This window comes from Hoplias malabaricus, chromosome 1 (assembly GCF_029633855.1).
Source record: "Hoplias malabaricus isolate fHopMal1 chromosome 1, fHopMal1.hap1, whole genome shotgun sequence".
NCBI classification, from domain to species: Eukaryota; Metazoa; Chordata; class Actinopteri; order Characiformes; family Erythrinidae; genus Hoplias; species Hoplias malabaricus.
Window position 1 is genome coordinate 38,030,972 of NC_089800.1, and position 72,089 is coordinate 38,103,060.

General features: G+C 40.5%; 4 protein-coding genes across 4 annotated transcripts; 3 read left to right on the top strand and 1 right to left on the bottom strand.

Annotated features, from left to right (window-relative positions):
• Positions 1-804: 804 nt before the first annotated feature.
• On the top strand, positions 805-1,770 carry LOC136688592 (odorant receptor 131-2-like). The gene has a single exon (XM_066662433.1). The coding sequence runs from the start codon at positions 805-807 to the stop codon at positions 1,768-1,770; it is 966 nt and encodes a 321-aa protein (XP_066518530.1).
• Positions 1,771-32,811: 31,041 nt separating this feature from the next.
• Positions 32,812-33,777, top strand: LOC136667396 (odorant receptor 131-2-like). Its single transcript, XM_066645017.1, has one exon. It carries the CDS (start codon positions 32,812-32,814, stop codon positions 33,775-33,777), a length of 966 nt encoding a protein of 321 aa, XP_066501114.1.
• Positions 33,778-44,106: 10,329 nt separating this feature from the next.
• On the top strand, positions 44,107-45,069 carry LOC136687028 (odorant receptor 131-2-like). The gene has a single exon (XM_066661254.1). The coding sequence runs from the start codon at positions 44,107-44,109 to the stop codon at positions 45,067-45,069; it is 963 nt and encodes a 320-aa protein (XP_066517351.1).
• Positions 45,070-57,498: 12,429 nt separating this feature from the next.
• On the bottom strand, positions 57,499-58,464 carry LOC136687091 (odorant receptor 131-2-like). Its single transcript, XM_066661331.1, has one exon. It carries the CDS (start codon positions 58,462-58,464, stop codon positions 57,499-57,501), a length of 966 nt encoding a protein of 321 aa, XP_066517428.1.
• Between the last annotated feature and the right edge of the window lie 13,625 nt (positions 58,465-72,089).

A 72,089-nucleotide genomic window follows, 5' to 3' on the forward strand; every position in this document is an offset into this window, starting at 1 on the left:
TTCCATGCTGGTCTAAGTTGGATTATGTTGGCTTGGTCCCAGTTAAGGCCACATGGTTGTTTCTGGGATGAAACCTCAACTCAGGTCTATGCTACAGCTATGTAAAATAGTTAGGGACTGGTACCCTGTCCAAGGGGGTGGGTTTCTGACATGTTCCCAGTGATTCTGGGATTCTAGGGCCTGGACCCACCACAAACATGCTCTTGATCAAGTGGTTACAGAAGACGAATGAATGGATGGATTAAATAAAGACACTGGTTTAGTTGGTCACCCAGATTTTGGATGCAAGCTTAACAATGAGACAATCATTAGTTTTAATATAATGACAGGACAAAATTATGCTGACTAACTTTGTGAATGATCCTCACTGTATGGTAGTGTTTGTAATCACGTGGAGATACACAGTTCCTGAAATGCCTGATAGGGGTGTTTTAATTTTATGTGAATATTGAACGATAACAAATGCTTCAAGCTTAAGAGTTAGCTCCCCCCACCATCCAACTGCTTATACTTGGCACATACACAATAAACCTTACATGTCCATGATGTAAACAGTTGAATATTATAATCAGTCTAGCTAACCTTATATATATGTTTATCCGAAGTCTCAGCATTATTTTCCTTACTCTATTGTTACTGAAGGTAATGCATTATGATGTTCTTGATTGTTATTGTGAGGCATAATTCTGTAACATAATACATTTATATATGTGTGTGTGTATGTCCTAGTGCTAAATAGTTTAGAATATTGTGTTGTTGTCTAACATATTTTAACACATAATAATTTATTGTTTTCTCCTAGATATGTGCACAGTGGACTGTAACAGTACTCAAAACACAAACACTAGCTTTCACCAGCTTCAACTGGTTAATTCTGTTCCGTCAATTATTAATTTAAATTTGGCCATTACACAGATATTTGTGTGGCCTTTTGTCTACGTCAATGTTGTCATGCTTTTCACCTTCTGCAGAAAGCAAGCTTTCAGAACTGAAACTCGTTATATATTGTTTGCCCATACCTTGCTGATTGATGTGATTTTTCTTTTACTGACAGATTTGGTGGTAATTATGTCATACAGCTATGTATTACTACCTATGGCATACTGTATTCCATTCTGTATTCTGATGGAGACAGTCACATCATGCACACCTCTAACTATAACTGCGATGTGTGTGGAACGATATGTGGCCATATGTATGCCATTGAGACATAGTGCTATATCCACTCCCAGCAGAACTATGACCACTGTCCTTATCATTTGGATCTTAAGCTCCATAAAGCCATTTATAGATGTATTTATTCTTGCTGCAACTGTTTCAAAAGAATATTTTTTAGAGCCTACCCTGTGCCATTATGATATAATGACACCAGAGAAATGGCATCGTTTTATGAGGGGAATTTTGTATTTTATTACTTTTGTAATAATTGTACTCATTGAGTTCTTTTGCTATTTGATGATTGTGCTCGCGGCACGGACAGCGTCTGTTGACAAGAAGTCAGCAGGCAAAGGTATGCGTACCATCTCACTCCATATGCTTCAGCTTATCCTGTGTACTGTTGAGATAATTTGTCCCTATATTGAAGCATTAGTTATACAGATAGATATTAAGCTGTACATAACAGTCCGCTTTTTCAACTTTATTACATTCAATGTCATCGCCCGGGCAGTTAGTCCACTTGTCTATGGCCTAAGAGATGAGAAATTTTACGTTGCCCTGGCATACCTCATGAGATGCAGACAGAAACATATCTCATCTGAAAACAGATGATCTAATTCATATAAGCTCATCAGTGCTACTTTATGAAACATGTTAATTAAATATTTACAAAATTTGTTTTAAATGGAAATTATGAAGTGTTTTAATGGTACATTCACAATTTTTTATCAAATCAAAATATGTACCACAATTGACTGTGGTACATCTTACAGTTCACATTTCTAGCAGCATAGTGACATTGGTTCTTGAAGTTGCAAATGCCTGAACATATTTGCAGTCTGCATTTGTGTTTTGGTCATGATTTTTGAATATATCTGTTCATGTCCATATCTGAGTATGTGAGTGTATGTGTGAGTGTGTTGACTGGTGCTCCGATCAGGGTGTGTTCCTGCCTTGTGTTCAGGGATGCAGAGTAGGCTCTGGACCCAGTGTGTCCCTGAATTGGATAAGCAGTAACAATCAATGAATGAATAAATATCTGCATTACTCTATGTGATACTGGAAAATGTTACGTGTAATCAAGCAATGATAACATATAACACAAACAATCCAATTCACCATCAATATTTCATGAAAAATAAAAGGATAGTAACATGCCCAATTGAATATGACACACATCAATATAGAATCACAATGAAAAGTCTAAATGTTTATGCATGAACTACTATGCTCCTGTTTAAAGTACATCAATAAATAAAAATAATACACCATTTGTGTCAGTTTAATGACTGTACAGTGTAAGCAACCAACTGAAAAAAAATTATATCTACATTTTTTAATACACAGACTTTATTTGATTTTAAAAATGCTATAGATTTAACAAGACTTTAGAGAAGCTATGTTTGGTCCTGCACAGACATTGAAAATCTGCCACTGTACAGACACAAATACACTGGGTATATTTCAGTGTTACTGACTTTTTGACAAATTCATCTGTGTAGCTTTTTGTCAACTTTAACATTATGTGAAAACAGGTGAAATCTCAGATAATTAAAGCCAGAACACCAAAGAGAGTGGAACAATCCTGTGAATTATATTACACATTATACCATTTAATCAGTCAGATTTCGTATAAAATGTACAGTTTTTTTACATAAATTTCTGGCTTTTTGTCAACTTTAACATTATGTGAAAACAGGTGAAATCTCAGATAATTAAAAGATAATTTTACATAAATTTCTGGCTTTTTGTCAACTTTAACATTATGTGAAAACAGGTGAAATCTCAGATAATTAAAGCCAGAACACCAAAGAGAGTGGAACAATCCTGTGAATTATATTACACATTATACCATTTAATCAGTCAGATTTCGTATAAAATGTACAGTTTTTTTACATAAATTTCTGGCTACCAGTGATGCCCTGTTCCTTTTTAAAAAGGTCTGTATTACTTCTGTTTGATAAAATGTGGTGCTTTCTTTTAGTAATGTTAAAAATATCACAGTTAAAATGTAACATTCCCGAAACGATCAAGTTTTCTGGTCTAAATTAATCGCTTAAATATAATTCCAATACAGTGCTTCAGTTTTGTAGTAATTAGTTGTAATTAGGCTTTTCATGATCATAAACTGTCAGGAAATATCTAGCTAAATTGTTCTGAGTTTATACAAACCGGATTCCAAAAAAGTTGGGACACTAAACAAATTGAGAATAAAAACTGAATGCAATGATGTGGAGGTGCCAACATCTAATATTTTATTCAGAATAGAACACAAATCACAGATTAAAAGTTTAAACTGAGAGAATGTATCATTTTAAGGGAAAAATATGTTGTTTCAAAATTTCATGTTGTCGACAAATCCCAAAAAAGTTGGGACAAGGCCATTTTTTACCACTGTGTGGCATCCCCCCTTCTTCTTACAACACTCAACAGACGTCTGGGGACAGAGGAGACCAGTTTCTCAAGTTTAGAAATAGGAATGCTCTCGCAATCATGCCTAATACAGGCCCCTAACTGTTCAATCGTCTTGGGCCTTCTTTGTCGCACCTTCCTCTTTATGATGCGACTTTATGTTCTCTATAGGTGAAAGATCTGGACTGCAGGCTGGCCATTTCAGTACCCGGATCCTTCTCCTACGTAGCCATGATGTTGTGATTGCTGCAGAATGTGCTCTGGCATTATCTTGTTGAAAAATGCAGGGTCTTCCCTGAAAGAGATGATGTCTAGATGGGAGCATATGTTGTTCTAGAACCTGAACATAGTTCTCTGCATTAATGGTGCCTTTTCAGACATGCAAGCTACCCATGCCTCAAGCACTCATGCAACCCCATACCATCAGTGATGCAGGCTTCTGAACGGAGCGTTGATAACAACTTGGGTTATCCTTGTCCTCTCTGGGCCTTTTTCCAGTCACTTATTGCTACTTGTCCCAACTTTTTTGGGATTTGTTGACACTGTGAAATTATGAATCAACATATTTTTCCTTTAAAATGTTACATTTACTCAGATTAAACTTTTGATCTGTCATCTATGTTCTATTACGAATAAAATATTGACATTTGCCATCTCCGCATCATTGCATTCAGTTTTTATTCACAATTTGTTTAGTGTCCCAACTTTTTTGGAATCCGGTTTGTGTGTGTGTGTGTGTATATATATATATATATATATATATATATACACATATAGGGTGGCGCAGGAGGTAGTGTCGCAGTCACACAGCTCCAGGGGCCTGGAGGTTGTGGGTTCGATTCCAGCTCCGGGTGGCTGTCTGTGAGGAGTTGGTGTGTTCTCCCCGTGTCTGCGTGGGTTTCCTCCGGGTGCTCCGGTTTCCTCCCACAGTCCAAAAAAAAACACGTTGCAGGTGGATTGGCGACTCGTAGGTGTGAGTGTGTGAGTGAATGTGTGTGTGTCTGTGTTGCCCTGTGAAGGACTGGCGTCCCCTCCAGGGTGTATTCCCGCCTTGCGCCCGATGATTCCAGGTAGGCTCTGGACCCCCGCGACCCTAAATTGGATAAGCGGTTACAGATAATGGATGGATATATATATATATATATATATATATATATATATATATATATATATATATGTATATATATATATATATATATATATATATATATATATATACACATATTACCCCTAGCATTGATCTTTGATGTAATGAAACTGCATTTTCTAAAATTCAGTTCAATCTAAAACAGTTAGCGTTGCTTTTGTGATCCAGACCAAAATCAGTAGCTGGCTTCTCCAATGATCTTGTGGCTGAATGCCATCAGATCCTCCCAGAAATGGCGACACGGTGGCTTAGTGGTTAGTGCATTCGCCTCAGTGCTAGGATCTTGTGTTCAAATCCAATCTGGGTGGAGTTTCCATGCTCTCCCCATATCTGCGTGGGTTGTAGTGGAGATGAATATGTTTCATTAATTTCTAATAAGCAATTTGACTTTTTGGGACTTAATATGCTGAAGGTTATCTTATTATGCAGAAAGACCTCTCTTCACTCAGTCACTCTTCTTCACACAGCCCAGATTGTAATTTGAAATAATCAAGCAGAGAAGGATTGTAAACCACACTCCATTTATTACCCAAGGTCTCATAGGGTCAAGAGAGGAATCTTTGTTAACAGCAAAGACACTATGCTCTGTGTAAAACTGTTTAATTAAGAACTTCTCAAACTACAGAATTAAACCTTAATTCCCATTGGTTTAAAACGGTTTGAAGTTGCATATGTGTACCACTGTGTGAAATGAATTCCATTTAAACAATCAAAATGGGTGGAATTAATTTACATGTGTTTAAAATCACCTTTTTTATATGAACTTATGTAGGAATCAAAGTAGCCACATACTCTGTGTGTTATTTGGTTAAGAATAATGTAAAACACGGTTTTGTCTGAATGATATTACTTTGTGTTAACATATAATCTTTTATATTGCAAAAGCATGGTTCAGAATCCTGGGATATTCATTAATCAGGAATCTTCCTTAAGTTTTTGTCTTGTCAAGTGTCATAAATTGGGTACAGGAAACATTCAATCAGAAGCAAGAGATGTTCCAATCTTCAATCCCTGAGGACCAATCAAGAATTAAAGGCAGGTTTCCTAAAATCTGGTTAAAAACCAGTGGCACAAAAAAACTCACTCAGAACAGAACAAGAACAAGAACAAGAAGACATGGAGAAGTGAGTTTTGTTTTTAGTCTGTTCAGTCAGTTAGACTCAGTTAGGGTTCAGGGAGAATTCCTAGTTAAGGGAGAGCCCCGGCTCTCTCAAGAGCTCTCAGTTCAGAGTTCAGCTCTTCAGCTCTCTTCAGGCTTTTTCAGAAGCTTCCAGGCTCTCTTATGGCTCTCTCTTAAACAGTCTTGGACTCCTCAAGCTTGGTCCAGACAGAACAAACCCAGAACAAAGAAAATGTAGTAGTGTAGCGTATGTTGGTCATACGCCGATAAATATAAATATATTTTTTATATTTATAGTTTGTGTTTATAGCGTTGACCTTATTCAAACTCTTATAATCTCTGATATTTGACTTAATGATATTAATTAAAGTTTATAATTGGCTTAAGCAATTAAAACTTTAATAATTAGTTTGAGAATGGATAATAATCAAGCTAAGTGAGTTCTTCAGGATTTTCAGGAAATTTAATGAACAAACTGTACACACTGTAATTTCAAATAATGAAAGTTTTATTAATAAGAAGAAAGATATTTAATTAACATAGCATGACTTTGTAATCTCACGGCCTCACTGCAAGGGAAACCGATTTGACCTTAAAGGTGAGCTAGGCACTTCTGGCTTGTGACTAAAGTGTTGCTAACTGAGGTTTAATTAATATAAAAATTTATCAAGAGATTTGATTCAATTTTCAGCTCTGGAGATGCGTAAGTTTAGCTTACTTTTTCGTCGATTCTCACCACTCGTTGAATACCGAGGCTCTCTGAGGTCCTGGGAGTGAAGGCGTCTCACTTAGTTTCGCGGTTCTCTCGCGGAGGTTTCCAGGCTGAGTCAGCGTGGAGGTCATTCTTCGTAGGTTGAGTCGCCTCGGGCGTACTCGGAGCGTGATGACGCAGGTGGCAGGATCCTCTCTTTGGCTTACGGTCTTGAGCAGGAGTGTCCAACCATATGGACGTTTTGGATGAGAAGTTTCGTTAGTTACTGCAGATCCAGAACTGAAAATCGATTCAATAAACTTACTTATTCTACGACTTTCTTTATCTCGGCGCTGTTTCTCACTCTGGCCACGAATAAGTTCACCTGCTTTGATCAGTCGTGAGATTAAACTTAGATTGGGTGATAAAACATAAACACGATTAAAAGAAAAGAAGATATTCAAATCACTCGACGTATTAGTAAGGCTTCATACTCTAGCTAATTCAAGATGTCTCTTGTGAGCTTTGATGAAGTCTTTAAGGTTCTTCTTTGTTTCGTTCGTCGGCGTGAAAAAGGGATAGGCGTCTCGCTTAGAGAGGTTAAGCTTGAAGAGATGTTCTCAGCTGAACCGCTGAGTTGTGTTGTTCTCTTGTCTCTTTCTGTTCTGCTTGACTCTCCTTTTGTTTTTTTCAACTCTCCACTGTGTGCTGAGCTGAACTGTTTTTCAAAGCCAGTGCGGTCACGCCCTAATGGGAGGCGTCCTTTTCCAATTAGATGCGAGTTCAAGGCTCACGTGACTCTCACGAGGGAGAGAGAGGAGGGGGAGTTTGAATCAGCGATTCACAGAAATGGAAAATAAATTTCGCGTATTGAAATTCCTTATACATGTTAGTAATATACAACAATGAGTATCCTGGATTATTAATATCAAACATTTACATAAGATTTCATCTTGGGTACGTTGTTTTTACGGGACGTTTACAATGATATGTTAGAAGTATTAATTCTGGTGTTAATTCACTTTTCTAATCGGAGACAGAATTTCTTTTCATGGTTGACAACAGTAATACACATCATTTCATTAGAAGGTGGGCGTTCATCTGAGGACAAAGAAAGTGGCATTAATACATATTGTTTATACACATTAATCAGAATTTGATTTCATTTCGTTATTGTGTAGGCGACCCAGAGCGAGGCGTAGTTTCGCCAGTGTCCATTTGGGGTCGCTGTTGGTCCATGCCGTTAGTCCGTTGCGGATGGTTAATGAGAGGTCAAACCGAGTTCACCCCTGCTAACCATTTGTTGATCCCTGCAAGCGATAACGACAAGGACCCTTAGGTGCCACTTCGTCATAAAACGGGATTATAACTCCCCACTGTTGTTTGATGTCCTTTTAGTCTAAGAGCATCATAAAGTGGATTTGTTATCTTTATGTTTCTGAAGGGAGGAAGGGGGTCGTAGCCAGGTTCTGGTCAATCCTTTGATGTAGGCCTTATGTGCGTGCGTAAGGTTCTGTGTGTGTGTGGGGGGCTGCAGGATCTTTGCATCCCTGTGGTTTGTGGAATGTTGGCTTCGGGACCAGGCGAAGGTCCTGGTCAGAGTGAGAAAGATTTAATTCAAAACTTTTCATTTCTTTATTTCTTCATTTTGATTTTTCATCCGTTATTCGGTCCATACTCCACTACATTCCCCCCTTTCTTTTCAGTTTTATGGTTCGGCAGGGAGCATGGAGCTGAAAAGAACCTTTGCTGTGCAGGAAGGTGAGATCAGCAAGCATATTCAAACACATTTCCAGAGCTGATGTTTTCCTATCAGTGTATGGGTGCATATGGAATGTGTATGTTTGCATGCTGAAGGGATTCTAATTATTTAGGGGTAGATCTTGTTCAAACGCAACCTCGAGAGCTGGTTCTTCGACATGGCCTTCAGCTTCATATCTAAAACTTGGGGGTTCACCTCTCTGGGCTCTTTTATGTCTAACGAATTTGACCATTTTATTAGACCAAGTTTCTAACCTGCTCTGGAGGGCTCGAGTGCGCTTGAAATAGAACCAAGCTATACCAAAGGTCAAAAGATATCCTAATCCTACCAGGGTAACTAGTCAGTGTGTCTAAGGTGTCCGGAGTGGACCATGCATAGGTGACAGGCTGAACTGGCCATAGGGGTTGAGACGACAGCTCTCTAAGAGTGTTATCTATGGGGGTGTATGCTTGGTATGCTACAAGAGATGTTGTCTTTACACGAATGTAGGCAGAATCTTGCCAGAAGCCAACGTTGACAACATCTTTCAAACGGTATATGTTTTCAGGCGCCATTATGGGAAGGTTAATGATGAATGCTAATTCTCGGTCTTGAGGATTAACGTAAATTGGGATGGCGCTACCTAAGGTATAGGCTAGGTGGGCCTGGAGATCAGTAACTACTTCTCGAGTTGCTGTAGACAAAATCTCAAGTACTAAGGATAGAGGCACCAGGTAGGGAGGAATTCTCCCCATGGCTAGGCTATCCACAGAGGAGCTGATTTCTTGTAGCATATCAGACAATAACATATTCACAAGCTGGATGTGGGCAAGGTCAAGTTGCACTACTGAAAGCATAGAGTTAACCGTCTGGAGCGTTTTGTTCAAAGCGACACTGTGGGCGTTGAGCACTACGACGGTGCCACGTAGGGTTTGCCCAATCGTTTGCAGGTGCTGCTGCTGTTTGTCTAATTGGGTTTTAATGTTTGGAATTTCAGCTTGTAATTCCCCTACTTGTCGTTTAACAGTGGCTACATTGACGGCATTGACGGCGGACGTTCCGAGACTCAGTAGTGATCCCACAGTTGCAGCTGCCATTAGCAATCCGCCTATGAAGCGTTTAGGTCGTTAGTTAAAACCATTTAGTTCTGATTGCGTTACGGTGAACTTTTGTAGCTGGCGGAGCATATGCGTTACGTCGGCTTCAGCATGGCTGATAGCTTCCTCAGTCCATCTAACTCCATTCCGGCCAGTCTGCAGTGTGGTTATCGGTAGGTTTTTGCTACACGCTTCGGCGGGATTCAACCGTACAAATACTCTCTGGGTATGGAGGCGGCAATTAGTGATTAGCAGTCCCGGCTGGTCTTTCAGTATTATTCCTGAGTCAGGACCCGGTTCAATCACTTCAGGGAGCACGGTGGTTCCTAGGGAGCCGACGATCAGGAGAATGAGCAGCGGGGCCATCCTACCGGAAGAGATGCTCATGGTTAGACTTAGGGTATTTACGGCGAGTTGTTTAGACAAATTATAAAAATTTTCACGATACCCCCCTTTTGATAAAAGTTTCCTAGGGTAAACACTCTACAATAATTGACGATGAGGGACTAGGGTCTTGCACCCTGAGTGTCCTCAGTCTGGTTAGAAGCTCGTTGCCTGCTAAAGAGTGAGAGAAAAAGGGAAAAGGGATAGGAGAACTAAGGTGTGAGTAGAAGGTTGTAGTTGTTTGTTAACCAACACCCTTCCTGCCTTTGGTTCTGTCATTTATGATCTAACACAAGCGTTAGTATCCCCTACAAGTCTCATGGGGGTTGTGTTTGGTCGGATTTGGTTTCGGTGGACCCATTTGAGTTCAGTGCTGCCCCGAGCTTTGTTTATTTTGATCCTGTAAACAACGGGGGACAGTTTGTCCGTTATCTTATAGGGACCGGACCATCGGGGTAGGAATTTGCGGGCCAAATTCCCCCGTTTTTCGCGACCTTCCAACAGGTTGGACAAAGATGTAGTACCATACCTTGTCCCCTATTTGGAGTTCGTCGTGGGATGCTTTGTGGTCATAGTACGCTTTGCGACCTTCTGCACTTTTTTCCAGTTTCTGCTGGGCAAAGGCAAAAGTGGCCTTGAGGTGTTTCTGCAGATCCTCCATATACTGATGAGTGGTGTAGGCTACGGCTATGCTAGCTTCACCTGGCTGATATAACAGATGTAGAGGCAGAGTCATCTGTCTCCCTGTCATCAATTCAAAGGGTGAGACCCCGACCGCATCGTGTGGGGTCGCCCGTATGGCCATCAGTACAAGGGGTAGTTTGACATCCCAGTCTCATTGGTTTGCTGCTACGTACTTTTTCAGTATGCTAACAACAGTTCGATTGGCTCGCTCTACCTGACCTGAGCTTTGAGGATGGTAACTAATATGAAGGCTGGCTTTTACTCCTAAGAGTTGCCAGAGCTGCTGCATGACCTCAGCTGTGAAATGTGTCCCTCTGTCGGAGTCGACACGGTTGGGTAGACCAAACCGTGAGAAGACATGGTTCATCAGTAAGTATGCAGTGGTTAGCGCTGTGTCATTCGGTGCGGGGAGGCATTCTACCCATTTAGTGAATGCACACGTGACTGTGAGGAAGTACTTGTTACCTCTTACTGTTCGAGTGAGTGGTCCAACCCAGTCTATCTGGAGGTTTGACCAAGGGAAGGATAATCCTTTCTTTTGCAAGGGGGCTCTATGAAGAGGATTCGAGGGTTGAAATTGGCAACATACCAGACAGCCTTTAATGTAGTCAGCCACATCTTTTACCATGTGGGGCCAATATGTCACCTGCCTGAGCGCATGGTGTGTTGCTTTGACCCCTTTGTGTCCCGCAGATGGGGAGTCATGGGCGTGCATCAGCATCACCCCCTGTGGCACTGAGGAACCACGAACGTAGGTGAAGTGTGCGAGTCAGTGGCATGAACTAGCAAGACTTTGACGACTTGGAGGGACGCTCTGGCGCCGTATAGGTCTTTAAGGCCTGGTATGGTGTCAAGATCTTGTGCTGTGATGGGATATGTAGATGGGTCAGAGACATGGCTAAGCATTTTAGAAATGGATGGGTCTCGAGACTGGAGAGTAACTAAGTCAGCGTCCGAAAAAGCAGGGTTAATAGAGACAATGGTAGGTTTAGCATTGTCAGGCGATGCCTTCGTTACAGTTCGAGACCGTGTGACAGCTAGGACTTCGATGTCGGGTAGGTTTGGATAAAGGGAGGGATCGAATGTCCACGATGTGCCTTCACGGGCCCCTTGTTTGGCTAAGCTATCTGCTTGGTCATTGAATTCTTTGTCATCTCCCGGGACTCGGGGGTTACCCTTCACTTTCTTCCAGTAGATCTGCAGGTCATGTGTGTCTACCAAGTGTTCGCATGCCGCGAAAAGCTCTTTGTGTTTGACTGGCTTTTTGTTTGACGTGGTGTAGTTGTTGGTTTTCCACAGTCTCAAGTGGCATGTGAAGCTTAGGCGCGCATAGTTGGAGTCTGTGCAGATCACTAACGTTTTTACGCTTTTCTGGACCGCAGACTGGATTGTGATCAGAATTCCTGCTATTTCAGCATATTGGGAGGACTGAGCACCCAATTTGAAACTTAGGGGTTCGTGAGGCCATCCGTTTATTCCGATAATACCCACCCCTGCCATCAGGGTGTGTTCTCGGCGGAACGAACAACCATCTACATATGCAGTGACAAGGTCTTTGCATGTGTTAGGATCGAAATAGTGGTGGTTAGCCACGGTAGGTAAGAGGGTTTCTGGAGTTTGTGGCACTTGTGAAGGAACGTTTCTTTCGCATCGCCTGCAGGAAGCAAGGCCTGTGCCTAGGGGGCTCTTGTAGTTTTGCGCGTAACGTACCTCTAAGTCAAAGCTTTGGAGAGCCATTAGCCAGGATGCTACTCGAGCATTAGTTACTACACCCTCTCGAATTCGTTGGCTGTTTAGGAAGGTGACTGGCTGATGATGAGTTTCAACAATCACCTTTTGACCACCTAGGTAGTTGGAGAAATGTTTGACTGCCCACACTGTTGCTAGTAGTGCTTTTTCGCAGTCACTGTATTTGTTTTCGGCAGCCAGCATAGTTTTACTAGCGTAGGCTATGACACGTTTGTCTCTGTCGTGTAATTGATACAGACCGGAGCTGAGACAATGGTCCGAGAACCCTACTTCTAGGTAGAATTCTTTGCTACTGTCAGGATAGGCAAGGCATGGAGCCGTGCACAGTTTCGATTTCAGTGCCTGCATGGCGTGTTCCTGGGCTTCGCCCCAGGTGAACGGAGTATCCTTTTTCAGGAGGTCATAAAGTGGACGAGCTAGGTCCGCATAGTTTTCTATGAATTGTCGTGAGTAGTTGCATACTCCTAAGAAACTGTGGAGTTCCTTAAGATTGGTGGGTGCTGCGAGGTTTCTTACCCCTTGCACTCGACTCACTTGTGGTTCAACACCATCAGTGCTTACGAGCAGACCGACGTAATTCACCTTTGTTCTGCACCACTGACATTTGGAGAGTGATATTTTCGCACCTGCTATTGTAAGCTGGTCAAGAACATGATCAATCTCGTCAATGTGTGCCTGTAGGGAGTGGTTACGCATGAGTATGTCGTCCACATATATGAGGGTGCCTCTCTCGCGGGCATCAGGGCATGCTTTGTTTAAGAAAATGTTGAACTCCGCGGGTGAGTTGCATATCCAAAAGGGCACCGAGTGAATGTGTACTGTCGGTTTGCAAAGGTGAAAGCGAGCTTGTGTTGGTCTTCTGCTTGCACCGGGATGGTCCAGAAGCCAGAGGCTACATCGATGGTGGAAAAGTATTTAGCGTTTCGGACCGAGGGAAGTTCTTGCTCCAATTGTGTCATCGGCCACCGAGACAAGGGAACCTGTTGATTTAGTTTCCGATAGTCGATGGTTAGGCGCCATTTACCATTTGGTTTTATGACGGGCCATAATGGTGCCGATTACGTGCTGTTACAGGGTCGAATTATGCCCTTTTCCAGCAAAAGGGCTGGACAAGGCGGACAAACGTGGGTGGTGCTCCTGGATGAGTGGGAATGCGCACTGAATGAATATCAGTGAGACCACAGTCCGTTGAATCTTTGGCAAAAGATTTCTGATATTTAAGAAGCACTTCACGGAGTTTCTCACGTTCTTCTTTGCTTTGGAAGGCGTCAGCCTCCTTTAGAACTTGTTCGACTTGGATACGGAATTCAGAGTCAGATAGTTCTTTTGAAGTACGTGAATTTGAAGTGTCTTCCCCCGCTTCAGGAAGAAGAGATGGTTCCCGGGAGGGTTCCGGGGATGAATCTAAGGAAAGAACCATGATCGTCATTTGATTGTCGTCAGCGAGATCTATCCTGCAAATGGCGTCTTTACTCATGTCCAGAGCTGAGAAGAGAGCAACAGCTCGTGTCGGATGAGTGTAGAACACCTTTGATTCTGGATGATCAAGAAGCAGGGATTCAGACATTGGTCCTATGATCGGGATTCGCAACTCGAAGTCATGGAATTTTGTACTGACTAACCAACCCAGAGGAGATGAGTGAGGGATCGTCAAGGGTTGAGTGGTTTCGTTCCGTACGAACAGATAGGTGGATCTTGCTCGTGTTTCCACCAAAGGTGTGGCTTCGAGGGTGAGGCCTAGTTCGAAGAACTGAGGTGACGGTTGGAAAAGTGCATGCGTGTGGCTTAAGTGTTGGCCAGGTCGCATGACTAAGCGGATGGGTACATTTGCGGTGTTCGCAGGTACCACAATGAACCTTGGTTAGTGACCTGACATACCTCGGGAATAGTTTGTCCTGAGCCTAGGTTGCTGAGATCCGAGGACCAGGTTTCCGTTGAAACATCAGTCAAGGACCACAGCACACTATTGAGGGTGTCTACGTGGACATCGAGGCGCACCAAGAAGTCACTTCCAATGTAAGCGTCGTGCGGCAAGTTAGGGACGACCAAGAAATAGTGGGTGAGTACCCTTTGGTTCCACTGGATAGTTAAAGCGCAAATTCCATCAGTGGGTGACATTACTTTTGATGTCGGGTTAAGAGGAAAACGACAAGGACTGCTCACCAAAGGAATATTTGGTTGAGTGAGGCGCAGGGTGTCAAAGAGGGTTTGGCTTATGGCGGACTTGTCAGTCCATAGAGCCAGAACTACGTTGTCCACATGATAGTCCTGCATGGTGATACCATTCACGATGGGAAGGCCAGGAGCGTCTGTTGCGGACGGTTTAGTGAAAGTGCATAGGAATGTGTTTCGTTGTTCTAACATGGCACTAGGGGGCCAGGAAGAGACTGCAGTCTCTGGCGTGGCCGCCATGGGCTCAGTTTCCTCTTCCTCAAAGTGAGGGATCTGACTTGGTGCATCTCCTATTGATTCAGGCCGGATTTCGAGACGGCAACACTGAGCTTCCCGGTGGTGTGGGGTGCAGATAGGCAAAGGCTCACGCACTTGTGCCCAGATCTTTGACCTTTTGAAGTCAATCAGTGGTTCGAAGCGATTAAGGAGATCTTTGCCGATGAGGAAGGGAATTGTTTCGAGAGGAGACACATGAACTGGATGCACTAAAGTCATTGGTCCGATGGCTAATATTTTAGTGCCATAGATTGGATAGTGAGGCCTGCATGTGAATATGGCTGAATTTTAAGAGAACAGTTTTGGAGCTGTATCTCGCGATTTTCACGCCACGCAATGGCTCGAACCTGGTGGAACAAGGCGGAAGACATGAGCGTGACATCTGATGCAGTGTCCAACAGAGCCTCATGTACTAGCCTTCTCTCCACAATGGTGGACAGATAGAATTTGCGTGCAACTCCTTTCTCAGTTAAGTGTCCCATGAATTGTCGGACGGGTGTGTCACCTTCAATGACAGAAGGGTCATTTGGCGTTAAACCTTCTTTACCGTCTAACTGAACAACTAAAACAGCACTGGAGGGTGTTTGCAAGTCACCCCCCTGTATCATTGGGCCTTCAGTGTTTGTTTGGGTCACGAGGAGATTGCACGGTGCGCTAGAAGACGGAGCTTCGCTTGTCACTTCTCCTACATAACTCTCTAACATTTCTGGGGTGTTAGAGGATGGCTTTGGGTTAGACCGCATAGAGGTGATAGAAAGAACGTCAGGTTTTTTCTTTTTCTCTTTGCAAATCATTGCAAGCATTCGGCGGATGTCCTCTAACTCCTGAATTCCTTGCCTTTAAGCTTGTCTTTGGTGTGATTTTCTTTATTTTGATACCAGTATTTCTCTTTCTTTTCTCTATTGGAATCAGAAAGCTGGTTCTGAGCTGTTCGCTCATATCCCTTATGGGGATGTGATGGTTTTCCACGGCCCGCACCGCGGTTTTCTGCAGGGTAATAGTCACGACCATACCCAGCCCTGTCCCGAGGGTTCCAGAAATCTTTGTCGTGATTTCTGTCTGGCCTGCGAGGAGGGTAGCGCTTGTATTGGTGTGAGGGCGGATGAGGCTTCGGGCCCTCACTAGTCCACGGAGTGGAGGAAGGGTCCAGGGAGGATCTTGTTGGATCGGCCTGGGTGGCCCCTTCCAACTCTAAATGTGGGGAGCTGGAGTCGACATTAAAGACTTGGGGTGTTTCGGACCGTCTGTTGGGAATTTGTTGGGATTTTAGGAAACCCCTGAGTGCTAAATCATGCAGCTGTCTGCTAGACAGGGTGCGAGGGCAAGCTGAGACTCCCAGCTGATGACTGGTGTGGGGATGGAGGTTTTGGATAAATAGTGATTTGAAATTTAACTCTTCCTCCATTCCGGAGTCATTTCTAGGTCCGAAATACGCCTGTCTGAGTCGGTTAAAATATTGCTGAGGGGATTCCTGACGTTGCTGTTTTATGTTCAAAGCAGCAGCCAGTCCGGTCTGTGACAGGTGATTGGAGAATTCTTCCTCCAATGCTTGGCACAGCACATCATATCGCGATTTTACATAGTCTGGCTGACGTTCAATGAAGTTACTGACGTCTCGGTTGGAGGTCAGTTTGATCACATATAGTCTGTCATCTATGGTGATCCCGGGGAACCTTTGGAGGTAGAAGTCAATATCTTTTAGGTAGGAAAAGATATCATTAGAACCGTCAGGTTTGGGATCGAAGCGGGTTATATTACGCGCGATTTTATCTAGGTCCTTGTATGAGGGACCGTGAGAGGGTAAAGGTTGAGGGGACCAGACCCCGGGTTGCAGTGCTCTGGGTCTAGCAGGGCGTTGTAAGGGACGGCTGACAGGAGACACAGGGGAAGGTGAAATACCCATTGATACCAGAGGAGGTGCTGCAGCAGCTCTACAGGTTACGGTCCCTGAGTCTGGTTCCTGATCCTCACTATCTTCCTGCTGGTCCTGTCTTCCTATAGCGGCACTAGGTGGCACGTCAGGAGTGACCTGGGGCAGTGTTTTCCCTTCAGCTATTTCGCTTTGAAGTCAACTTAGCTCTGCCTCTACCTTTGCCTGCTGTCGCCGTGATACGTCAAGTTCACGTTCACTGGCCCTGAGCTGTACTAAAGCGAGGATGGCTATTTGACCTAATGCCTCCGTTAGGGACTTGCCCTTGACCATGTGGGTTAAGTGGTTCTCTATCCACTTAGCCACCATGTGGTCACGACCGACCAGGGAGGTCTTCTGCACAGCCTCTGCAAATCCAGGCATCACATCACTGGTGATGCTGGTCAGAACAGAGAATGCCTCATCCCACAAACCTTCTACATATACTTCCGAGGGAGATGTCCCTTCTGCCATGTTAGCTGTGTTTTAACTGCGAGGTGTAATTCACTTCTATTTAGTTAGGATTAATTCTGTTAATCCCTTTTCTAACTAAACCTGAACTAAATTCACCTGTACCGAGTGCTCTAAGAGTAACTGCTAGTCTGTATGGTGTTGGAGTTCACTTGTGAATCTCTAAGGGAAGTCTGTTAGTAGTAGAGGGTGGAGTGAAAGTTGCTATGCGCCAGTGAGTACAAGAAGAGAGAAAAGAAAATTTTTTTTTTTAAATTTTTTTTCAATAATTAAAATTATTAAAAATTTTGAATTAAAGAATTGTCAAAAAATTTGGATTAAAAATTTTAAAATTAAGTAAGATTTATTACTAGATATAATTTCCAATTAAGGAATTATGGAAGTAAAAGGATTTTCCGAATTAAAGAATTATTAATAATAGCGAAATTAAAAGACTTTCTCTTTTAATTGCGTTTGTGATCTGGTATCAAGTTAAAGTGTCAATCTCTAATTACTGCACACTGTCTGCTGTAGTTGTATCAACTTATTATGTTTCCAAGCCTTTACTTGTAATTATTCAGATGTGCAGAGTTTAGAGACAGCCACTAGAGCTGTAATACCAGGTCTTATCAGTGTGAACTGGTCGACAATTTCAATTGCGATAGCAAGTTTCTCCACTAGAGGGTACTGAAGGTAAGTCTGAATGGCAACAGCAAGCTTCAGTATTTAAGTTGAACTTAAATTGTAATACCAGACTGGGGCACCAGAGGGCGACAAGCAGGTTATAATGCAATAGCAGCAATGGACACCAGTCGGCGCTGGTGGAAATCCTAATAAACACGGCACGAGCAGACACAATATAACACAAATGGGAATTTCCACTGTAGCGGGAAGAGGGCGTTTTAACACTAGAGGGCGTTATCAAACTAAAATCTAAAATGGGATAAAGATTTTAAACGCTCAGATACTTTATCAAACTAAAATTAAAAGTTTAAAAGGGGACAGAGATTTTACACTAAGGTATTTTAAAAGAATTTCATCTGTAATGACAACTTTTAAACACCAGAGGGCTGCTAAACACTTATGTTGCCAAGGCGGACATCCTCCCAACCACTAGAGGGTGTACGGGAATCAAACGTCAAGGGTAGCACCACACTTGACCAAAAGGAGGAGCACGGGAGGACACGCTTCAATAGACGCTAGTTATGAAGTATTTTTCCCTGCAATTACGCACTTATACCACAAGAGGGAATTAGTCTTCCTCTGTTTTGGGGGCGTTTTGAATTTCCCTCCTTAGTTTCAGCTCCGCCCCTTCAAAGGGGGTCGTTCCTTTCCTGAAACTGCGTTCAGTCTAACTGGAACAGCTGACAAGAGCAGACCGCTCTTCACACAAGCCGTATTTTCGGCTGTTTCTGTAATAACCTCCCAATCGCCTAGCACGCGATCTCGTTATTAACGCTGGTAGCGACCCAGTTTAAAACGAATGGAGGTGTTCGGTTCGGTGGTTTCTCGCCGGGATTCGCGGCTGAGGGGTCGAACCGACGGTACTTATCCCAGAACAGAGTTCCGCGTAATGGGGGTGTACCCAGGCCTCGATTTAATGCATGCAAAATGGCGCAGCCGCGCACTTTAAAAACAACCAAGCTTAATTTTCTCAACGGTATATACCACAGAACAGTTTTTCAACAATAACAAACACAACACGAAATTGCCCACATCAAGCTTTGAATCTCAATCGTTATTCAGCAACACAAACAGCGGAAAGTATTTCATAAACCCAAGCTGAGATTGTTTCAGTGTTTTACAGTTTGTACATTAAAAAGCCTTTTTCCTGGCCTCGCGTGGGCGCCAAAAAAAAAAAAAAAAATTATTGGAAAAGGCTTATATGCCTATATGTAGCGTATGTTGGTCATACGCCGATAAATATAAATATATTTTTTATATTTATATTTATAGTTTGTGTTTATAGCGTTGACCTTATTCAAACTTATAATCTCTGATATTTGACTTAATGATATTAATTAAAGTTTATAATTGGCTTAAGCAATTAAAACTTTAATAATTAGTTTGAGAATGGATAATAATCAAGCTAAGTGAGTTCTTCAGGATTTTCAGGAAATTTAATGAACAAACTGTACACACTGTAATTTCAAATAATGAAAGTTTTATTAATAAGAAGAAAGATATTTAATTAACATAGCATGACCTTGTAATCTCACGGCCTCACCGCAGGGGAAACCGATTTGACCTTAAAGGTGAGCTAGGCACTTCTGGCTTGTGACTAAAGTGTTGCTAACTGAGGTTTAATTAATATAAAAATTTATCAAGAGATTTGATTCAATTTTCAGCTCTGGAGATGCGTAAGTTTAGCTTACTTTTTCGTCGATTCTCACCACTCGTTGAATACCGAGGCTCTCTGAGGTCCTGGGAGTGAAGGCGTCTCACTTAGTTTCGCGGTTCTCTCGCGGAAGATTCCAGGCTGAGTCAGCGTGGAGGTCTTTCTTCGTAGGTTGAGTCGCCTCGGGCGTACTCGGAGTGTGATGACGCAGGCGGCAGGATCCTCTCTTTGGCTTACGGACTTGAGCAGGAGTGTCCAACCATATGGATGTTTTGGATGAGAAGTTTCGCTAGTTACTGCAGATCCAGAACTGAAAATTGATTCAATAAACTTACTTATTCTACGACTTTCTTTATCTCGGCGGTGTTTCTCACTCTGGCCATGAATAAGTTCACCTGCTTTGATCAGTCGTGAGATTAAACTTAGATTGGGCGATAAAACATAAACACGATTAAAAGAAAAGAAGATATTCAAATCACTCGACGTATTAGTAAGGCTTCATACTCTAGCTAATTCAAGACGTGATGAAGTCTTTAAGGTTCTTCTTTGTTTCGTTCGTCGGCGTGAAAAAGGGATAGGCGTCTCGCTTGGAGAGGTTAAGCTTGAAGAGATGTTCTGAGCTGAACCGCTGAGTTGTGTTGTTCTCTTGTCTCTTTCTGTTCTGCTCGACTCTCCTTTTGTTTTTTTCAACTCTCCACTGTGTGCTGAGCTGAACTGTTTTTCAAAGCCAGTGCGGTCACGCCCTAATGGGAGGCGTCCTTTTCCGATTGGATGCGAGTTCAAGGCTCACGTGACTCTCACGAGGGAGAGAGAGGAGGGGGAGTTTAAATCAGCGATTCACAGAAACGGAATATAAATTTCGCGTATTGAAATTCCTTATACATGTTAGTAATATACAACAATGAGTATCCTGGATTATTAATATCAAACATTTACATAAGATTTCATCTTGGGTACGTTGTTTTTACGTCCCGTTTACAATGATACGTTAGAAGTATTAATTCTGGTGTTAATTCACTTTTCTAATCAGAGACAGAACTTCTTTTCATGGTTGACAACAGTAATACACATCATTTCATTAGAAGGTGGGTGTTCATCTGAGGACAAAGAAAGTGACATTAATACATATTGTTTATACACATTAATCAGAATTTGATTTCATTTCGTTATTGTGTAGGCGACCCCGAGCGAGGCGTAGTTTCGCCAGTGTCCATTTGGGGTCGCTGTTGGTCCATGCCGTTAGTCCGTTGCGGATGGTTAATGAGAGGTCAAACCGAGTTCACCCCTGCTAACCATTTGTTGATCCCTGCAAGCGATAACGACGAGACCCTTAGGTGCCACTTCGTTATAAAACGGGATTATAACTCCCCCCTTTTGTTTGATGTCCTTTTAGTCTAAGAGCATCATAAAGTGGATTTGTTATCTTTATGTTTCTGAAGGGAGGAAGGGGGTCGTAGCCAGGTTCTGGTCAATCCTTTGATGTAGGCCTTATGTGCGTGCGTAAGGTTCTGTGTGTTTGGGGGGGGCTGCAGGATCTTTGCATCCCTGTGGTTTGTGGAATGTTGGCTTCGGGACCAGACGAAGGTCCTGGTCAGAGTGAGATTTAATTCAAAACTTTTCATTTCTTTATTTCTTCATTTTGATTTTTCATCCGTTATTCGGTCCATACTCCACTACAGTAGGAAAACTCATCATTATCATCATCATCATCTTTTCCGCTTTTCTATTTCAGGGTCGCTGTGTAGTAGGAAAATTATAGTTTAAAAAAAAACTATAGTTTATTACAGCAAAGCTCAATGCCACACCTAGAGCATGAAAGAGACCTCAGATCTCGGACCCTCAAAGTGGTGACAAGAGCTTCAGGATCAGCGATGAAGAGGAAGTCCACATGCTCCCTCAGAATGATCTTCTAAGCAAAGGCCCAGAAGAGACCTGCATGGGCATGTTTCTCACAAGGAGGAAGATCAGCAATCACAGAGAATCCCCACAGAGACCTTCAGAATGCCACCAGCTCCAACAGAGTGGTCGCCATATCTAAGACCATGTCTCTGGCCAAAAGGAAGAAGAAGAAGAATGTCCGCTGCTGCAATGCTACAAGGCCTGTGTATACAATGCTCCAGAAAGCCTAGTGCCGGAAAGCACCGCACATCAGTGACATACTCCCAGCTATCTCCAGTCCATCTCCAGGGATACGTAAGGTCATTTGGTTTCATTTCTTTCATAGCTCAGGAGATTGGTGCTGGATGCTTTGCTGGAATAAACTATAGCCTTTTTAGAATTTAGGGTAATTATCATAGAGAAGCTCCCTCATATATTAATCTCCCTGCTCCCTCGTGTATTGCTGTAATCCATTTCATTATATGTGTCATGCCCTTGTCCTGTTGTCTGTTTTACCTGCCATGTGCTCATGTAGAACATGGGGTCCTCATCAGTCTCACTTGTAATCCGTCCCTCTCGTTATCTGTTCCAGGTGTCTCTTGTCTGTGTTATGTATTTAAGTTCCCTTGTGTCACTTCCTCAGGGCTGTCATTCATTTCCAGTTTTCGTTTTCAGTTGTCGTTTCCTATATCATGTTATCAAGTCTGTTTGTCTCCGCTGTTTCTTTGTCATTGTTTCCCATGTTGTTGTTTTGTTTCCTATCATCGTTTTGTTTCCCAGTCTAGTCTGTCTCTACTATTGTTTCGTTTCATTTCCCATGTCATGTTTAGCTCTCTAGTCTGTCTGTACCATTAGTCCTGTTTAGCTCTCCGTGTTTTAGTTTCAGTCTGTTTAGCACTCTGTGTCCAAGTTTAGTCTGCTTGGCTCCCTTTGTCCATGTCTCTGTTAGCTCCCTGTTTGTTTGTCTTTCTGTAGAAATCTCTCTGTTTTGTTATATCTTGTTTAAATAAAAAGTATACTGTGTTTTAGCAAGTGTACCTGCCTCCGTCAGTCTGCTCCGTGATCCTGACAATATGAATGTATATAATGAATATTTATTTGATATTACATTTAATAAACCAGTTGTGTGATAAAACCAATCCTTGGTTATTTGTTTGTGTGTGCTCCTTTCTTGTACAGAATTATTACTTTTACTTCAGATTCAGTTTTGGAGCCAAGAACCTACAGTGGGTCAAATAATAATTAATTCTAGCTAATTCTGCTATATAACATGTAAAGTCATTCAACATGATGACCTACATGTCCAAGCTAAAATTGGACAGGTAAAGACACTACGTATTATTTAATGGCTCCCAAAAATGGAGCTTGCCAAAATGAATTAATTAAATAATTATTAATCAAATAATAATTAACTACCACTGACTCATAGTATATAGTATTTATGCCACCGCAACGTGGGGCATAATTATTTTACTACACTACAGGGTGGGCCATTTATATGGATACACCTTAATAAAATGGGAATGGTTGGTGAACTTCCTGTTTGTGGCACATTAGTATATGAGAGGGGGGAACTTTTCAAGATGGGTGGTGACCATGGTGGCCATTTTGAAGTGGGCCATTTTGGATCTAACCTTTGTTTTTTTCAAAGGGAAGAGGGTCATGTAAATGGATGAAGGTGGGCTTGATAGAGAGGGGTCCCCTCCAGGGTAAGCAGGCTGCTTCTGGTGTTCTTGGAGCGGTGTGACATCAGTTGGGATTCCTTTTTGGGAGTGCTGTTTGCTGTTCTTGCTGGGAGTTCCAGGAAAGAGGTGACATTGGAAGAAAAGCTTCTTTTTTTTTTCAAGGTCAGAGGTGGTGTCTGGAAGTCCGTAAAGTTACTATATTAAATATTTACTAATCTCAGGTTAAACAACAAAGACAGGAGTCACCCCATCAGTACTATCACCACCTGAGACAAGCTTATTTCGGGCCCAGAAATGAACCTGGAATGGAAGAAGACTTGGACTTCAAAACACTGTTTGTCCTAAATCTCCATCCCAACACCAGTTACCATCTAGGGGTCTAGCAAACAGCTGCATGACTTAGCACTCAGAGGCTTTTTAAAAGACAAGCAAATTTTAAACCAACAGCCAGAAATGCCACAAAATTTCAGCCGTTATACTCAGCCTTCCCCCCATGGAGCTAGAAGAAGCCACTAGGGCTGAATCATGGTAAAATCCGCTCCATCTCACTGGCTTACAGAAAATCAGGAGAACAATAAACCTCTGCAATCTAGTAGGAGTTATAATCGCTCCAGTCCTCAATGGTCAGGTGAAACCCAACATCACTCAAACCACTGGGTTAATCAGTTAATGTCAGGGCACTGTCAGAATAAATTCCCATCCAGTAGGCATGAGAATCCAGCACCCAAGGAAAACATGGAGGACCATGGATGTCCCCAAAACTCGCACACACATGATAAAACCCTAGACAAAAGTCCCATTCCTAACACAACTAATGAGAACTGGCACCAGTGTGATAGCTCAGTTGCTGCAAATAAGTCAGAAGTATCTGGAATTAGGACAGACATTCCAGAAACCACAGAACAAACTTTAAACCAACCAACCAACTTTAAACCACTGAATTGATTTTACACCGGTGTAAAGAAGAGCATCAGAGAGCTGACCTCTTCTCAGACCCTTCAGGTGAAACTAAGCATGTCCCAAGGTCCCCTGCATCTCAGACTGGCATGTCTGACCAATTTAATCGGGGGTGGGGTCAGACTCCTCTTAATGTCATGGTTGTTCAAGGTGCACCACAGTTCCTGGGCCATTTAAAACAAAGGTGATGTGCTCGTAGATTACAGCTGACCACAGTCCTGGAAAAGAAGCTTATACAAGAAGCTCTTTTGGACACTGCATCAGACATCACTCTGATGTCCTCCACACTATTTGATGAAGTGTGGGCTGCAGCACATCACACCACATGGAGATGGCTTTTAAAAAACTGTTCCCTCTGAATTGTGTCTTATTCATACACTGGTATCAAAATAAAGTCTGTGGCAAGAGTGCTCTTAACAATAAGGTAGATAAGTCTGGTACACCTTGTACATGTGTCTCCTATTGAAAACATTCCTTTCCTTATTGGCAAGTACTTGCTCAACTGGCTTAAGCCACTGATTGACATGTTTGAAGATCTGGGCACGATTCACAAACACCTGCCCATTTCACACTCACATAACCTTGAAGCTCAGTCCTGTCATCTAAACACCAGGACCACAGAGGCGTTCAGCACCTTTCACACTCCAACAGTGACAAAGTATGCCATGAGCCAGAGAATCTCAGCTCAAGATGAACAAATGACTGTCCAAACAGTAACCGCTCAATTTCCTAACACCCAACTGGACCCCAAATGGCCTCCGAAAAGCGATAAACTAAAAGACCTGACAAACCAGGGTAACCACAAAAACTTCCAATGTGATTTTGATCCTATTCAGTTCCCAAGTGCAGGACAAAAAGAAACTAAAGCAAAACACATAGTCCAGAAAAAGACATACAGCACACAATAGGATAGGGACAGTGTACAAAACTCATTAGAGCTGCATTTGCAGTTAGCCAGCAGAGGCTGGAAAAGAGCAAAAAGAGGATGCAAAAATGGCTATGACCAGAAGGTGTTCCATTGTAGGCTGCAAAGGGGGGACAAGTTGCAAAAGTACAGCTTGGTTAAATTTGCCCAAAAGTCCACGAAAAGTGAGAAGCAAGCTCACAAGTTCCAGCCACATGGGTCAGACCCACACAGGGTCCTAAATCTTTTCCCCATTATTCATCAGATGAAAGTGGATAAAGATCAGCAAAGTGCTGACTTCAAAGGGGTTCACCACAGCCAGATGGAGCCTCACCAAATCCCCATGGGACTTGTAGGGAACAACAACACACTTGTTAAGTCATAAAGAGCAGCAGACACCCAAAATATCTTTAATTGTCAGCTTCCACAACCGGGTATATAAAAAAAAAAACAGCAAAAAAAACAACAATCAAACTTTCATCTGTACTCACTTGCGTCCACCTGATAAAACCAGTGTTGTATCAATATAGAAGTAAAATTCTAATGTATACTTTAAGCATTGTATTCCATTCTTGCTTGTGTATCGCCATCCATCGCTAAGCACAACTAATTAATTAAGCCACAACAAACTATTCAAAAGGGGGGTGATACAGTCAGCACACACAGTACTGCTTTAAATTTTTTTATTCTTAACTGGAAAATTTATTTTTGTTTGTTTCTTCAGTAATCTAAGTTGACAACACACACATTCAATACCAAACAGGCTTAGGCCCACTAGGTATTTTAAATCAGTGTTCTCAGTAGTTAGCGCAACTATAGAGGAACTCTCTGCTTTTCCAGTAATTGCCAAGATTATTGAAAGTATTTGCATGGGTGACTACTGAAAATTTTCTTTGATAACTAACATTTCCTTAGCTAACAGACACTCTTAAAGTAACGTGAACCCTAATACCAGCTTACATTTTGGATCAAGTCCAATAAAGCATTATTCCCATATTAAATTATCCCAGAAAGGTATCGACCAAGAATGTATGAATGAATGTCTCCAGTTATCTTACTATCTACATTAATCTCCATATTGTTGGTCCACTGCTTTCAGAAGGAAAACATCAAACCAAAAGGGGGGATTGTAGTGGAGATGAATATGTTTTATTAATTTCTAATATGAAATTTGACTTTTTGGGACTTAATATGCAGCGAGTTATCTTATTATGAAAGACCTCTCTTCACTCTCAGTCACTCTTCGTCCCACAGCCCAAATCAGAATTTGAAATAATCAAGCAGAGAAGGATCGTAAACCACACTCCAGGATGGTTTATGACCCAAAGTCTCATAGGGTCAAGAAAGAAATATGTGTTGATAGCAAATACACTATGCTCTCAATCTTCAGAACTTCTCAATGTACATAATTAAACCTCAGTTCCCATTGGTTTAAAACGGTTTAAAGTTACATATGTGTACCGCGGTTTGAAATTAATTCCATTTAGACAATCAAAATGGGTGGAATTAATTTACATGTGTTTAAAATCACCTTTTTATATGAACTTATGTAGGAACTAAAGTAGCAAGATACTCTGTGTGTCATTTGGTTAAGAATTATGTAAAACATGGTTTTGTCTGAATGATATTACTTTGTGTTAACATATAATCTTTTATATTGCAAAAGCATGGTTCAGAATCCTTGGATATTCCTTTGACAGGAATCTTCCTTAAGTCTTTGTCTTGTTAAGTGTCATAAACTGGGTACAGGAAACATTCAATCAGGAGCAAGAGATGCTCCAATCCTCAATCCCTGAGGAACAATCAGGCATTGAAGGCGGGTTTCCTAATATCTGGTTAAAAACCAGTGGCACAAAAAAACTCACTCATAACAGAACAAGAACAGAAGAACAAGAAGAGATGGAGAAACAAGTTTTGTTTTTAGTCAGTTCAACTCAGTTAGGGTTCAGGGAGAATTCTCAGGTAAGGGAGAGCCCTGGCTCTCTCTCGAGAGCTCTCAGTTCAGAGTTCAGCTCTTCTGAGGTCTTCAGGCTTTTTCAGAAGCTTTCCAGATTCTCTTATGGCTCTTTCTTAAACAGTCTTGGTCTCCTCAAGCAGCGTCCAGACAGAACATACCCAGAACATAGAAGGAAAATGTAGAGAGAGAAGAGAAGAGGAGAGGTGGAATGAAGGAGAATTCACTTCCAGGCCAGAAGTTCAGCTAAGAGAGCCCAGAACTTCCAAGCAGAAGTTGTATTTTTATTTCTAGTAGGAAAACTATAGTTAAAAACAAAAACTATAGTTTATTCCATCAAAGCTCAATGCCACACCCAGAGTATGAAAGAGACCTCAGATCTCGGACCCTCAAATGGTGACAAGAGTTTCAGGATCAGCGACGAAGTAGAATGCTCCCTCAGAATGATCTTCTGAGCAAAGGCCCAGGAGAGACCTGCATGGGGATGTTTCTCACAAGGAGGCAGAATAGCAATGACGGAGAATCACCACAGAGACCTTCAGAATGCCACCAGCTCCGACAGAGTGGTCATCGTATCTAAGACCGTGTCTCTGGCCAAAAGGGAGAAGAGGAACGACCACTGCTGCAATGCTACAAGGCCTGTGTCTACAATGCTCCAGAAAGCCCCATGCCGGAAAGCACCGCATGTCAGTGACATCTGCTCCGTCATTCTGCTCCGCGATCCTGACAATATGAATGTATATAATGAATATTTATTTGATATTACATTTAATAAACCAGTTGTGTGATAAAACCAATCCTTGGTTATTTATTTGTGTGTGCTCCTTTCTTGTACGGAATTATTACTTTTACTTCAGATTCAGTTTTGGAGCCAAGAACCTACAGTGGGTCAAATAGAATAATTATTAATTCCAGCTAAATCTGCTATATAACATGTAAAGTCATTCAACATGATGACCTACATGTCCAAGCTAAAATTGGACAGTTAAAGACACTACATATTATCTAATGGCTCCCAAACATGGAGCTTAAGAAAATGAATTAAATAATTAATTATAAATCAAATAACAATTAACTATCACAGACTCTGCTATATAGTATTTATTCCGCCACAATGTGGGGCATAATTATTTTACTATACCGGTTTCCTCCTACAGTCCAAAAACATGGAGGTTAGGTGAATTCCAGGTCATTCCTGGTTGAGAGTACACTGTGCGTTTGGCTGCCACTTCTCGCCAGTGTGTGTGTGAATTGAATGTTGAGTGTTGATTGTAAAGCGTTCTTGGGTTTCTGGCGCTATATATGTATAACATTAGATAATAAAAAATTTTAAATGTTCTGATATAAAGTGTAAACCCTTTCTAGAGGAGCAGAAGCTTGTATTGCAGGAAAAGGGGGTAATCTATGTAGCTTTTTTCTTAAGAAATGTCAAAACAGCTACATAGTTTTTGTATTGATGCAGTAAATAACATAATTTTAAGAGACTGCTGCCCATAATATGCAAATATTATTATCTTAAAATGTCTGATGGCATGCTGTCAGAGTCCTACATAACAATAAAAATATTTTTAATCCTATGTTTATTAACCATTGACCCTATCAAGAACACAAACATTTAAGAACACTCTGTTTTTTTAGTTAACTGGGACTTTCAGCAATGCCCGGGATTCCTGAGAGGCTAATTACATGGTGTGAAAGCAATTAAGCAGGTTCTAAATTATTAAACATACTTTGTTATGCACGTTTAAAATTAGATGTTTCATTAAGTGTTTGGAAAAGCCTCTGATATGGAAAATGTCTCTAAGGATTTCTTGGCAATATGAGACTCAGTACACTATTATCTGTTACTTCTGGTAATTAGACAAATGCAGAATGGAAAACAAATGTTCATTGGCTCTGATTATACCCAGAGGAAAACAGCCTTACACCTCTACTAAAATATTACATAATTCGGTTGTAAACATGTTGATGTAATTTGCCCACAGAACATCTTGCAGTCCTCTAGACACATGATTATTTACTGATATTGTTCTTATTACTGTTTTGTTTTCCACCTTTTATTTATTTATTTATATATTTATTTATTTATCTATTTATTGAATATGTAAAACATGTTAACACCATTTTTTATGCTGGCTGCTCAAATGTTTTTTTAATCAATTTTATGACTTTTAGTTGCTTTTTTATATTAAACCCATTGATCCAGTCAGAGACTTGTACAGAGTTTAGTTTGTTTGTTGACAGATGGTGGATGTTCTAAAAGGTTTCATTCGGGTATTTTAACATATAGGTTATATTTTTTATATAATAATTTTGAACTTCTTCATTTCCTGGTAGCATGTTTTTTGTTGTTTGAGAAGGTACTTTTACTTGAGTTAAATTTCTGTCCAAGAAACTATAAAAAACAGATTTAGGGAACTCCACCCATATTTGCAATATTACATTCTGAAACTTGAAGAGACAATGTTTTAAACAGATATAGATAAACTTTTATTTCATACTGACTATGTATAATTGATGTAGGCCTACAGTGAATTTGACCTTCTGCTAACTAACTAATAAAAGGGAAATCAAACTGTGCTGGAAATTAAGCTGGAAACCCACAATCTAAAGCAGGGTTTTTCAACAACTGGATCAGCACTCTTGGGTGGATTGCAGAGAAAAATAATTATTAAATAACTCAGTTTAAGTGGGTGTGGGACAGTGGTGCAACAGGTAGTGCTTTTGTAACACAGCTCCAGTGTCCTGAGGTTGTTGGTTTGAGCCCCACTCCAGGTGATTTTGAAGAGTTTGGTGTGTTCTCCCTGTGTCCGCATGGGTTTTCCTCTGGGTTCTCCAGTTCCCTCCAACAGTCTAAAACACACATTGGTAGGTGAACTGGCTGCTGGCTGCTCAAAACCACACATATGTGTGGGTGTGTTTTGATATGTGAAGCATGTTGTGTTTGTGCCTTGCGCCCAGGATTTGTTGTGTTCGTGCCTGGATTGCGGACAGACTCTGGACCCACCTTGATCCTAATCTGGATAAGTGGTTACAGGCGATGAGTAAATGAATAAACAAAATTAACATTTACATAAACACCCCCTTGTGCAGGCTTTATGTTATGCTGCAACCTAGACAGTCTAGTTAGCTTGCATGCTGCTGTTCTAACTTTAAATGTAGGGTGACCAGATCTGAGATGGTGAAAAAGAGTTGGGGGGTCATGCAGACTGCAGACATGCAGACTGACCAATTAAATGTTTACAGAGAAAGTTATCGACCAATAACGGTAGGTCTACAGTCAGAACGTCCAATCCGAAGATTTTAGGCTACTTCACCACACCCCCTTCTTACTCAAGCGAACCAAACGGAGTAGGGGAGGGTGGGATTAGTTTGTGAACGAAATGCTTCTTGAAGTTCTATGTAAGCTCTAGAAAAACAAAATTGTGAAATTCGGCCCGGACATTTTTTTTAAGTATTAAAAAAGAAAAAAAAAGAGGACGTCTGGTCACCCTATTTAAATGTGAATCCTATTTCTTATTTTTACTACTACTCCTTGATTTTAAGTGTAACTTTTCAAAGCTTTAAGTTCCACCTTGCAGTAGTAACATCAGGTGCTAGAATACAATTGATTCAACATTTAATGTGGAACTGGAAATGAACTAGCTACCTAGCCATCAGAGTACTGTTACTGAGGTTTTCTGCTTAAGAAAATTTGTTAGGAAAAGTGTCATACTATAGAATATTAAATAATATAATACTATAGTTATTATCATAGATTTAAGGGAGAATATACTGACATGTAGGTTTATTGCCTAACATGAATTGAGATCTTCTACCCTTAGGCAAAGCTGAGAATGTCAGGACTGGGCGGACTGACGGAGGCAGACACAAACAGAATAACAGACTTTGACACAAGAGAAAAAAAAAAATCAAATCAATAGATAACTAAGGACACTTAGACAAAGGAAGACCTAAACAGAGACTTGCACAGAGAGAGAGAGAGAGAGAGAGAGAGAGAGAGAGAGAGAGAGAGAGAGAGATACAGACAGACCTAGTCTGGGAGACAGATTGTCACGCCCTCGTCTCGTCATGTCTGTTTTCCACGGTCATGTGCTCTTTTAGCACATGGCTATGTTCTGTTTATGTTTTAGTCTCCGCCTTTGTTCCGCCTCCTCGTCTGTCATTTGTTAACCCGTCCTCCTCGTTATCTGTCCAGGTGTGTCTCGTTTATGTCTTGTATTTAAGTTCCCTTGTGTCGCTCCTGTTTGTCGAATTTCTCCTTTCTCCATTGTCTTCAGTCCAGTCGGTCATGTTATCTGTCTGTCTCCGTAGTTTTCCCCGTCGTCGTTTCATTTCCTTTTGTCGTTGTTTCACCTTTGTTTTGTCACAAGTCATGTCGTGTTGTTTATCTCCCGTTTTCTAGTCAGGTCATGTTTGTTTCATAGTTTTGTCTTTCTGTGTTTTTCCTGTTCCCAGTTTAATATCCTCGTCTTGTTGTTTTCTTTATAGCTTGTCTTTGTTTTGTTAGATCTTTTGTTATAATAAAATCATCGTGTTTTAGCAAGTGCGTCCGCTTCCGTCAGTCCGCCCCGTGATCCGTGACACAGATAGATACTTTAACAGAGGACCTTAGGCAGAAATAGACAGGATACAGAGAGACAGACACCTAGTCAGGGTTAACGAGACTGAGAGACCAATAGACAGACTAGAGAGAGAGATAAATACAGATTAGAGACAGAAATACTAACAGACTAGGGAGAGAGAGAGAGAAACACCAACAGACTAGGAATACAGACAGACTAGAAAGGTATACCAAGGGAAACTCTAACAGACCAACTGACCACAGAAAGGGAAATCCAAACAGTAGAACACAGCTACAAAATATACTGACAGACTTAAGGGATGAAAAAGAAACAGACCAACCAAACAGTCAAACAAGGGCAAGGGAAATGTCCAACTATAAAGAAGTCACACAAAGGAACTTAAATACACACCTGGGACAGATAACGAGGGGGCAGGACCACAAAGGAGGCACAATGAGAGGGTGGAGCTAAGGCAGGACTAGGACGAAGACAAAAACAAAACAATAACAGAGCCATATGCTACATAAGCACATGGTGTGAAAAACAGACAGGATAGTACAGGACAGGGCCAGGGCCTGACAGATAAATGGGATTCACCCTAATCCTGAATGATTTAATAGTGGTGTCGAGAAACAAACAGGCCAACATTCATTTATTAATTAATTGTCTGTAACCGCTAATCCAGTTCAGGGTCACGGTGGGTCCGGAGCCTACACACCCTGTAGGTAGCACCACTCCTTCACAGGGCAACAGGCCAACAGTATTTAATTTTGTAATGTGGTAAATGTTCGTTTTGCGTTCGGAGCAATCCTGTCCAAGGGGGTGGGTTTCTGACATGTTCCCAATGGTTCTGGTATAGCGCCTGGACCGACCAAAAACATATCAAGCTCTTGATCAAGTGGTTACAGAAGACGAACGAATGGATGGTTTAACTAAAGGCAATGGTTTGGTTGGTCACCCAGTTATTGGATGCAAGCTTAACAATGAGACAATAATTAGTTTTAAAATAATGACAGGACAAAATTATGCTGACTTACTTTGTGAATGATCCTCACTGTATGGTAAAGTGTTTGTAATCATGTAGAGACACACAGTTCCTGAAATGCCTGATAGGGGTGTTTTAATTTTATATGAATTAACAAATGCTTCAAGCTTAAGAGTTAGCTCCCCCCACCAACCAATTGCTTGTACTTACACACAATAAACCTTACGTGTCCATGATGTCAACAGTTGAATATTATAATCAGTCTAGATAACCTTATATATATGTTTATCCAAGGTCTCAGCATTATTTTCCTGACTCTATTGTTACTGAAGGTAATGCATTAGGATGTTCTTGATTGTTATCATGAGGCATAATTCTATAACATAATACATATATATATATATATATATATATATATATATATATATATATATATATATATATATATATATATATATATGTGTGTGTGTGTGTGTATGTCCTAGTGCTAAATAGTTTAGAATTAGTTGTCTAACATATTTTAAACACATAATAATTTATTGTTTTCTCCTACATATGTGCAGGGTGGACTGTAACAGTAGCCAAAACACAAACACTAGCTTTCACCAGCTTCAACTGGTTAATTCGGTTCCATCAATGATTAATTTAAATTTGGCCATTACACAGATATTTGTGTGGCCTTTTGTCTACGTCAACGTTGTCATGCTTTTCACCTTCTGCAGAAAGCAGGCTTTCAGAACTGAAACTCGTTACATATTGTTTGCCCATACCTTGCTGATTGATGTGATTTTTCTTTTACTGACTGATTTGGTGGTAATTATGTCTTACACCTATGTATTACTGCCTATGGCATACTGTATTCCATTCTGTATTCTGATGGAGACAGTCGCCTCATGCACACCTCTAACTATAACTGCGATGTGTGTGGAGCGATATGTGGCCATATGTTTGCCACTGAGACATAGTGCTATATCCACTCCCAGCAGAATTATGACCACTGTCCTTATCATTTGGATCTTAAGCTCCATAAAGCCGTTTATAGATGTGTTTATACTTGCTGCAACTGTTTCAAAAGAATATTTTTTAGAGCCTACCCTGTGCCATTATGATATAATGACACCAGAGGAATGGCATCATTTTATGAGGGCAATTTTGTATTTTATTTCTTTTGTAATAATTGTACTCATTGAGTTCTTTTGCTATTTGATGATTGTGCTTGCGGCACGGACAGCGTCTGTTGACAAGAAGTCAGCAAGCAAAGGTCTGCGTACCATCTCACTCCATATGCTTCAGCTTATCCTGTGTACCGTTGCGATAATTTGTCCCTATATTGAAGCATTAGTTATACAGATAGATATTAAACTGTACATAACAGTCCGCTTTTTCAACTTTATTACATTCAATGTCATCGCCCGGGCAGTTAGTCCACTTGTCTATGGCCTAAGAGATGAAAAATTTTACGCTGCCCTGGTATACCTCATGAGATGCAGACAGAAACATATCTCATCTGAAAACAGATGATCTAATTCACATCAGTGCTACTTTATGAAACATGTTAATTAAATATTTACAAAATGAGTTTTAAATGGAAATTATGAAGTGTTTTAATGGTACATTCACAATTTTTTATCAAATCAAAATATGTACCACAATTGACTGTGGTACGTCTTACAGTTCACATTTCTAGCAGCATAGTGACATTGGTTCTTGGAGTTGCAAATGCTTGAACATATTTGCAGTCTGAATTTGTGTTTTGGTCATGATTTTTGAATATATCTGTTCATGCCCAGATTTAAGTACAAGAGTTTGTGTGTGTGTGTCGTGCCCTGTTGACTGGTGCTCCGATCAGGGTGTGTTCCTGCCTTGTGTTCAGTGATGCAGAGTAGACTCTGGACCCAGTGTGACCCTGAATTGGATAAGCAGTAACAATCAATGAATGAATAAATATCTGCATTACTCTATGTGATACTCGAAAATGTTACATGTAATCAAGCAATGATAACATATAAAACAAACAATCCAATTTACCAGCAATATTTCATGAAAAGTACAAGTATAGTACTTAAGGAAACATGCCCAAGTGAATAGCCCAGCATAACTGTACAAAGTATAGTGAATACATAAGATAAATTTAAGGTAAAATTTGCTTTTGTTTAGTAAAACAGAGTGTCACATATTTAGAAAAAATATGCACACTATACATTCAAAAGTTTGTGCACACCCTGTATAGAAAATGGATTTGATTTTAAGCAGTAAAATTCACCTATTTTGGACATATAGCCTCTGTTGCACACACTTGCTTTTGTAATATGGAAAGTTAGACCTGAAGTGATAGGCAGAACATAACATAAGACTAAGCTCATCATACACAATGCCAAACACTGGCTAGATGACTATAATATCCTCCAAATTAAACCAAAGGAAAGTACAATAAGAAGACATCACAAGATAATCCATAATCAAAAATTATATTTCTATTGTCCTTGTGCTTGAATGTTATACATTCACGATACAGTATCAACATCTAGTGTCAAGCTTCAGAATAAAGTCTGGAAAACTGGCCATTAAATTTAAAAATAAATAACACAGAGGCCCACAAATGTTTGGACATATAGGGGTCGATTCCCAGACAGGGATAAAGCCTAGTTCTGGACAACAAAGCATTTTAATAACACAGATTTTCCATTCAAAGGAAAATATAGTCCAGGACTAGACTTAATCCCAGTCTGGAAAACAACCCCATTGTATAACATCAGAATACAAACTGATCTTTGATTTGTGCTACTCTTTTTTTTCCTTTTTGTTCAGAGTGATTTGAATGTTTATAAAAACGCCAGTCAACAGCCAGGTTCTGCATATGTTACATTTTGAAATCTTTTGGGTAGATATCATATGCCATCCATACTATCTACCTACTACCCATACTATATTGACACACATCAATATAGAATCACAATGAAAAATCTAAATGTTTATGCATGAACTACTATGCTCCTGTTTAAAGTCCATCAATAAATAAAAATAATGCACCATTTGTGTCAGTTTAATCACTGTACAGTGTAAGCAACCAACTTTCTGAAAAAATTATAATCTACATTTTTTTTTAATACACAGACTTTATTTGATTTTAAAAATGCTATAGGTTTAGGGGTTCCGGGATGCAGATGGAGTAGACAGACGTGTGTGCGACGCTCTCCAGCTAAAACTCGATTATTCTATAGCTAAAACTCGTTATTCGTGTAAAGAGAGATCTACAATACGCCAAAAGGGAAAAAATTGAACCACAAGAAGCAAATGTTATAAACAAACCATGCCAAAATATCAGGAGAAAAGCCGCTCGACTTCGAAAGCTAGCAAGGAAGCTTCACAAGCTAACGCTAACTTATCCGAAACTCCAAAGCTACCCGGGGCCGACGTAACTTCGACTGACCTTTTGGAAGCCATTAAGGAGCTCAAGTCCGATCTCAAAGGGGATAATGACCAACTTAAAAAATCTATGGACTCAATACGTCGAGAGATGAGCAGTAAGCTAGACATCCTCACTGAGGAGATACAGGGGCTGAAGGAGCAAACAGGGGAGATGGAGGTCCGCTTGGCGCAGGTGGAGGATTAGGCTACTGAAGTTTCTGGAGTTCTGACAACAGCCATACAGCGGGAAAGGACGATGCAGCAGAAACTCACAGACCTGGAATCCAGATCTAGGAGGAACAATATCCGCATCTTTGGAGTGGCTGAAGGCGAGGAAGGTAGCTCTGTATCACACTTTGTGTTTGAGCTTATAAAGCGTGAATTGCCAACGATGGCGGAGGTTGACTTAAAAATCCAGCGAGCCCATCGCTCCCTTGCTCCCAAACCAAGACCCGAGGCCCCTCCGCGACCCCTCATTATCAACTTCCTAGAGTTTACATCTAAGGAGCTGGTGCTAAGGGAGGCCTGGAAGAAAGGAAAAATACAGCTTGGAAACCGAACGCTGTTTTTCGACCATGACTACGCGGCGGAGATCATTAAAAAGCGCAGAGAATATAATGAGATCAAGAAAGCTCTAAAGGAGAGGGGCATTCGATTCCAGACCCCTTACACTAATGAGAATCCACTGGGATAACGGCATCCGAACCTACAGCAACGCGTATGAAGCAGGGCTGGAGCTAAAGAGACGAGGCTTCAATGTGGAGGTCCCCGCGGCAAGGGAGGAGGACGACGCGGCTGAGACCCGACTGAAAGAGCTATTGGGCTGGCAAAGACAGGAAAAGATCCACAAGGAAAGTCGACTTACAGCTGCGGTGAGAGCCAAAGAAAAACTTCGGGGATTCCAGAGGAAGCTCCCAGATTGACAGAAAGTTTAGGTGTAGGAGCAGCGATCAGTCAGATGAGTATCTAGCTTCAGAGGTTCACAGCTGGGAGCAGCAACATAAAGAATAATGAATGCTGGACACATAGGATGGTGCTTATTTCACTATTAATCTCCTACGTAGGGCCCTTCCTTCATGACAGGTTATACCCTCGACCCACCAGCAGGGTTCTGAAGGAGGACAGTTTACAGCCTCACCATTGGAGCCCACAGTATTATCTGTTCTTAGTTTATGTTAGATTTTGTTCCACAGTTCAGGTCTTTTGTAATGTATGGGTGTCATTTAGAGGGGTGACTGTTATATTCATTATGCTAAATACTAATGGCACATAAGGTTAATAAGGTTAAGGGTAATCCTATAAAAAGAAGCAAAGTCATTGCAAAACTGAAAAGGGTAAAATCAGATATTGCGTTCCTCCAGGAGACCCATATGTCGAGGAATGAACACGAAAAGTTGAAAAAGCTAGGCAACACTAACTCATTCTAAAGTTCATGCAAGAACAGTAGAAAGAGAGGGGTTATCATGCTAATATCTAACCATGTCAACTTTGAAACAATGACAGTAGAAGCTGATAAGGATGGTAGATATGCTATTGTTAAAGGCAGAATCAACAGTGTTGTGACCACCTTAGTCAATATATATGTACCCCCAGAGAGTGATCTGAAGTTTCTTAGGCTTCTCTTCGACAAAATAATCTCCTTGAGTGAAGGTATTTTGGTCTGTGCAGGTGACTGGAACACTATACTGAACTACAATTTGGATACAACAAGCACTAGACTACATAAGCATAACATATCTAAAAACATGAGAAATATAATTAAGGAAAATGGGCTATTTGAAGTATGGAGGGATCTCCACCCAGAAGAAAAAGACTTTACCCACTATTCTGCAACTCACAAAGTCTATTCTAGAACAGACTATTTCCTGATGAACACTACAGACAGACACAGGGTCTTAGAATGTGCAATTGGGACAGCCGACTTATCGGACCATAACACTATACACCTGACTATTAACCTAGAAGACCCGAGACGAGAAACTCAATGGAGACAAAATATTGGAATACTGAATAAAAAAACAATAGTGCAGGAAATAAAGAAGGAAATTCAAAAATGCATTAATTTAAACAAAGATGACAATGTAGAACCTACAATACTTTGGGGTACAGTCAAGGCTGTAATGAGAGGAAACCTAATTTCAAAAACATCATACATAAAAAAGATGGAGAGACTTGATCACGATAACTTACAAAAACAGTTAAGAGAACTCGAAAAGCAAAACCAAACTAATCACAGGGAGGAAATATCAAAACAAATAAAAACAATAAAACAAAAAATAGACAAAAAAATATCTGAAGATTTGGAAAAGAAAATGCGATTCACTAAACAAACATTCTACGAATCTGGACCAAAGGCAACAAAAATTCTAGCAAGGCGTCTCAGAACACAAAAAATTAAGCACTCAATACACAAAATTAGAGACCCCTCTACTAATAAATTAACTTTTGACCCAGAGGAGATTCAAACAATCTTTAAGGACTATTATAAAACTCTGTACTCCCCATCAAATTTTACAAATGAAACCGTAATTCGAAACTACTTGCTGAGACTGGATCTCCCAACAATAGATCCAAATTGGAGTGAAGCATTAACTTCTCCAATTACCAAGGATGAACTGGACAAAGCCATTGGCAAACTGAAGGCCAACAAAAGCCCAGGGGGTGATGGATACTCTAACGAGTGGTATAAGATTTTTAGGGAGGAAGTTTCACCTCTACTGTTGGAGTCCTTTAATTGGACACTTAAGAATGCTACCATCCCGCCCTCATGGAGGGAGGCGGTCATCTTCGTAATCCCCAAGGAAGGCAGAAACAAAGAATATTGTGAGTCATATCGACCAATTTCAGTGCTCAATGTTGATTATAAACTCTATACATCGATATTAGCCAAAAGGATGGAAACGCTACTACCCTATTTGATTAATGAAGACCAGACAGGATTTATAAAAAAAACGTCAGACTCAGGACAATATCAGAAGGACAATTCAAATTATAGATACAGTCAACAAGCAAAAAATAGGTACTGTCTTGGTTAGCCTCGACGCTGAAAAGGCCTTTGACAGAGTGAGCTGGTCCTTTCTGTTCGCAGTTATGGAGAGGATGGGCTTCAGTAGCCAATTCATAAGGAATATACAAGCCCTCTACAAGGAACCAACAGCTAGATTAAAGATTAATGGCACTCTCTCATCTAGGTTCAGACTCTACAGAGGTACTAGGCAAGGATGCTGCTTAAGCCCCTCACTTTTTGTCTTGTTTATTGAGCCATTGGCGCAAGAAATTAGGCAAAATAATGATATTAAAGGAATAACAATAGCACAGCAAGAACATAAAATAGGATTATTTGCAGACGATGTTATCACATATATCCAAAATCCAGACTCATCCCTTCCTAAGCTCTTTAGAATCCTAAATGATTTCGGACAGAAATCCGGTTATAAACTTAATATCATGAAAACACAGGTACTTTGTATCAACTATACTCCAAATAGATTAATTAAAAAAAAGTACAAAATAAAATGGGACTTGGAAGCATTAAAATATTTAGGAGTTAAAATTGTAAAAGACTTGAATAAACTTTTCACGGCAAATTACACAAACATCAACGGCAATCTAAATAGAGATCTTGCACAATGGTCATCCATCCCTATGGATTTTAGCTCCAGAATCGAAGTGATTAAAATGAATGTACTCCCCAGATTGTTATACCTGTTTATCTCTCTACCAGTCCGAATCCCAGAATCCCAGTTCACAGCCTGGGACAGACAAATATCGAGGTTTATCTGGGCAGGCAAGAGGCCGAGGATCAAATTCAAGACATTGCAGTTGGGGAAAGAACAGGGAGGACTTTCTCTACCAAATTTAAGAGAATACTTTTACTTCGCCCAATTGAGATATATTGTATGTTGGTGTTCTTCAGTCTATACTGCTAAATGGAAACAGGTAGAAATGACCCAAAGCAGAGTCCAACCTCAGGCCAGACTGGGAGAGAATTGGCTCAGATACCAGGGGTATGATAACTTTACCGTAGTAGAAACATTAACAATATGGGCGGAAATAGTAAAGAGATATAAGCTCGAGGGAGACTGCCGATTACTACTGTGGCCTTCATACACCAGTACTTTCAGACCAGGAAGCACTGACCAGACTTTCAGCAGGTGGACGGAAAGAGGCATAACAGCAATAGGTACTTTGACTGAGGCAAATACATTTAAGTCATTCGAAAAGGTTAAAAAAGAATTCAAAATAGAAAATAAAGACTTGTTTCGATATCTGCAGCTGAGACACTTTTATGACACCCAGGTGAAATCGCAAATTTTAGATAACTGTAAAGGGCTAGTGGAAATGATGCTGAACTCAATTAAAAAGATGCCCTCTAAGACTGTTTCAAAACTTTACACATGCTTTCAAAAATGCAATGGGAATAATTCATATTATGTAAAAATTAAATGGGAAAAAGAAATGCAAATGGATATATCAGAGGGTGATTGGCATTTGATGTGTAAAACACAACTCAGCTCCACCAGCTCCAGAAGCTGGAGAGAATTTGGATGGAAGAATTTATTAAGATATTTCATTACACCATATATTAAAAGTAAACAAATCAAAGTAAATCAACCTTGCTGGAGAGAATGTGATCACATGAATCCCAATCACCTACATGTCTTTTGGTCATGTGAGAAATTACAACCATTTTGGTCAGAGGTGGTGAGAATAATAGACGGAGTCCTCAATTATAAGGTTCCAAGAGACCCAAGGGTTTTATACCTTGGACTGATCCTAGAGGATGTGATTCGAAAAGAGGACGTCTACATCTTTAAAATAATGATTGTGGCTGTGAAGAAAGTTATTACAAAGACCTGGACGAAAAAAGAGCCACCAAAAGTAAAACACTGGATGGAAATAATGGAAGAGATCTATAAAATGGAGAAACTGACATTCCTGCTGCGGCTTAACACCGTTGAATGTAACTGGCGGAAATGGACACTATATAACAACCCAAATGCAACAGGTTTACATATTTGAGAACTGTCACCCCATTGTTCATGTTTTTTGTTTGTAATTGCTGTTTTTGATTACGTTCTACTCATGTTTCTCTTTCTTTGAAAAATAATGAAAAGCACTAAATAAAAAGTAAAAAAAAAATGCTATAGGTTTAAGAAGACTTTAGACTAGCTATGTTTATTCCTGCACAGACATGAAAACATATAAGTAATTGTTTTGGAAAAAGTACTTAGTGTTTAGTATTTTAAAAACTAGGTGGTGAAAATTTCATATTAACATTCAAGTTAACTAAAATAATGGAATTAATTTCCTTTTATCTGCATGTTGTGTAAGGGCTGTGACATATCGAGGCATTTTTCAACTAGGAGCACATATGCCAATAGGAATCACTGATGGAAACAGCCATGTGTCTTGCCCTGAAATGTCAAAACCATTCCTGTGTCAGAACTCAAGCAGAGCCGCCGAAGTTAACTAGCTTGGTGTGCAAGGACAACTATCAAAATACAGTAAAATATTTGACAATGAAAAATGAATGTCTTAATGTAAGATTATTATAAATTCACATGTGATTCTTTGTGATTGCAAGTGCAAGCCATATAACAAATTCCCCACATCTATCTATGTTTGTGTTTTTGTTTGTTTGTTTTTTAATAATTAAATTTTTAATAATTGACTGATTAATATCAAGTTCAAGTTCTACTTTATTGATATGAAACAATTACATTAGTATAGTCAAGACAATATTTAATAATTAATATTAATCATGAGTAATGTCAATTCTAATGAAAGGACACACAGAAGAATGTGCACAATTAAAGGGAGTAGAAATGAGAATTAATAGAATAAATAAAAAAAAACCTAAATTGTGCTATGTTCATTCATTCATTCATTTTGCTAGTATGGACCACACCCGTAGAGGCTGAAATGGGGAGGTGAACTCAGAAGTCTTTGGGGGAGAGTTCAGGGTGGCTTATGAATGCGTATGAGGCCGGACCCACCCCACCCTTTTAAACTCCAAGTTTAAAACATGAGGCTCGGTGGGCTTGATAATGGTCGAACGCAGCTCAGAATATGGGGAGCAGCAGGAATGACCCAGCGCAGAGGAGCGAGCTGACGTAGTGAAGCAATCAAGTCGAGATCCGTCTCCTGAACTAAATGAAGCGAGTTTGTCCAACGCTGTGACGTGAATTTGTGGGGTATATATAGGGCTGAGGGGAGGAGTTTGGGCATGGTCCTACTCCCAAAATTATGTTATTACATAACTTCAATTAAGGGCGGCATGGTGGCACAGCGGCACAGCATGTATTGTCACAGTCACATTGTGGGTTCACTTCCTGCTCTGGGTGACTGTCTGTGAGGAGTTAGGTGTGTTTTCCCTGTCTCCATGTGGGCTTCCCCCCACAGTCCAAAACACATGTTGGATTGGCGACTCAAAAGTGTCCGTAGGTGTGAGTGAATGTGTGTGTTGCCCTGTGAAGGACTGGTGCCCCCTCCAGGGTGTATTCCCGCCTTGCACCCAATGATTCCAGGTAGGCTCTGGACCCACCATGACCCTGAACTGGATAGGCGGTTACAGATAATGAATGAATGAACGAATAACTTCAATTATTGTTTGTAACCACTTGTCCAATTCAGGGTTGCGATGCGTCCTGAGACAAATGGGCAACCTAAGTTTACAAAATTCCGTGGGTCATTTCCATAATATATACTTCCATGGAATTACAACAGCCCTCAGTCCAAAATAATACAAAATGAATAGTGATGAATTTGACAGATGCATGGTGATTTGTAAGTATAAGCTATGAAAAAAGTTATTTCAAAAAGTCTGGAGCCCTTATATCTGCTGGCACATTCTACAATTCCAGAACCAGGCTAATGCTGCCTTCCAGCTGAACACTGCTATCAGATTTTTTTAGATTTCTAAGTAGTGATACACCCCCACAAGTCTGATTTCCAAATCTAAGCTCGGTTGTGACTCTCTGATATCTGACTTCTGAGGTAAATAGAATGCAGCATTAATTATAGCAAAAAACATACTTGATAACCCTTGGAATACCAAACAAAACACAAAGTCTCCAGCAGGTGTCACAGGTTCTCTTTTGGGAGACAATATAACGAAATACCATATTACTGTGAAATATTATCATTTAGTCATTTGTCAAGAAAAAGATGATCATTATCAAAGGTTTGCTAAGCGTCTGCAATCATAAATGCAAATGTGTTTATATCAACAGACATTGGCGGAGGAACAGCGAGGGATGGGTAAAATTGGATACAGCTGCATTTGCCTGCCCCCCTGCCCCCAAAGATTTTAAGTAAAAAATTACATAACTGAGAGAGAAATATGCTTTATTTTCTCAAAATTATATTTTAAATATGTGCCACTGAGGTCTGGCCTCCGATTCACCATCAGAGTCTGGTTGAAAATGTTGGCGTTTACCAGCTCTGGGCTTGAGGTCAGTAACTAAAGCACAACATATAACAATGACAGCTACAATTATTGAAGCGGTTTGCATATAACATCTTTTCAGGGTAATACAGGAGGAACTGAGAGTTAGTGAATGTTAATGATAGCTGTGTTCAGATTGTGAGAAAGCACTCTAAATATGCAGCAAGTTAACATTAGTCTCTGGCTGTGTCTCAAACTAAATACTGCTGCCCTGAATAGTGTGTTAATTACAAAAAAGAAATAGAAAATAATATATCACCCTTTGCAGTGCTTTCTGTTTGTATGTGAAGTTCCAGCCTCACTGTGCTATGTTAATGTTAATGTTAATGAAATGCTGTCCTACATCATTACAAATGCAGTATTTTACTGCCTTACCTACACTAGCTAGATAATATTTTGGGGTGGGTTTTGAAATATGCCCCCCCCCCCAATATCAAACTCACTCATATGTCCCTCAACAGGGCAGGCATCTTGACAGAAAGAAAAAAAATATATCTTTACCTTGCTTCCTATCTGCAATAATAGAGTTCATAACGATTTGTTTAGCACAGTATTTCTGGACTACCTGACAAGGGATTTTCTTATTTTTAGCCCTTTCAAATCTTCAGTGAATATGTTGCTCTACCAAATGCTGTCAATGTTGTTGACAATTTCTACCATACAGCTTTGGCACATACAAAGTGTGAGGTCAATATTTGGATATTTAAATCAATGGGGTCAGACACTATATATATGTATGAGTCTCTATTATATGTAGCTAATTTCATTACTACTTCAGGTAATGCATTAATTGAAGTTTTAATCCACATTTCAACATACTTTATGCTTGCTTTCACAGTGTAAAAACAATGTTGTGCACAATGATATTACTATATCATTGTAATTTACAGCAATCATTTTTTATTATTTATTTTTTTATTTAGTCTCTTTTATATTTCTATAGTTCTCATGACTGTGACACAAAGCTTAATATTACCATTTGTTTCATAGGTATGTGCACAGCAGAGTGTAATAGAAAGGAGAATGAAAGCAGCAGCCTTCATCAGTTGCTGTTGGTCAGTTCTGTCCCATTAAGGATGGATTTAACACTGGCTGTAACACAAATTCTTGTGTGGCCTTTTGTATACATCAATGCTGTCATGCTTTTCACCTTCTACAGGAAAAAGGCTTTCAGAACTGAAACACGTTACATATTGTTTGCCCATACCTTACTGATTGACGTGATTTTTCTTGTAATGGCAGATACTGTAGTCATTCTTTCACATAATTATGTATTTTTCCCTACTGCATACTGTATTCCTTTTTGTATGCTGATGGATGCTGTAACAACATGCACACCTCTAACTATCACTGCGATGTGTGTGGAGCGCTATGTGGCAATCTGCATGCCACTGAGGCATAGTTCTATCTCCACCCCCAGCAGAGCTATGACTGCTATCCTTATCATTTGGATCTTAAGCTACATAAAGCCATTTATGGATCTTTCTATCCTTGTAACAACTGTTTCTGGAGAATACTTTTTAGAGCCTACTCTGTGCCATTATGAGATAATGACACCAGAGCAATGGCACCAGATGATTAGGGGTATTCTCTATATTATTGATTTTATAATGATTTTTCTAACTGAGTTCTTTTGCTATTTGATGATTGTGCTGGCTGCCAAGGCAGCCTCTGTTGACAAGAAGTCAGCAAGAAAAGGTCTGCGTACAGTCTCACTCCATATGCTTCAGCTTATACTGTGTACTATTGAGATTATTTGTCCCTATATTGAAGCAATGGTTATAGAGATAGATAACCAGTTATATTTGTCAGTGCGCTATTTCAACTTTATTACATTCAATGTTATTGCCAGGGCAGTCAGTACAGTTGTCTATGGCTTAAGAGATGAGAACTTTTATGCTGCCTTGGTACACTACATCAGATGTAGACAAAATCACATCTCATCTGAAATCTGAGGAAGACAATGTTGCTAACTGAAGATATTAAAATGTTTTAAGCCGCTACAAACTAATTTACTGTGTATGTATCTATTTTTGTTGATTGTAAAATCCTGCCATATTTAAATAGATACACGTAAATTCTTTAGCTGGCTTTATGTTCTAAAATTCGCTAACAGTAGTCCTACAGAAATATTAAACTCTACTTGTATTCACCTTAGGGATTTGTCTGCTTCCAAATGCTTTATATGCTTTTGCTTTTACCTACATAAATATATACAAGGCATACACTGTTTTTGTTATATGACAATATACCAAATGATGGAAGGACCACTCTACTAGAACATCAGGTTTATTCCTCTAAATAATTATGGGCATAGTCATAAAAGCATTATTGGATAATGTTGTTTTCAATAAAACTTGCCATCAATCATTTAAACAAACAATTCTTAAATAAAAGTAGATAAACCTAATGAGTGCAACAGTGCACTGCATAAAAAAAAAACAATTAAAAGAGGGTTTCTTGCTAAATTTGCAACAAGTAATTCAGTCAGAATCACTTGATTTCACCAAGTATGTCATACATAAGGTGGCATGATGGCCCTGCAGGTAATATCGCAGACACACAGCTCCAGGTTCCTGTGGTTGTGGGTTCAAGTCCCACTCCGAGTGACTGTGAATAGTTTGGTGTGTTCTCCCTGTGTTCGTATGGGTTTACTCCGGGTGCTCCAGTTTTCTCCCACGGTCCAAAAACACAAGTTGGTAGGTGGATTGGTGAGTGTTGTTCGCCCTGTGAAGGACTGGCTCCCTCTCCAGGGCCTTGTGATTCCAGGTAGGTTCCGGACCCACAGTGGCCCTGAATTGGTTATAGACAATGAATGAATAAATGACAGTTCAGACAAATATAATTGTAATGTTCAAAATTTAGATTCCGATAGCTCCATATGTGTGCAAGTTTGTATTTTACGAAGGTGGCTTTGGAAAAAGGGCTGAATATAGGAAACACACATACACACACACACACTGGTTTCTACAAAATCACATAATTATGTTTTAGGTTTTCTGCCACACAAGGTTAATAAATTCTGAGATATTTGAGAACACAGATATAGCTTGATTTTGTCAGGATGTCATTAGCAAAATCTGTATTCTTTTAATATTTGCACATTTTATATGTGACAAGCAACACTGTTTTAATGTTTTTTTTCTGTGCACAGACATGTGCACAGATGTGTGTAAAATGAAAGTAGCAGCCTTCACAATTTGCAAGTGGTTAGTTCTATCCCACTGAAGGATTTTACATTTACCATATCACTGGTCATTGTTTGGCCTTTTGTATATATCAATGCACTCATGTTTTTTACTTTCTACTGGAAACAGGCGTTCGGAACTGAAACTAGATACATTATGTTTCCCCATACCTTACTGTTTGATTTGATAGTGTCGTTTATTTGCTGTATTGTGAAGACAGGTGATGGAAAAGAATCTCCACAGACATGGTTAAAGGTGTAAATACATCTTTATTTACAGAAACAGTGTCTTGCGGGTTCTTAAGGATCCTGTTAGAGAGGTGTCCGGTTCAGTGCGCTCGTCTGTCTCTCCCCCCATTCTCTCTCTCTCTCTCTCTCTCTCTCTCTCTCTCTCTCAGCTCTTGGCTAGGACCCCTATCTATATAATTCTTAACCTTTCCAAATATGGTAAAAAGGAATCTGGTCTCCATTTGCACATTTAGGGACTAAGGGAGGGTAGTCTCCTATCCTCACTGACAGCTTATCCTAAACATTTCTCTCTTTGGAACACAGACACAGGACATACGTCTAAACATACACAACAGTGAACATCTCTTAATACTGCACTTAAGGACTTATATTTAAATATATGTCATAATTTCCTCCCTTCGAGACTGTTAAAGTCTCGTAAATTTTAAGCAACCCATACATGTTAATGTCATAACAAATAAATGATACATCCCTACACACAATTTTAGCATTACTTGCAATATGATATAACAAAATTTCATGGAGTGTGAGAGCGAAAAAATCTGCCAGGCAGACATCTTATCCTTCAAACATTTTAGACAGAAAAAATTCTCTCACGATCCCTCTGCTCTCTGCAATCACATACAGTACTCCAGTCCAACTAAATTTACTTTATATGTGTAGGGAGTTGACTTAAGTAAATGTTATAGAAATCTCAGAAAATAAAATCAAACCAATGTCCAAATTCAGGCTGGTTGACCTATCTGACCTTCCAATGGACCTGTTCTTACCTGACACACCCCTTGGCCCTAACATTGAGAAAAAACAAAAACATCTGAGATTTCAACACACACATATTACATTTCATCTGTCTATAAGGCATCATAATAAACAGTTTTTAATTTCACTTGTATAATGTTTTATCAGTAACAAAGATTACAAATAATAAATCATTTAATAGACACACATGACATAATATTGTAATACACTACAGCTGTTCAGCAATTTCGTCTTCTGATGTTATGTTGATGACCTATTAAACTTCAGCAAGTTTTCACCATTCTGTTTCAAAGTCCTTCTGTTTTATTGTCCTCTTTTGAGTTTTTGGATCCCTGTAGCACTTCAGGAATCTCGAACAACCATCCACCCTTATAGTGATCTTGCCCCCTTTTTATTCTGGAAGAAAGAAACATCAACCAGTATGTTTTGCAAAAATGACAGATGCAAATAAACATCAAATACAAATTAATAATAGTAATACTAATACATTAGTACATGTTATAAACTACAGTTTGTACTTAATCCTACAATCATTGTAATTGATTACTAAATAATAAACATAACAAAATAATAGAATAATTTCATAATTGATTAGTAAAAATATAATAGTGGATATTCAAAATGGAAATCTCTCCACCAGGTTGTTTTCCAAAATTTCCTCCTCATATTTGTCTGAGCCAGTCCTACTTAATAATGGCAGCTGCACTTGATCTCCAGGCATTACAACTCCAACCCATTTCAAAATGATAGCCTTTGCACAGGTTAACAACAGTGTACAAAAACAAAACATTATACACACTGCTAAAAGAGCTGCTCCAAAAACTTGAGCCAACATTGCTCCTAGTGGTCCTAATTTCTTCAAAAACCAAGTATTCACAGACCATCCAGCTCCTTTTGATGGACCAAATGCCACCCTTATATGCTTCAATGCTTCTATGACACTAGTCACATTATCAGAATTATGAAGAGTCAAGTTATAACAGGCATCCCTTCTTAGGTTCAAAGCCACATATAAACCTCCTTGCTTAGCTAAAATGTAATCCAGAGCCATGTCATGTTTTAACTATGTTAATCTATGACTTTTTTATGTATTTGACAAATACTAAAACCCTCTTATAGTCTCATTAGCAACCACTTGTAAAGTGTATGTAATATTATCTATATGATTTGCTAAAAATGTCACAGCATACCATGGGAATAATCCTATACCCATTTTCTCCTATACGGATTCTCCAATGGTAGGCTTCCAAACTATGAAACTGAGCCATTTCCCTTTTCTTTCTTCTCCCAGAAATACCTTCAGAATTATCTTCATCAGTTGCTTCGCCTTTTTGGAGAGTATAAATCTCATAAGAAAGCTTTAATGTTGGCATATAACAACAGCCTGTCCACCCATATGGTAGAAATATGTATGCTTTACCTCCATAACCTCACCAAATATCCTTAAAATTGCCTATAGTCACATTTACAGGCAAAATGTCATACTGCACCGTTAATGTTCTACTCTGTTTGCTATCTGGTGTATGAAAATTCACTTTAAACAAAGCATCCTTAGGTTTAGGTTAAGATTCATCATATAACGAAATCAGATATTCCCATAAACATCCCCGATCCATTGTGAGTATCATTGGAACAAAAACAGTCTTTAGTCCCCACAGATTTTACTTCCATCGCATCAGGCAATGCTGTCAGTATATTTTCATGCTGATCAAGGAAATTCACATATGGCAGCTTCATCAACCAAGTACAATTTAATCTAGGTCTACACATATGCACCGATAAAGCCATTATTCTATCTTCTGCAGAGTCTGGCTGATATAACAACCATGATAAAGCGTAAGATTGACACTTAGCATGCAATGGTTTTGGTCTCGAAAATTTATGGCCATGTGCCTGGTGTTGGAACTTTCACCACACATGGACCAGTCAACTTCTTACTCATTCTAACGGAATGGGTTATTTGCTGAAACCATATATTTCTAGCTGCTCATGGGTCTGTGATTTGTAACACTGAAGAATCAAATCCATATGCTTTCTATTTTGCTTCTCTTTTCTATAATGCATGGTAATGGTCAGTCATTTCTTCAGATGTCCAAAAAAACTCTTTCTGCCCTTCTAAAGTGATTTTCTGAGTTGTTACTAAACCATTTCAATCAATGTCTTCCATTGGGTTTCTAGCTTCAAAAGTCACTACTAACATTCACTTCATGCTCTATAATTAACACTGGTTTCTGATAAATGTTTACTTCCTTCTGTAATGGAACGGACATTATTTTAGGAGTCTGGATTACTTTTACTTCATAGGTGATATTGTTATTCTTTCATTTACAACAGTTGTGATAGATTCAGATGTAGTACAAGCAGAAGTTATTACTGGCAGTTGTCAGGGGGACGTGAAGGGCGGACTAACAGAGGCGGACGCACACGCTACAACACAGATAATTTATTAATGAAATAACAAAACAAACACAAATGAACTTGAGGGTAAACACGAAATAACACTAGGAAAATAGCAAGCAAAACAATACAAAACAAAACAAATGACCGATGACAGGAAGTGCCAACAACGGAACTTAAATACATGAACAAACGAGACAAACCTGACACAGATAACGAGGGTAAAGGAGGCGGAACAAAGGCGGGACAAAGGCAGAGACATGGACAATGACAGACAGACAGAGCCACATGGCGGGGGAAAACAAACAAAATAGGGCCAGGATGTGACAGCAGTGTAGTTATATTCATCTCCCTTAATGGCATATCTAAAGTAGTAATCTGATTTGTTGCATTATTCTCTTTACTTATTTCTGGAGCTAAAGTAATCAGCTTCATTTGTTCTTTAGTAACCTTCAGAGTCATTGCTATAGTGGTTTGGTCCTGAACTCTTTCAATAGATGTAAAAATTTCAATAAGACTTGGGTCCTTTATCATAACTATCACTGTACGAGTTATGTACCCTTTGAAAATGGCGCAAATTGAAGCTCTGGCTCCAAATAAGTACAAATGTATTCCCCTTGATCTTCCCATGTAACATTACGCAAAAGAATTGAACAATCACCTCTAACTTTGAACCTCCTAAAGGCATTAAACAAAAGATACTTTCTCTGGTCACAAGGCAAATAATCAACTTCAGGTCCTATTAACACCACATCCTCACCTCAACTATTTTTCCACTTAGGAGGACTATTACTCCCTGTATTAAATCTTCCACATTTACAGGGAAGATGAACTGTTTTACCTAATTAAATTTTAATCACAATCTTCAAAGGTGATGACGTTGTTGAAATTATCAGATGCACTAGTGTAGTTAGATGTGATCCATTTACCCCCTCAGTAATTTTCAACACTGCAAAAGTAAAATTCTCTAAAGTTTCATTTGCTTTAGTCCTCGTATCGTTTAGGTCTAACCTTTTTTCGAATTGGTCTTGGACTCTTTTCTTGATCCAAGTCTCTGAACTGTTTTGAAATGTAATTACTGCTTTCTGGAATGGGACCTGCTGTTTCTGGGACATATTGAAATTCAATGACTCCAAACTTTCTGTCTTGTCTACAATCTGCTGTGTCATTTCTGGCATCGTAAAAACCAAGGACACTCTCCTCATCAGGAGTTGACTCTGGGAGGTCTCATGCATGTTATTTTCAACCTGTTTTTCCTCATGTTCTTTTGGCTCTCCTGAACCTGCAACTCCTGCTCTTTTCTTTGCTTTTCTGAAATGTGTAGTGGAGTATGGACCGAATATAGATAAAGGATAAAAAAAAATCAAAATGAAGAAATGAAGAAATGAAAAGTTTTGAATTAAAACTTTCCATTCTGAAGATCTTTCATCTGCGACCAAGGCACAAACCGCAGGGTGCAAAGACCCTGCAGCCCCCACACACACGCACACACCTAATCTAACATCAAGGACACTTTCAAGTGACACATGGCCCCCAACACCCCTTCTCTCTTCAGAAACATAAAGATAACAAATCCACTTTATGATGCTCTTAGACCAAGAGGACATCAAACAAGAGTGGGGGGCCATAAGTCGTATATGACAATGGCTCCTAAGTGTCTCAGTCCTAATCTCTAGCCCACTAAACAGACATCCCAGATGGCCAAACTGATTGAACTTGACGTGACGTCTCGTTAACCATCCGCACCGGACCAACGGCATGGACCAACAGCGACCCCAAATGGACACTGGCGAAACTACGCCTCGCTCGGGGTCGCCTAAACAAATGACGGAAATGAAATCAAATTCTGATTAAATGTGTATAAACAAATGTATTAATGTCACTTTCTGTGCCCTCAGATGAATGCCCACCTTCTAATGAAATGATGTATATTGCTGTTGTCAACCATGAAAAGAAGTTCTGTTTCTGATTAGAAAAGTGAATTAAACACCAGAATTAATACTTCTAACGTATTATTGTAACTGGGACGTAAACACAACGTACCCAAGATGAAATCTTATGTAAATGTTTGATATTAATAATCCAGTACGCTCATTGTTATATGTTACTAAAATGTATAAGGAATTTCAATACGCGTAATTCATATTCCGTTTCAGTGAACCGCTGATTCAAACTCCCCCTCCTCTATCTCTCTCTCTCGCGAGAGTCACGTGAGCCCGAGCTCGCATCCAATCGGAAGAGGACGCCTCCCATGAGGGCGTGACCGTGCTGGCTTTGAAAAACACTTCAGCTCGGCACACAGTTCAGTTCAGATCAGTTCAAATCAAACAGAAAAAGGAGAAGGAGTTCAAACAATTCGAGAAGTTCAAGAGGAAGACGGAGAAAAACGAAGAGAAGCGAGTTGGAAAAGAACGGAGGACAACAACAGTTCAAGGAAATCCGAGAAGCTTCGAAACAACAAAGAGATCAGCAGAGAACATCGCTCCAAACTCCAAAACCTCTCCAAAGCGAGACGCTTTCTTCTCCACGCCGACAAACGAACAAATAAGAAACTTAAAGACTTTATCAAAAGCTCACAAGAGACGTCTTGAATTAGCTAAGAGTATAAAGCCTTAATAATGCGTCAAGTGATTTGAATATTTTCTTTTCTTTTAATCGTGTTTATGTTTTATAGCCCAATCTAAGTTTAATCTCACGACTGATCAAAGCCGGTGGACTTATTCGTGGCCAGAGTAAGAAAACACCGCCGAGATATAAGAAAGTCGTAGAATAAATAAGTTTATTGAATCGATTTTCAGTTCTGGATCTGCAGTAACCAGCGAAACTTTCGTCCAAACATCCATATGGTTGGAACCTCCTACTCAAGACACTGAGCCAGAGGATCCTGCCGCCGGCGTCATCACGCTCTGAGTACGCCGAGGCGACTCAACCGACAAAGAAAGACCTCCACGCTGACTCAGCCTGGAAACTTCCGCGGGAGCGAAACCAAACAAGACGCCATCACTCCCAGGACCTCAGAGAGCCTTTGTACTCAACGAGTGGAAATAATCGACGAAAAGTAAGCTAAACTTACGCATCTCCAGAGCTGAAAATTGAATCAAGTTTCTTGATAAATTTTGTATTAATTAAACCTCAGTTAGCAACACTTTAGTCACAAGCCAGAGTGCCTAGCGTATCGCTACAGTCGAATCGGCTTCCCCTGCTTTGATGCCGTGAGATTTCAAGATCATGCTATGTTAAGTAAATATCCTTCTCTTTGTTAATAAAACTTTCATTATTTGAAATCACAGTGTGTGCAGTTTGTTCATTAGAATTTCTGAAAATCCTGAAGAACTCACTTAGCTTGATTATTATTCATTCTCAAACTAAATATTAACGTTTTAATTGCTTAAGCCAATTATAAACTTTAATTAATATCATTAAGTCAAATATCAGAGATTATAAGAGTTTGAATAAGGTCAACGCTATAAACACAAACTATAAATATAAAAAATATATTTATATTTATCGGTGTATGACCAACATACGCTACACTACTACATTTTCTTTGTTCTGGGTTTGTTCTGTCTGGACCAAGCTTGAGGAGTCCAAGACTGTTTAAGAGAGAGCCATAAGAGAGCCTGGAAGCTTCTGAAAAAGCCTGAAGAGAGCTGAAGAGCTGAACTCTGAACTGAGAGCTCTTGAGAGAGCCGGGGCTCTCCCTTAACTAGGAATTCTCCCTGAACCCTAACTGAGTCTAACTGACTGAACAGACTAAAAACAAAACTCACTTCTCCATGTCTTCTTGTTCTTGTTCTTGTTCTGTTCTGAGTGAGTTTTTTTGTGCCACTGGTTTTTAACCAGATTTTAGGAAACCTGCCTTTAATTCTTGATTGGTCCTCAGGGATTGAAGATTGGAACATCTCTTGCTTCTGATTGAATGTTTCCTGTACCCAATTTATGACACTTGACAAGACAAAACCTTAAGGAAGATTCCTGATTAATGAATATCCCAGGATTCTGAACCATGCTTTTGCAATATAAAAGATTATATGTTAACACAAAGTAATATCATTCAGACAAAACCGTGTTTTACATTATTCTTAACCAAATAACACACAGAGTATGTGGCTACTTTGATTCCTACATAAGTTCATATAAAAAAGGTGATTTTAAACACATGTAAATTAATTCCACCCATTTTGATTGTTTAAATGGAATTCATTTCACACAGTGGTACACATATGCAACTTCAAACCGTTTTAAACCAATGGGAATTAAGGTTTAATTCTGTAGTTTGAGAAGTTCTTAATTAAACAGTTTTACACAGAGCATAGTGTCTTTGCTGTTAACAAAGATTCCTCTCTTGACCCTATGAGACCTTGGGTAATAAATGGAGTGTGGTTTACAATCCTTCTCTGCTTGATTATTTCAAATTACAATCTGGGCTGTGTGAAGAAGAGTGACTGAGTGAAGAGAGGTCTTTCTGCATAATAAGATAACCTTCAGCATATTAAGTCCCAAAAAGTCAAATTGCTTATTAGAAATTAATGAAACATATTCATCTCCACTACAACCCACGCAGATATGGGGAGAGCATGGAAACTCCACCCAGATTGGATTTGAACACAAGATCCTAGCACTGAGGCGAATGCACTAACCACTAAGCCACCGTGTCGCCATTTCTGGGAGGATCTGATGGCATTCAGCCACAAGATCATTGGAGAAGCCAGCTACTGATTTTGGTCTGGATCACAAAAGCAACGCTAACTGTTTTAGATTGAACTGAATTTTAGAAAATGCAGTTTCATTACATCAAAGATCAATGCTAGGGGTAATATGTGTATATATATATATATATATATATCCATCCATTATCTGTAACCGCTTATCCAATTTAGGGTCGCGGGGGTCCAGAGCCTACCTGGAATCATCCGGCGCAAGGCGGGAATACACCCTGGAGGGGACGCCAGTCCTTCACAGGGCAACACAGACACACACACATTCACTCACACACTCACACCTACGAGTCGCCAATCCACCTGCAACGTGTTTTTTTTTGGACTGTGGGAGGAAACCGGAGCACCCGGAGGAAACCCACGCAGACACGGGGAGAACACACCAACTCCTCACAGACAGCCACCCGGAGCTGGAATCGAACCCACAACCTCCAGGCCCCTGGAGCTGTGTGACTGCGACACTACCTCCTGCACTATATATATATATATATATATATATATATATATATATATATATATATATATATATATATATATATACACACACACACAAACCGGATTCCAAAAAAGTTGGGACACTAAACAAATTGTGAATAAAAACTGAATGCAATGATGTGGAGATGGCAAATGTCAATATTTTATTCTTAATAGAACATAGATGACAGATCAAAAGTTTAATCTGAGTAAATGTAACATTTTAAAGGAAAAATATGTTGATTCATAATTTCACAGTGTCAACAAATCCCAAAAAAGTTGGGACAAGTAGCAATAAGTGACTGGAAAAAGGACCAGAGAGGACAAGGATAACCCAAGTTGTTATCAACGCTCCGTTCAGAAGCCTGCATCACTGATGGTATGGGGTTGCATGAGTGCTTGAGGCATGGGTAGCTTGCATGTCTGAAAAGGCACCATTAATGCAGAGAACTATGTTCAGGTTCTAGAACAACATATGCTCCCATCTAGACATCATCTCTTTCAGGGAAGACCCTGCATTTTTCAACAAGATAATGCCAGAGCACATTCTGCAGCAATCACAACATCATGGCTACGTAGGAGAAGGATCCGGGTACTGAAATGGCCAGCCTGCAGTCCAGATCTTTCACCTATAGAGAACATAAAGTCGCATCATAAAGAGGAAGGTGCGACAAAGAAGGCCCAAGACGATTGAACAGTTAGGGGCCTGTATTAGACATGATTGCGAGAGCATTCCTATTTCTAAACTTGAGAAACTGGTCTCCTCTGTCCCCAGACGTCTGTTGAGTGTTGTAAGAAGAAGGGGGGATGCCACACAGTGGTAAAAAATGGCCTTGTCCCAACTTTTTTGGGATTTGTCGACAACATGAAATTTTGAAACAACATATTTTTCCCTTAAAATGATACATTCTCTCAGTTTAAACTTTTAATCTGTGATTTGTGTTCTATTCTGAATAAAATATTAGATGTTGGCACCTCCACATCATTGCATTCAGTTTTTATTCTCAATTTGTTTAGTGTCCCAACTTTTTTGGAATCCGGTTTGTATAAACTCAGAACAATTTAGCTAGATATTTCCTGACAGTTTATGATCATGAAAAGCCTAATTACAACTAATTACTACAAAACTGAAGCACTGTATTGGAATTATATTTAAGCGATTAATTTAGACCAGAAAACTTGATCGTTTCGGGAATGTTACATTTTAACTGTGATATTTTTAACATTACTAAAAGAAAGCACCACATTTTATCAAACAGAAGTAATACAGACCTTTTTAAAAAGGAACAGGGCATCACTGGTAGCCAGAAATGTATGTAAAAAAACTGTACATTTTATACGAAATCTGACTGATTAAATGGTATAATGTGTAATATAATTCACAGGATTGTTCCACTCTCTTTGGTGTTCTGGCTTTAATTATCTGAGATTTCACCTGTTTTCACATAATGTTAAAGTTGACAAAAAGCCAGAAATTTATGTAAAATTATCTTTTAATTATCTGAGATTTCACCTGTTTTCACATAATGTTAAAGTTGACAAAAAGCCAGAAATTTATGTAAAAGAACTGTACATTTTATACGAAATCTGACTGATTAAATGGTATAATGTGTAATATAATTCACAGGATTGTTCCACTCTCTTTGGTGTTCTGGCTTTAATTATCTGAGATTTCACCTGTTTTCACATAATGTTAAAGTTGACAAAAAGCTACACAGATGAATTTGTCAAAAAGTCAGTAACACTGAAATATACCCAGTGTATTTGTGTCTGTACAGTGGCAGATTTTCAATGTCTGTGCAGGACCAAACATAGCTTCTCTAAAGTCTTGTTAAATCTATAGCATTTTTAAAATCAAATAAAGTCTGTGTATTAAAAAATGTAGATATAATTTTTTTTCAGTTGGTTGCTTACACTGTACAGTCATTAAACTGACACAAATGGTGTATTATTTTTATTTATTGATGTACTTTAAACAGGAGCATAGTAGTTCATGCATAAACATTTAGACTTTTCATTGTGATTCTATATTGATGTGTGTCATATTCAATTGGGCATGTTACTATCCTTTTATTTTTCATGAAATATTGATGGTGAATTGGATTGTTTGTGTTATATGTTATCATTGCTTGATTACACGAAACATTTTCCAGTATCACATAGAGTAATGCAGATATTTATTCATTCATTGATTGTTACTGCTTATCCAATTCAGGGTCACACTGGGTCCAGAGCCTACTCTGCATCCCTGAACACAAGGCAGGAACACACCCTGATCGGAGCACCAGTCAACACACTCACACATACACTCACATACTCAGATATGGACATGAACAGATATATTCAAAAATCATGACCAAAACACAAATGCAGACTGCAAATATGTTCAGGCATTTGCAACTTCAAGAACCAATGTCACTATGCTGCTAGAAATGTGAACTGTAAGATGTACCACAGTCAATTGTGGTACATATTTTGATTTGATAAAAAATTGTGAATGTACCATTAAAACACTTCATAATTTCCATTTAAAACAAATTTTGTAAATATTTAATTAACATGTTTCATAAAGTAGCACTGATGAGCTTATATGAATTAGATCATCTGTTTTCAGATGAGATATGTTTCTGTCTGCATCTCATGAGGTATGCCAGGGCAACGTAAAATTTCTCATCTCTTAGGCCATAGACAAGTGGACTAACTGCCCGGGCGATGACATTGAATGTAATAAAGTTGAAAAAGCGGACTGTTATGTACAGCTTAATATCTATCTGTATAACTAATGCTTCAATATAGGGACAAATTATCGCAACAGTACACAGGATAAGCTGAAGCATATGGAGTGAGATGGTACGCAGACCTTTGCCTGCTGACTTCTTGTCAACAGACGCTGTCCGTGCCGCGAGCACAATCATCAAATAGCAAAAGAACTCAATGAGTACAATTATTACAAAAGTAATAAAATACAAAATTCCCCTCATAAAACGATGCCATTTCTCTGGTGTCATTATATCATAATGGCACAGGGTAGGCTCTAAAAAATATTCTTTTGAAACAGTTGCAGCAAGAATAAATACATCTATAAATGGCTTTATGGAGCTTAAGATCCAAATGATAAGGACAGTGGTCATAGTTCTGCTGGGGGTGGATATAGCACTATGTCTCAATGGCAAACATATGGCCACATATCGTTCCACACACATCGCAGTTATAGTTAGAGGTGTGCATGATGTGACTGTCTCCATCAGAATACAGAATGGAATACAGTATGCCATAGGTAGTAACACATAGCTGTATGACATAATTACCACCAAATCTGTCAGTAAAAGAAAAATCACATCAATCAGCAAGGTATGGGCAAACAATATATAACGAGTTTCAGTTCTGAAAGCTTGCTTTCTGCAGAAGGTGAAAAGCATGACAACATTGACGTAGACAAAAGGCCACACAAATATCTGTGTAATGGCCAAATTTAAATTAATAATTGACGGAACAGAATTAACCAGTTGAAGCTGGTGAAAGCTAGTATTTGTGTTTTGAGTACTGTTACAGTCCACTGTGCACATATCTAGGAGAAAACAATAAATTATTATGTGTTAAAATATGTTAGACAACAACACAATATTCTAAACTATTTAGCACTAGGACATACACACACACATATATAAATGTATTATGTTACAGAATTATGCCTCACAATAACAATCAAGAACATCATAATGCATTACCTTCAGTAACAATAGAGTAAGGAAAATAATGCTGAGACTTCGGATAAACATATATATAAGGTTAGCTAGACTGATTATAATATTCAACTGTTTACATCATGGACATGTAAGGTTTATTGTGTATGTGCCAAGTATAAGCAGTTGGATGGTGGGGGGAGCTAACTCTTAAGCTTGAAGCATTTGTTATCGTTCAATATTCACATAAAATTAAAACACCCCTATCAGGCATTTCAGGAACTGTGTATCTCCACGTGATTACAAACACTACCATACAGTGAGGATCATTCACAAAGTTAGTCAGCATAATTTTGTCCTGTCATTATATTAAAACTAATGATTGTCTCATTGTTAAGCTTGCATCCAAAATCTGGGTGACCAACTAAACCAGTGTCTTTATTTAATCCATCCATTCATTCGTCTTCTGTAACCACTTGATCAAGAGCATGTTTGTGGTGGGTCCAGGCCCTAGAATCCCAGAATCACTGGGAACATGTCAGAAACCCACCCCCTTGGACAGGGTACCAGTCCCTAACTATTTTACATAGCTGTAGCATAGACCTGAGTTGAGGTTTCATCCCAGAAACAACCATGTGGCCTTAACTGGGACCAAGCCAACATAATCCAACTTAGACCAGCATGGAATTCATGGACATCTCTTGTTTTGTCCGCACAGAAATTATATGTAAATTGTGTTTATATTTGGTGTATACAACATTGTTTTGGTCATTCCCGGGGACTAGGGTAGTCCTCTAGAACAGGGCTTCCCCAAACCTTTTTAAAACAACCTATATTTTGTCCATTGATATATATTACAACCCAGGCAACACAAAATCTGAATATTTACCACATTACAAAATTAAATACTATTGGCCTGTTGCCCTGTGAAGGACTGGCGCCCCCTCCAGGGTGTGTTCCTGCCTTGCGCCCAATACTCCGGGTAGGCTCTGGTCGCTCCACCGCGACCCTGAACAGGATAAGTGGCTACAGACAATGAATGAATGCAAGAATGTTGGCCTGTTTGTTTCTTGACACCACTATTAAAAACATTCAGGATCAGGGTTAATCCCATTTCTCAGTTTTGCCTAAGAGTAGAGGATCTCAATTCATGTTGGGCAATAAACCCAAAAATGTCAGTATTTTCTCCCTTAAATCTATGATAATAACTATAGTATTATATTATTTAATATTCTATATTATGACACTTTTCGTAACATGAAAACCTTTCTTAAGCAGAAAACCTCAGTAACAGTACTCTGATGGCTCAGTAGGTAGCTAGTTAATTTCCAGTTCCACCTTAAATGTTGAATCAATTACATTCTAACGCCTGATGTTACTACTGCAAGGTGGAACTTAAAGCTTTGAAAAGTTTAATTTCAGAGAAAAGTTTGGAATAGGTGATAAGACTGTTAAATTTCTAAAGGTGCATGATGCCTGCAATTCACTGCAGACCGGTGGCCAGCTACTTTACGAGCATTGCTAGTAGCCTGGGAATGAAGTACTGCTCTTTATTTATTTTGTTACGAAGATGTATCAGGCTTTTTTTTGTGTAGGGGAAGATTTTAAAAACTACACCCTATATCTCAGCTCCAAGGATGACACTTGGAATCAAGGAGTAGTGGTAAAAATAAGAAATAGGATTCATGTTTAAAGTTAGAACAGCAGCATGCAAACTAACTAGACTGTCTAGGTTGCAGCATAACATAAAGCCTGCACAAGGGGGTGTTCATGTACGTTAATTTTGTTTATTCATTTATTCATAATGTAACCACTTATCCATCTTAGGAGAGCGGTGGGTCCAGAGCCTATCCGCGATCACTGGGCGCAAGGCACGAACACAACACGCAGGCAAAACACACCCACACATATGGATGTTTTGAGCAGCCAGTTCATCTAGCAATGTGTGTTGTAGAAAAACCCTGCTTTAGATTGTGGGTTTCCAGCTTAATTTCCAGCACAGTTTGATTTCCCTTTTATTAGTTAGTTAGCAGAAGGTCAAATTCACTGTAGGCCTACATCAATTATACATAGTCAGTATGAAATAAAAGTTTATCTATATCTGTTTAAAACATTGTCTCTTCAAGTTTCAGAATGTAATATTGCAAATATGGGTGGAGTTCCCTAAATCTGTTTTTTATAGTTTCTTGGACAGAAATTTAACTCAAGTAAAAGTACCTTCTCAAACAACAAAAAACATGCTACCAGGAAATGAAGAAGTTCAAAATTATTATATAAAAAATATAACCTATATGTTAAAATACCCGAATGAAACCTTTTAGAACATCCACCATCTGTCAACAAACAAACTAAACTCTGTACAAGTCTCTGACTGGATCAATGGGTTTAATATAAAAAAGCAACTAAAAGTCATAAAATTGATTAAAAAAACATTTGAGCAGCCAGCATAAAAAATGGTGTTAACATGTTTTACATATTCAATAAATAGATAAATAAATAAATATATAAATAAATAAATAAAAGGTGGAAAACAAAACAGTAATAAGAACAATATCAGTAAATAATCATGTGTCTAGAGGACTGCAAGATGTTCTGTGGGCAAATTACATCAACATGTTTACAACCGAATTATGTAATATTTTAGTAGAGGTGTAAGGCTGTTTTCCTCTGGGTATAATCAGAGCCAATGAACATTTGTTTTCCATTCTGCATTTGTCTAATTACCAAAAGTAGCAGATGATAGTGTACTGAGTCTCATATTGCCAAGAAATCCTTAGGGACATTTTCCATATCAGAGGCTTTTCCAAACACTTAATGAAACATCTAATTTTAAACGTGCATAACAAAGAATGTTTAATAATTTAGAACCTGCTTAATTGCTTTCACACCATGTAATTAGCCTCTCAGGAATCCCGGGCATTGCTGAAAGTTCCAATTAACTAAAAAGAACAGTGTTCTTAAATGTTTTGTGTTCACTTTAATAGGGTCAATGGTTAATAAACATAGAGTTAAAAATATTTTTATTGTTATGTAGGCCTCTGACAGCATGCCATCAGACATTTTATGATAATAATATTTGCATATTATGGGCAGCAGTCTCTTAAAATTGTTATTTTCTGCATCAATTCAAAAACTATGTAGCTATTTTGACATTTCTTAAAAAGAAAAAAATTACATAGTTTGTCTCCTTTTCCTGCAATACAAGCTTATGCTCTTCTAGGAAGGGTTTACACTTTATATCGGAACATTTCTAGAAGGATCTGATGGCATTCAGCCACAAGAACATTGGTACTGATTTTGGATGATTAACTGTTAACTGTTTTAGACTGAAGTGAGTTGTAGAAAATGTAATTTCACTGCATCACAGCCCAATGCTAGGGGTAATTATACTCTTCTAACCTCTAACCTCTTTGCTTTGCTAGTTTTTAATAGTGAGGCAAATGTTGCTTACAAATGCTGACAGCCAAGATTTATCCAAATAACCTAAACAAATTTGTAAAGGATATATCATCAAAATTTTTCACATGGTGTCCATCTTGTTTACAGACTTCTCATGCTGCACCAATGCAGCATTAACTATTAAAAAAAACAATTCAGGATCTGAATGTTGTGGCCAACCATACACAGCATTTTTAATACCACTTCCTGTGGAACAGTGCTCTTCTAAAACCAGTTTAGTGACAATCATTATCATAAGTACGGAGGAACCCGATCTCAGAACTGTGTTCTATCTATTATATATATATATATATATATATATATACTATGGCAAGCCAAACAGGAAATATTTAATGAACTTTGATATATATAGAATGAACGCTGATATATATAGAATGAAAGCTGATATATATAGAATGAACTTTGATATATATATATATATATAGAATGAGGGCGGCACGGTGGCGCAACAGGTAGTGTCGCAGTCACACAGCTCCAGGGGCCTGGAGGTTGTGGGTTCGATTCCCGCTCCGGGTGACTGTCTGTGAGGAGTTGGTGTGTTCTCCCCGTGTCCGCGTGGGTTTCCTCCGGGTGCTCCGGTTTCCTCCCACAGTCCAAAAAAAAACACACGTTGCAGGTGGATTGGCGACTTGAAAGTGTCCGTAGGTGTGAGTGAATGTGTGTGTGTCTGTGTTGCCCTGTGAAGGACTGGCGTCCCCTCCAGGGTGTATTCCCGCCTTGCGCCCGATGATTCCAGGTAGGCTCTGGACCCCCCGCGACCCTTAATTGGATAAGCGGTTACAGATAATGGATGGATGGATATATAGAATGAACGCTGATATATATAGAATGAAAGTTGATATATATAGAATGAACTTTGATATATATATAGAATGAAAGTTGATATATATAGAATGAACGCTGATATATATAGAATGAACTTTGATATATATAGAATGAACATTGACTGTCTCGTTTCCAAAGGCTTTACTGCTATCTGTTTATTGTTGCCATGGAGGCAACAGTACACAGTGTAAACAGTACACTCATTTTCAGTCCAACAGACCAGTGTTTGCGTGTAGAAGTGTGTGTGTGTGTGCGTGCGTGTGTGCTTCTTCAGTCCAGTCTCAGTCTCTAGGTGTTCAGGAGTCTGATAGCATGTGGGAAGAAGCTGTTACCGAGTCTGGATGTGAGGGCTTGAATGCTTTGATACCTTTTTCCAGACGGCAGTAGGTTGAAGAGTGTGTGTGAAGGGAGTATGTGATCTCCCACAATGCTGAGTGCTTTGTGGGTGCAGTGAGTGGTGTAGAAGTCTGTGAGGGAGGGAAGAGACACACCGATAATATTCTCAGCTGTCCTCACGATCCCCTGGAGGGACTTGCGATCTGCCAGTTTCCAAACCAGACAGTGATGCAGCTGGTCATGATGCTCTCGATGACTCCTCTGTAAAAAGTGGTGAGGATAGGAGGTGGGAGATGAGCCTTCTTCAGCCTTCGCAGAAAGTAGAGGCATTGCTGGGCTTTCTTTCTGATGTTACTGGTGTTAGTGGACCAGGTGAGATCATTCGCTAGGTGAACACCAAGGAATTTGGTATTCTTGACAATGTCCACAGCAGAGTTGTCGATGTTCAGCGGCGAGTGCTCACCCCTTGTTTTTCTGAAGTCTACAACCATCTCTTTGGTTTTGTCCACGTTCAGAGACAGGTTGTTGACTTCACACCAGTCAGTTAGCCGCTGTACCTCCTCTCTGTATGCTGACTCATCGTTCTTACTGATGAGACCCACCACATTCGTGTCATCAGCGAACTTGATGATATGATTTGAGCTGTGCATCGCTGCACAATCATGGGTCAGCAGCATGAACAGCAGTGGACTGAGCACACAGCCCTGGGGGGCTCCAGTGTTCAGTGTGATGGTGCTGGAGGTGTTCCTACCGATCCGGACTGATTGAGGTCTCCCAGTCAGGAAGTCCAGGATCCAGTTGCAGAGAGAAACTGGATAAACTAGCAAGATTTGCTTCCACCTATTACAAAGGACAATGGGTTAGGTAATATCAAAGACTCAGTGTTGATCATTGCTTCATTTTTTGAGTGTGTTGTTTAAATGTTTTTTTAAAAATTTAATATGCTCACTGTTCTTTTTTCATTTTCTGTGTCCACAATGTGCACAACTTGCAGAATTCATTAATTATAAGTGCTGTCTACAATTTCTTGGACATACAGAATATTTGCTATGGATAGTTCAATATACTTTAGTTTGAATACTTTAGTTGCACAATTAAAAAAATAAAAAATAACAGACAGCTTCAGTCTAGTGACACAAAAGTTGGCATGTTGAAGATTAACTTTCTTATATAACACAATTTGATTGCATTGCCTTGATTCTGACTCTTGTCTTTTAATCCTCTCTGCCACCAGGTTCAATGCTCTAGAGCAAACTGGTGGTTGTGTACCATGCTACTTTCTGCCCTCATCAGTGACGCATGAAAGGGGTTGAATGAGGGAATATATATATTTTTTTCTAAAAGCAACCTTTTTTCCCCACACCAAACAAATTGTGCAATCACAAAATTAGGTCAAACTCTACATGTGGGGACAGCCATGGCCTTGAGGGTAGAGAAACAAGCTTAATGACAGTAGGTCAATGGTTTGTTACCTGGAACTGGCAGGAAAAATTTCATTCACAGACCACTGTATGGTGTAATTAAATTGAGCCTCAACACAGACTTTATTAGAATGTTGTACTTGAAACAAATGAATCTTTGATTTATTTTGTCAGTCTTCATGTAATGAAATGTGATCTCCACAGCACCTTCAGCACAGACCAACTGGCAATGCTAAGAAACACTACTGATGGATTTTCCTAACCCTATTCTTGCTCATTTTTTATATCAGTCCCTGACCCAGTGTGTCATACCTGCTTGTACCAAGAGCCCTCTGATGAGGATAAATACTAAAAAAACAGAACTCGCACAAAGTATTACAGACTCATTTGATTAAAGACAAATATCCTCTAAGGCCTTGTCCACATGGATCTGAATATTTTTTATTAATTATTAAATAATTAAATTATTAATTAAATTAAAAAATTAATTTTATTAATTATTAAAATAATCACGGATCACTTGGCGGACTGACGGAAGCGGACGCACTCGCTAAAACACAGGGTTTTTAATATAGAATTATAACAACACAACGAGACTTAAACAGAACGAAAACAAACAGGGAGCCAAGCAGGCTAAATTAAACACGGGTAACTATACAGGGTAAACGGGACAGACGGACAAAAAGCGGAAACAACGACAAAGGAAAAGAGACGGGGAAACTGTGGAGACAGACGGACAGACTATATAACACGACCAACTAGAGAAAGGAGAAATGTGAAATTTACGACAAACAGGACGTGAGACAAGAGGGCTTAAATACTGACACAAACGAGACACACCTGGACAGATAACGAGGAGGACGGGTTAACACATGACACGGACGAGGAGGCAGAACAAAGGCGGGACAAGGGCGGAGACAAGGACATAAACAAAACATAGCCATGTGCTAAAAGCACATGACCGGGGAAAACAGACATGACGAGACAAGGGCGTGACAGATGCCCCCCCCAGGAACGTGCAACTCCCGGGGCGCGTACTCCTAAACCTCCCAGGAGTTGGCACAGGAGAGGGCACGGAAAACAAAACCACGGAAGACAAGACTCAAGACTAGACAGGAACAGACACAGGAACTGGGGACACGACAGGACCGGATATAATGAGATGGGAAATGGGACATGACAGGAGACTGACAAAGGGGGGCAACAAGAGACTGAAAAAGAGACGAGAACGGACTGGACAGGATGGGAGTGGACACATGAGACTTGACGGGAGACTGGACAGGGTTTTTGACATTGGACATGACACTGGATGGGAACAGGGACTGGACATGTTTGGGGACAGAAGACTGGACACGGGCAGGTGACAGGACAGGGGACTGGAATGGAGACAAGACAGGTGACTGAACACTGGACGGATACGGAGACTGGACATGACTAACAGGGGACTGAACATGAGACAGGAGAGAGGGTTGAAACGGGGACTGGACAGGAGACGGGACTTGAGACAGGACAGATGGTTGGAACGGGGACTGGACATGAGGCAGGACAGATGACAGGACTGGTTGCTGGGAATGGACGGGAGCAGAGACTGGTGACGAGACAGGGGACAAGGCACTGGACCAGACAGAAACGTTAGACTGGACAGGGGTATGTGACTGGACAGAAGACAGGACAGGTGACATGACACTAGACTGCAACGGGGACTGGACTGGAGAGGGGACAGAAGGTTGAAACAGGGACTGGACTGGACTAACAGGGTACTGGACTGGACTAACAGGGTACTGGACATGAGACAAGACAGAGGGTTGAAACGGGGACTGGACAGGGCTAACAGGGGACTGGACAGGACTTGGCAGGGGAACAGGGACCAAGACATTTAAGGGGACAGACACGAATACAGTGACAGGGACTGGGACAGAGACAAAGGCAGACACAGGCACTGGGACAAGGACAGAGACAGGAACCAGAACAGGGACAGACAGGGGAACCAATATAACAGGGGGATGCCCAGGACTGGCAAATGTTTGTGGGGCAGTCTGAGAAGCCAGCCTGGGCACAACTCTAGGCATCGGCCCCGAAGTCCTTCGGTCCGACCTACGGACATGACCTGGAGTGGCCGGGGCCACAGTCACGGGGGCAGAAACGGCCGTAGCCACAGTCACGGGGACAGGAGCGGCCGTAGCCACAGTCACGGGGACAGGAGCGGCCGTAGCCACAGTCACGGGGACAGGAGTGGCTGAGGGAGCCGCCATTCCGAAGACAGGAGGCCCTGCGACGACGTCCACGGAGACAGGGGAACCTGCGACGACGTCCACGGAGGCAGGGGAACCTGCGACGTCGTCCACGGAGACAGGGGAACCTGCGACGTCGTCCACGGAGACAGGGGAACCTGCGACGTCGTCCACAGAGACAGGGGAACCTGCGACGTAGTCCACTGAGGCAGGGGAACCTGCGACGTAGTCCACTGAGGCAGGGGAACCTGCGACGTAGTCCACTGAGGCAGGGGAACCTGCGACGTCGTCCACTGAGGCAGGGGAACCTGCGACGTCGTCCACGGAGGCAGGGGAACCTGCGACGTCGTCCACGGAGGCAGGGGAACCTGCGACGACGTCCACGGAGGCAGGGGGACTTGCGACGACGTCCACGGAGGCAGGGGGACCTGCGACAACGTCCACGGAGGCAGGAGAAACTGCAACGACGTCCAAGGAGGCAGAGGAATCTGCGACGTCGTCCACGGAGACAGGAGAAACTGCGACGACGTCCACGGAGGCAGAGGAATCTGCGACGTCGTCCACGGAGACAGGAGAATCTGCGACGTCGTCCACGGAGACAGGAGAGGCGGGCGTCGCGCTCACAAAGACAGGAGAGGCGCGTGCCGCGCTCACGAAGACAGCCGCGGCAGAAGGCGCCGCGTTCACAAAGATAGGCGCGGCTGGAGGCGCCGCGCTCTCGAGGACAGGCACGGCTGGAGACGCCGCGTTCACGAAGACAGGAGCGGCCGTTGGCACCGCGTTTACGAGGACAGGAGCGGCCGTTGGCACCGCGTTTACGAGGACAGGAGCAGCCGTTGGCGCCGCGTTCATGAAGACAGGAGCGGCTGGAGGCGCCGCTTTTACGCGGACAGGGGTTTGTGCTGCTCGCGCTGGAGCTGTAGAGGGTTTAGGGGTTTTCACAGGCGCACCCATTAGATCCCTCAGAGGTGCGCCCCTGTTAGCCCCACCTCCGTGGTCCTGAGGTTGGAGGCTAACGGCCCCTACCCTTAACCCCCCCCCCCCCCCCAGAAATTTCCCCGGACCTAAGGGGGTAATCCACCGTCGAGGGGGGGACTCCAGCATGCTTCTTCCACCGACTCTTTCGACTCCCGCTGGCACAACTACTCGATTCACGCAACTACTCGACTCCCCCACAGGATCTTTGGGGCCTGTACGGAATGGAGTCCGGCGAATGGCACACCCCTTGAGGTAATAGTCCGTGCTAGCTGCGTCCATGTAAGGGTCGTACATTCTGTCACGGATCACTTGGCGGACTGACGGAAGTGGATGCACTCGCTAAAACACAGGGTTTTTAATATAGAATTATAACAACACAACGAGACTTAAACAGAACGAAAACAAAAAGGGAGCCAAGCAGGCTAAATTAAACACGGGTAACTAGACAGGGTAAACAGGACAGACGAACAAAAAGCGGAAACAATGACAAAGGAAAAGAGACGGGGAAACTGTGGAGACAGACGGACAGACTATATAACACGACCAACTAGAGAAAGGAGAAATGTGAAATGTACGAAAAACAGGACGTGAGACAAGAGGGCTTAAATACTGACACAAACGAGACACACCTGGACAGATAACGAGGAGGACGGGTTAACACATGACACGGACGAGGAGGCGGAACAAAGGCGGGACAATGGCGGAGACAAGGACATAAACAAAACATAGCCATGTGCTAAAAGCACATGACCGGGGAAAACAGACATGAAGAGACGAGGGCGTGACACTCCCTCTTTTAATGAAAATATCCCAGTTCAGACAAATACAAAAACGGTGGCATTATCATGCCAGTCCAGTAGGGGGCTATAATACAGCTTAAAGCACGAGAGAAGATCCATGAAACGTTAATCAGTTAAATTTTTTGATTTTTGACATTTGAGGCTAAATACAAATATAAAAAATTGGGTTTAAAACTTCACTTATTGGTATGGTAAAAAAAGGGATTTCCTTTCTTTTTCCTATTTTCAAATTTTTTAATTCTGCTCTTCAAAATCAGAATTTCAGAAAAATGGAAAAATTACTCTTTATTCCATTTTCTCATTTTCCCCTTTATTGCATCTTATAATGAAAGTGATAGGACTGTACCATCACAGCAGGGGTGACATGCTCTCTGAACGTAAACCATACACAAATCACTGACTTTCCACTAAACAGCGGATAAGGTCTATATATATATATATATATATATATATATATACACACACATACACACAGGGGTTGGACAATGAAACTGAAACACCTGGTTTTAGACCACAATAATTTATCAGTATGGTGTAGGGCCTCCTTTTGCGGCCAATACAGCGTCAATTCGTCTTGGGAATGACATATACAAGTCCTGCACAGTGGTCAGAGGGATTTTAAACCATTCTTCTTGCAGGACAGTGGCCAGGTCCCTACGTGATGCTGGTAGAGGAAAATGTTTCCTGACTCGCTCCTCCGAAACACCCCAAAGTGACTCAATAATATTTAGATCTGGTGACTGTTCAGGCCATGAGAGATGTTCAACTTCACTTTCATGTTCATCAAACCAATCTTTCACCAGTCTTGCTGTGTGTATTGGTGCATTGTCATCTTGATGCACGGCACCTCCTTCAGAGTACAATGTTTGAACCATTGGATGCACATGGTCCTCCAGAATAGTTCGGTAGTCCTTGGCAGTGACGCGCCCATCTAACACAAGTATTGGGCAAGGGAATGCCATGATATGGCAGCTCAAACCATCACTGATCCACCCCCAAGCTTCACTCTGGGCATGCAACAGTCTGGGTGGTATGCTTCTTTGTGTCTTCTCCACACCGTGACTCTCCCGGATGTGAGGAAAACAGTAAATGTGGACTCATCAGAGAACAATACATGTTTCACACTGTCCACAGCCCAAGATTTGCGCTCCTTGCACCATTGAAACCGACGTTTGGCATTGGCATGAGTGACCAAAGGTTTGGCTATAGCAGCCCGGCCGTGTGGAGCTCCCGACGGACAGTTCTGGTGGAAACAGGAGAGTTGAGGTGCATATTAATTCTGCCGTGATTTGGGCAGTCGTGGTTTTGTTTTTTGGATACAATCCGGGTTTTCTCAGGATCTGGAAAATCCAAAATAGGTTGCCTTTGTCAGCCATCTCTTAAGCTCATCAAAAGCCTCTTAACATTCATCTGTCCACTTCATCTTGGCTCCTTTTTCAGTAAGTCTGTGTAAAGGCTACTTTAGCAAAGTCCTTTATAAAGCTCCTGTAATAAGAAGCCAAACCCAAAAAGCTCATAAACTCAGTCTGGCTCTGTGGGATGGCCCACTCTTGAACATCAACCACTTTCTCTGGATCGGTCCGAACACCATATTTAGAGATCAGATGTTCCAGGTACTTAACCTGTCTGTCAAACAATTGACACTTACTGGGTTTGATCTTAAGATTGGCTTGGTTTAGCTTCCCCAAGACAACCTGTAGACGATGAAGGTGTTCCTCAAAAGACCTGCCAAAAATATGATATCGTCCAGATAAATAAGACAGGAGGTCCACTGTAAATCAGCTAAGATGAGCTCCATGAGCCACTGGAAAGTACTGGGTGTGTTTGTCAAACCAAAGGGAAGAACATTAAAATGGTATCGTCCTGTTCTCGTCAGAAATGCAGTCTTTTCTTTATCATTCTCCTCCACTTCCATCTGCCAATAGCCACTAGCCAGATCTAAAGTGGAGAACCACTGAGTAGAAACAAGGGAATCTAGAGCATTGTCTATCCATAAAGCATAGGCATCTTTAACAGTAACTTCATTCAACTTCCTATAATCCACACAGAAGCGCAGGGAACCATCCTTCTTTTTCACCAGAACAACCGGTGCTGCCCAGGGACTATAAGAGGGACTAATGACACCATTTGCAAGCATATTTTGAACTTCTCTGCTCATCTCCTCTTGGAGGTGGATTGGCATTCTCCTGGGTGGCATTTTAATTGGTGGGGTCTCCCCAGTGTTGATCTGATGCGGACAAAGACGGGTTCTCCCAAGATCATGGGGACCCATACTAAAAACAGATAGATTTGCCCTTACAAGTGCTTTAACTGCCTCCAATTGCTCCCTATTTAATGCCTTATTTAACAACCTCAACTGACCACATATGTCATCTAGTTGGTTATCTGGAAGCGCAACAGAATCATCAACTGACTGACAAAGCTCAACATCAGAGGTAAAAACCCCCAAGGATATAGCGGCTCTCAACTCAATTGGTTCTATAGAACATTCATTGCTCTAACTGGGACTTCCCCTTGAATAACCTGACCCACAGAACGAGCAATGAGAAGGTCATGTTTCTCTACAAGCACCTCACTGGGTTCCACCAAACCACAAATCTCACCCATTGGAATCCCTGGGACCAAACCTGACACCACTACCTCAGAGCGGGGTGGGGGACTACATTTTCTTTCACTACGAGCTTCCTAACATCCCCTTTTTCAAATACCCCGGTCATAGGTAAACACTTGCCTAAAAGTGAACAAGTGTGATTTTTCAAATCAATAACAGCCCCAAATTTAGACAAAAAATCAGTGCCCAACAAAACAGCCTGACTAATATCTCTACAAACCAGAAAAACACGTTTAACCCGCAAATCGTCAAACCTACAGGAACCTTCCCAAGTCCCAAGAATGTCCAGCAATGCCCCGTTTGCAGCCCTCATATTTCCCTTATAAACTTGCAATTCAACAGAGGCATCAACCCGTAAGTTGAACAAAAAAACACTACTTAAAAGGGATACTTGTGCTAATGTGTCTATAAGGCATCTAGTCGGCTGTTCTAATATCCTCCCATGGATATAAAATCCCATACCAGCACTTTCTAAACATAACAGGGGCTTACTGTATAAGCCCAGGTGGGTGGATGAGCAGCCCACAACACCCACCCGTTCTAGTTTTACGACACCCTTGCTGTGATACTATCTCTGCTTATATGGCCAAGCTCACCACAACACCAACACCGCCAATGAGAAGGATCCAGGTCACCCCTAGACCTAAATCCCCTATTCTCTCATTGAAAGCCCGATGAATGGGCCCTATCTTCCTTTAACTTTTGAACTTCCTGAGTCAAGTGATCAATAGCTTGCAAAACCTTGTTAAGAAGAAGATGCGGAATCCTCCTTTTCCATATCCTGTAACACCTCCAACTCGGTGGCCAAAGTGATAGCTTCTTCTAAGCTCTTCAGTTTGGCTGCTTT

Coding starts and splice junctions, on each gene's coding strand:
- LOC136688592 (XM_066662433.1), top strand. CDS start 805: ATGTGCACAGTGGACTGTAACAGTACTCAAAACACAAACACTAGCTTT.
- LOC136667396 (XM_066645017.1), top strand. CDS start 32,812: ATGTGCAGGGTGGACTGTAACAGTAGCCAAAACACAAACACTAGCTTT.
- LOC136687028 (XM_066661254.1), top strand. CDS start 44,107: ATGTGCACAGCAGAGTGTAATAGAAAGGAGAATGAAAGCAGCAGCCTT.
- LOC136687091 (XM_066661331.1), bottom strand. CDS start 58,464: ATGTGCACAGTGGACTGTAACAGTACTCAAAACACAAATACTAGCTTT.